This window comes from Strongylocentrotus purpuratus, unplaced genomic scaffold (genome assembly GCF_000002235.5).
Source record: "Strongylocentrotus purpuratus isolate Spur 01 unplaced genomic scaffold, Spur_5.0 spur5_scaffold_2, whole genome shotgun sequence".
Lineage (NCBI taxonomy): Eukaryota > Metazoa > Echinodermata > Echinoidea > Camarodonta > Strongylocentrotidae > Strongylocentrotus > Strongylocentrotus purpuratus.
This window is the reverse complement of record NW_022145605.1, coordinates 36,593,724-36,664,569: the sequence shown is the minus strand read 5'-3', so window position 1 is coordinate 36,664,569 and position 70,846 is coordinate 36,593,724. Positions and strand designations below refer to the sequence as shown.

At 36.7% G+C, this 70,846-nt stretch overlaps 3 protein-coding genes across 3 annotated transcripts; 2 read left to right on the top strand and 1 right to left on the bottom strand.

Annotated features, from left to right (window-relative positions):
• Positions 1 to 1,231: 1,231 nt before the first annotated feature.
• Positions 1,232 to 5,443, top strand: LOC100888682 (E3 ubiquitin-protein ligase TRIM56-like). The gene has a single exon (XM_030992327.1). It carries the CDS (start codon positions 2,463 to 2,465, stop codon positions 4,332 to 4,334), a length of 1,872 nt encoding a protein of 623 aa, XP_030848187.1. The 5' UTR covers positions 1,232 to 2,462; the 3' UTR covers positions 4,335 to 5,443.
• An 11,878-nt stretch (positions 5,444 to 17,321) lies between these two features.
• LOC115926848 (E3 ubiquitin-protein ligase TRIM71-like) lies at positions 17,322 to 20,271 on the top strand. Its single transcript, XM_030992326.1, has one exon. It carries the CDS (start codon positions 18,100 to 18,102, stop codon positions 19,975 to 19,977), a length of 1,878 nt encoding a protein of 625 aa, XP_030848186.1. The 5' UTR covers positions 17,322 to 18,099; the 3' UTR covers positions 19,978 to 20,271.
• A 10,185-nt stretch (positions 20,272 to 30,456) lies between these two features.
• LOC583929 (proline dehydrogenase 1, mitochondrial) lies at positions 30,457 to 69,058 on the bottom strand. Its single transcript, XM_030992325.1, has 13 exons — positions 68,223 to 69,058; positions 65,320 to 65,367; positions 63,600 to 63,808; positions 61,316 to 61,350; positions 54,037 to 54,186; positions 52,840 to 52,904; positions 52,181 to 52,377; positions 42,798 to 42,879; positions 40,848 to 40,940; positions 39,305 to 39,451; positions 38,431 to 38,705; positions 35,958 to 36,046; positions 30,457 to 35,044 (listed from the first exon to the last, which is right to left on the bottom strand). The coding sequence occupies exons 1-13, from the start codon at positions 68,565 to 68,567 to the stop codon at positions 34,860 to 34,862; spliced, it is 1,920 nt and encodes a 639-aa protein (XP_030848185.1). The 5' UTR covers positions 68,568 to 69,058; the 3' UTR covers positions 30,457 to 34,859.
• Positions 69,059 to 70,846: the final 1,788 nt, after the last annotated feature.

Genomic DNA, 70,846 nt, shown 5'->3' with positions numbered 1-70,846 from the left:
TACGTTATGACCTTACTCTGTTAAATACGTCTTTATACCACAAAACTTGTTTTAAAGTATTAGGTTTCAGACTCTCATCTGGTCTAGGTTGAATTATCTAATGAAACATTCTAGAAGTGTTGTGGCTAAGTGGATATATTGCTGGACTGGTTAGTGGTTCGAAGCCCGCTGCAGCTCTAATATCCTTTGACAAGATATTAATTTTTATTTGCCACTCTCCACCCAGGTGTAGTAACTGGGTAGCTCGTAGAAAGAAATTCATTGAATGCTTGAGCACTTTATCATTACAGTGAAAGGATACAAATCAGAAAAATAGGTTGATAGATTTAAAAATAATAATAACATGTTTAGTCACTGGGAAAGTCTCATCAGCATCAATGCAGTTCTTCGATCTGAAGGCCCTGCAAATAGTAAGAAAGTTATGAAAGCAGACATCACTGCATATAAATCTTTGTGAATTTCAATAAGGGATAAAATATGTTATTTTTAATGCACCACTTCCACTTAAAATCAATTGTTCAAGGCACACTGGTGAAGAGAAGGAAAAAATCACATAAATCACATGCTAAAAGCATCAGCATTATAAAACAAAAACAAGTAAACAAACACAGGCGTTTATGTCCTCTAATAAAGGGTTATTCTACTCAGCAGTAAAATCTAGAGATATATATGATTTGGGAATATTGTGTGTAGGAGATAGTGGAAGTTGCCTGGCATTATATTTACATCACAGATGACTAGTTTTGCAAAAATTGAAATCAATCTGAAAGGAAAAATTGGGTTGCATTATACTATCTTCGTAATACAATTTCCAATTTCCAATGCATTAAAATGATGCTCTTTTGTTTTATATAATTATAGCCATTTAATTTCAGGCGTGCATTTTGTCTTTTTCTTTAAAAAAGTACATATATATATGTATATATATTGACACTGATTAATAATACCTGTACAATCAAATATACATGTATTTACTAAACTTTCTGTGCCGGTGTGTGGTTCTTGATTTTTAATGATAGAGTTCACCCTTGTTCAAAGTGTGGTAAAATCTACATCAAACTTATTTCAGCTTAAAGAGAGAGAGAGAGAGAGAGAGAGAGAGACACCTCCCCTGTTATATGTGTACATGGGAGAGAGAGAGAGAGAGATAGAGAGGGGAGGGGGGAGCTTTCTTCCTGTTTGAGTGTAAAAAGAAGAGAGAGGGGGGAGGGGGAGCTGATATAATATTTCTTTTTGAAAAGCAATGTTTCCATGCATGGGGTATAATGTATTATGTTCAATGAACACAGTAATCTCGGTAATATATCGGAATTTCCCCTCTTCCTTTTTTTAATAATTATCCTATTGTTGAATAATGTCGGTAGGTCTTTTTGCAGTTCTCTCAATTGATGTGAATCGAATATTACGATCATGCGAATGAATACCTTTATTCAGGAGGATTACAGGTTCTGTGGTGATCAGCTATTGCTGAATGGTTTAATGGTATGATATTATTCACCCCATGCCAAGCTGACGCGAAACCAGGAGGGGTAAATCGTTTTGTCTGCAAAGAATGGATTGTCTTGATCACTGCCAGATAATAATTTCTAATAATAAAATAGTCATTCATAGATTTCTGAACAATCGATCTCTCAGTACACGTCTGTGGGAGGTGTCTGGACAGGTAATAACATTTGGATGCATCGTATAGTGATGATCGTTCATATTTATCCAGGGCCTAATTATTTAAACCATATGATTGTTTACACACAGGGAGAATTGTTTACATGTATTGTTGACATTCAATCTTTTTTTTAAACATAATTATTATCAATGCAGAGGCGTTGACCTAGGGCCATCAGGGTAGTTACCCCCTCTAAAAGAATACCAGATTGGCTGTTAATATCTTTCATCATACAATACATGCTTTGGTGATGCCCCTCCCCATTGTAATAGTGGATCGACCTAAGTGCTTCATCGTCATGTCGTGAAGTTTTCATTTCACATGCATCAACCATCTCTTTGCATCAACTGTCATCATCATTCAAAATCAAAACCGTGACCCACAAATCTGTACCCGGTACCCACGGCACGCGCGCCCTTACTTTGATCTGGTTGACTTTACATTTTCATGCAGCAGTGGGATAATTGAGCAGTCTCATTCTGCATTGGTATATAGAGGGTCTACTATCTCCAATTAGAGTAACCAGATACAGCAGCGTTTACACCGAGCTGTCATTTGATTACCCCAATGTGATCATTTCTGGATAATGTGGTGCTTATCGCCGATAGTAGATTAATCAGTATCAGTATGACATATGACCTTTGTCCGATAATTAACATAACTGGAAAATAGATATACTGTTTTGCTGATTGGATGCAGTAATCGATCTCATTGACAATCTGTAGTGGTTTGGACTTTGTCTGTCTCGAGCTCCCGATGCACATTATTCAAGCAAGCATTGTCCGAATGTATAGCCGCAATGGCTGAAAACGAGTTATTGGCTTCATCACAGAACCTGTCGTGTCCTTTGTGCTTGGAAGTGTTCAAGGATGCAACTCTTCTAATTTGTGGACACACCTTCTGTCGCAAATGTCTTCAGAACTATGACGAGACCCACAGCGAACTTCCTGACATGGTTTGTCCCCTCTGCAGATTGCCGACTAAACTGGAGGAGGATCGTGTGTCTGGGCTCCCCGCTAATGTTACTGTCAATGGACTGGTGGAGGAATGTCGTATCCCTAATGAGGGTCATGGATCTCTTGAAGATGTTTTCAAGTGCACAGCCTGTGAATTTGGAAAGGATGCAGTTTCCTTTTGCATCTCTTGCAGTCATTACATGTGCGAGGACTGTCATGGCGGTCACTGCAAGTTAATAACATCATTTTTCAAGGGTCACCAGGTAGTTTCTTTGGATGATGTGAAGGAGAAGAATATCAGCATTGATGACTTGTCCTACAAATGCTCCGTGCACAAGCGAGATGACAAAGATTTATTTTGCGAGGACTGTAAGATGTTTATCTGCTATAAGTGTACGATCGTAGGTCATCGTGGCCACATCATCAAGAACCAACCCGACGTTGAGAATGAGCTGAAGGGTACAGTAGACCGTCTTATCACACGCTGTGATTCTAACATAGCATCACTGAAGCTAAATATTGAAGTCATTGAAACCAAGAAGGAAGGAGTTCTTGATGCTGCCCAGAAGCTACGGGCTGATGTCATGGAGGCAGTTCATGGGAAGGTTAACCAGCTACAAGAGGATGAGCGTATGCTTCTTGGACAAATTGATGCATTGCAGGAGCGGTGTGACGGCGACCTAGATGCCTTAAGGGAGTATGACCTACAGAGGCTCAACTGCATCTCCCGGTCAATGACCATGATGCAGGACAGCATCAAGACGCACCATCTTGAGATGGATAAATTAGCGGCACACTCCAGTATATGCGAGGAACTGGACAATCTTCTGCTCGAGCCCCTTGACGACACGTCTGCAACGGATATAGTGGAGAGCGTGCAAGAAGTGAGATTTCTTCCTACCGATGATATGCATCAAGAAATCGGGCAGTTCTCAAATCCGTCTTGCAGAGTCCTCAGTAAATTCGAGCTACCCAAACAGATACAAGGAATGGTCAAGAAAACCATCAACAGCGTTGTTATTGCCCAATACGGTGGACAGAGTGTCATCAGCATTGATTCCAATGGCGAGAAGCAGGACATGCAGAAGTTACCGTCTATGTTCTATTACGACATTGCCTTTCAAAGCAGGTCCAAGATGGTGGTATCTTCTAATTCCTACTATGAAATCCATGTGCATGCCAAGGATGGATCTCGCTTAGCAACGATGGAGATACCACGGGGTGGCGACTATCCCAGGGTGAGCATAGGTCCCTCAGATGAGATCCTGGTCGCTAATAAGTCAAACCAGGTCTTCATCTATGAGTCAAGTGGTCAAACCCTGACGCACACCGTACCGACTGCCAGCGCACCGAAGCAAGCTTTTGCTACCATGTCAGGTGCCATCGTCACGAGTTCTTGTGATGCCAACCCTAGTGTGGTACAGGTCTACGACAGGGATGGTAGGGCAGGAGAAGCCATTCGAGCTAGCCAAGGCGAATACCTCTACCCTGCTGTGGATAGTAAGGACAGAGTCTTCATTGCAAGAGTCAAGAAGGGCAGAGTTCAGATCGCACTCTACGAACTGGAAGGCCTTGATCTAAGGAAGAAAGCACAGTTTGAAGAACAGAAAGTAGCCACTGGTAGCAACGCATGTTATTTGGTTTGCCTGTCTCGTAGCATGCTTGCATTAGCCAGTGGATGTTGGCTTTACTTTGTCAAGGTTCCCTACATCTAAACTGCAAATCACTTTTGTATTGTACTGGTTGGTTAGGAGACTTAATATAAGGCAGATGGGGCTTGAGGGGTATGGTGATGTAACACCCATGTCGGCAAATTTCAAAACCAGAGAGCCCCAATAGCACCCCACCTGTTTTGATTAGAAAAGTATTGGCCGACTTATCTGCAAATTCGATCTATTTGACACCAGTTAACAGGGTTAATGGCATCACCCCAGTCTTGTTCTAGCATTTCCCCGTCTATTTCGTATTTCGGTATGTGATACATGTATCAGCTAAAATAATATTATTTCAATACAGTACGATCAAAATATAGTATTTCTGTTTATTTTATAGAGCTAATTGCCTGTTAGAGCTTGAATCAGAGGAAAACTACTCGTTTGGTGTAAATTATTGTTCAGTTTCTATGATTCTTGGTAATGGACGGGACACTGGCGAAAGGAAGTTCCTTTGACTTTGCCATGTATAGTTAATTATGTAGTTAACTTTTTAAGAATCGTTTAAGCAGATTTTTCCTCATGCATGTGAATATTATACACAAGTGACGCTTGGAGTTGTAAATGCCTTGTTTAGTTAATGTATGATTCGATTTACATCCGATTTGATAACATTTGCCCCCAAAACATGCAATCTGTGTGTAGAATATTCAATTATTGTTGAAGACGATGAATATGCAATTTTGTTAATGCAGTCAAGTGGTGTAGCTAGTACATGTAAATCAAAATATGACATTGCGTTTTGAGTACCTTGATTTTTATAATGTCTCGTAAAACTTTCTGTGTGATCCCTATAAAACCATGGTAACCATGTTTTTTTTGTCCAAATTAACATCCACCGTGGTAACCATCGTATCAAACATTGATTTGTCATTGAATTTCATTGTTTGATACCATGGTTACCATGGTGAATGGTAATTTGGACAAAAAAACCATGGTTACCATTGTTCTTTTTTATAAGGGATAAATATTGTTCTGAAACAAAATTCTTGTTATAATGTCTAACCATAATTATATGGGTGAGCGCAGTCTCGTGTATTATAGTATTCAGAACAGGCAAGAAACTACATGTACATGACTAGCAGGTAATTTTATATGGTACGTGAAGATTATGACAGCCCCCCCCCCCCAAAAAAAAAAAAAAAATAATAATAATAATAATAATAATGATAATAATAATAATTTAAAAAAAATAAAAAAATAAATAAATAAATAAATAAATAAAATAAAATAAATAAAAAATAAATAAAAAATAAATAAATAAATTTTTAGAAAAAATAATAATAATAATAAAAAAAAAATAATAATAATAATATAAAAAAAATTAATAAAAAAAAAAGATATATGTATATATATGTAATGTGCTTTTGCGTGATGTGTAATGTGTAATGTGCTTTTGCGTGATGGAGGCTGCAAAAGCACATAACAAACTTAATGTTTTTAAAGTATATAGTTGAGAAATTAAATGACATAGCTAGTAGAAGTATTACTGATTAGTGGGTTTTTTAAATTGAAAGTTGCAACTATAAAATTTCTTCGGATTCCATGATTTTGTCTCCATTCGCTTTGCAGTTTTAAACTAAATTAGTAGGCCTATATAAATACACTTAGATCATAGTGGTAGTACATGTAGTTATGTAAAGAAAGAAGACTCTGTAATTTGAATTTATATTAACTTTAAGATATGATATGCAATTCAATTGCTTAAATTCATATCGACACGTGTATTATTTCTACAAGAATATTTTGTGTAAAATGTTATCCTATACATATATCTTTTCACTGCCAAAAGGGCGTTTACTCTGTGTTAAAGTATATAAATTAATATCCTTCAGGATCCAAACAGACTTAATGTAAAGTTTCTAACCGTAAAATTCGATACAATTCAGCCCGAAGCTGCGATGCAAATTATCATAGTAAAAATTTAATATCTACATAACAGAGTTGGGAACAATTTATGATAGTGCCATTTTGATAAGGTTGTACCGTACACGTACGCACGTACGCTCCTGTGACAATTGCTCGGCGTCAGTTTCCTACACTAACCGAGTTAAGGGCAAGTCCACTCATTTATTCAATTCAATTCAATTCATTTATTTTTTCCTCTTTCAATCGTTCATATTTACAATGATGGTATATTTTAACATATTCACATATTTATATACATATAGATCAATTTGCACAATACAATACATTAAAAAATAAACATGAAATTGAAAGGGAAGGAGGGCCGACTAAAAAGCAGAGCTTGTAGGGTGTAAGCCCCCCTGTAAAAGTAATTATCATGAATTATCATTTTATGAGAAAACAAAACAAAAACAACAATAATAACAGTAACTGATTCAGTAATACAAAAAAAAAATAATAACTTTTAAACGCAAAACATTGATGTTTATAAAGAGAAATAATCAAAGTTGCATAAAGTCACACTACAAATTATATTTGATTGGGGAATGCAATAGCCTAGTAACTATTCAGAAGAAAGCTTTTAAGTCTCCTTTTGAAAATTTGTATCGAATTACACTGTATAATATCATTTGAAAGAGAATTCCACAGTTTTGGACCTGTAAAAACAAATGTCTTTTGTGCAAAAGATGTTCTATTTAATGGTAAATGAAAAGAGCTCGCCTGGCGAGTGAGGTAACTATGAATCGAATCATTTCTTACGAACATATCATTAAAAGGCAAAGGTAATTGTTTAGTGTTGAGCTTGTACATTAACTGTCCAAGCTGAAAAATATACAAGTCTTTAATTTTCAAAATGTTATTATTCAGAAAAAGATTATTCGTGTGTGCCCGGAAATCTGCATTATTAATAATACGAATCGCTCTTTTTTGTAATATAAAGAGTCTATTAATTTGGGAAGTTGCTGCATTGCCCCAGGCAATAAGTCCGTAATTCAAGTAAGGAAGAATAAGCGTAGAATACAAGGATAACATAATATAATGGGGTAGGAAGTGTCTTAATTTACTAAGGATACCAGTGTTGCGAGCAATGATTTTGCAGATATTGTCAGTGTGCGCTTTCCAAGATAGTTTTTCATCAATAACTAGCCCCAAAAATTTAGTTGTTCGGGCCCTTTGAATGACAGTACCATCAAAATTATACAATTAGGCAAAGTTGCAACCTTATTACTAAATAGCATGTAACTAGTTTTGTCTAAGTTAAGTGACAGTTTGTTTGCTTTTATCCAATTTGCCACATTTTTAAGTTCGTTATTTAGTATTTGCGTCAATTGCTCTGGATCGCGATGTGACAAAAAAATATTTGAGTCGTCAGCAAAAAGTATAAATTGAAGCAGACAAGATGACCTCTCGATGTCGTTTATATAAATAATAAACAAAAGTGGGCCAAGAATACTTCCTTGCGGAACTCCGCAAAGGACAGGTTTACTTTCAGAGAAATTACCATTCAGCGAAACAAACTGGGAGCGCCCTTTAAGATAATTCTTGAACCACGTCAACGGTTTTCCCCTAATTCCATAGTGAGAAAGTTTGTAAAGAAGTACATCATGATCAACAGTATCAAATGCTTTAGAAAAATCTATGAACAAACCAACCGTATTAGAAGACTGATCAATAGCTTTGGCAACCGTTTGAACTAAAGAAAGTATGGCATGGGTAGTGCTACTCTTTTCTCGGAAGCCAAATTGAGTATCAGAGAGGATGTTGTGCTTTTTAAAGAAACTCATGGTCCGTATGTGGACCAACTTTTCAAGGATTTTAGACAAGGTTGTAAGCAATGAGATTGGTCTATAATTACTTGTTAATGTACTGTCACCCTTTTTGAAAATTGGGATTATTTTCGAAATTTTCATTGATTCTGGAATATGTCCAGATAATAATGACAAATTAAATATATAAACGAGAGGATCAACAATATAATTCATAGTTTTCTGTAAAAGGTTGTTATCAATTTCATCAAATCCTGCACTCTTATTTATTTTTAGGCCAGATATAATCTTAATTATCTCTTGTGGGTACGTAGGAGAGAAAAATATAGAACTTTCATTTCTCTCCCCCAAATAGTGGTGAAATGAACGGTACGTGGATGGTATGTGCCTAGCAAGATTAAAACCAACTTGAGAAAAATAATTGTTGAAAATATCTGCCAACTGAACTTCATCTTCAACTATTGCATCATTATGTCTAAGCTTAGTAATCTTAGAATGCTTTGATCCATTGTTGATGGTAGAATTGATGATCTTCCATGTTCTTTTAAGATCATTTTTGCAACGATTGAATTGATCATGATAATAATCTTTTTTAGCAGTACGTATCACTCCTGTAAGTTTATTCTTATAATTAGTATACTGGATCCGTGTTTGATCAGTTAATTTAGATATATATTTATAGTATAATTTATTTTTTCGATTTATTGAACGTAGAATCGAATTCGTTATCCAAGGTAGTCTGGGTGACTTCTTATAATTTTTAGACTTGGGTTTAGAAAAAGGAATATTTCGATTTACATGAGACATAAAAATTCCAATAAAGATTTCATACGACTGGTTAACATCATCTGTATTAAATACGTCATCCCAAGATTCTTCTTCTAGGCTTAGTTTCAATCCACATAGGTTTTCGTCATTATATACACGTCTTTTAGGTGCATCACTAGAAGAGTTATTTGCCTGAAATCGTTCTGAATAATACATGAAAATCGGAAATGATCAGAAATATCTGACAGAACTATGCCAGCTTTAAATTCAGAGCGTACATTTGAAAAAAAGTTGTCAATAAGAGTTGCCGAAGTATTGGTTATTCTAGTGGGTCTAGAAATAAGTGGCAAGAAAGAGGCAGAGAGGAATGTCTCTAAAAAATCATGTGCATGAATATTAGCATCACTCGTTAAGAGATCATAGTTGAAATCTCCCATTATGATACACTTTTTGTTTTGAACGGAGTGATAGTGTAATAAATTATTCAAAGTGTCCAGAAAATCAGCATGGTTGCTCTGAGGTGGCTTATAAACAACTCCCAAGATAGTTTTTCTTCTATTGCGATCAGTAATTTCAATAAACAAAGTTTCTGCAATTTCATTCATCACTTTCATGTCTTCGATTACAACATATTCAAATTGACTTGGCACAAAGAATGCAACACCACCACCTATTTTGTTTGTACGATTATTTGTAAGTATATCATATCCAGGGAGAGAAAACAGTGTATTATTTTGATCTGAAAGCCACGTCTCAGTTACGCCTAATACTGTATTTTTGGGAACTCCTGTGTTATCTATAAACGAACGAAACTGTTCATAATTCTTGTTGAGACTTCTAACATTAAGATGTAATATAGACAAGCAAGAATCAGTTATACTTTTGAAAATATTTTTGGCCGAGGACTCAGTATAATAGTTTGAGGAAATGAGACCCGAAGCATTATCATTTGGATCCAATCCACATTTCAATTCATCATTATTAGCACATAATATATCCTGTGTGACATTATCAGAATCACTGGAAATGTTCGTCATCGTGTCAAAGTCAATCATTATTTACAGATAAAATTATGAATGTACAACAAGGCAGAAGCATACTAGGCCCTACTTAATTTGTTGAGATCCTCTTCTCGATGGATGGCTATCGGTGGCATATTGGGGTTCTTCCTCACCAGGATGGTGCCATTTACAGTCCACAGGAATTTCCAGCCAAAAAATAACTTACTTTTAATAGAAGCAGACAAATCACACAAACCAATCAAAAGAAGTTTGAGCAAGATCGGATAACTAATAAGAAAGTTATGAATTTTTAATGACATGAAAAAACTTTGAAACTCCCAAGACAAATTGGCAACTCACTTATGAGTCTGTGACGTCATTGCCTCACTATCCACTAATATTATATTGATAATATAAATTTCCCATTTCCCCCTTAGGAATCTCTTTTCCTCACACCAGCATCCAAATTATATTGATAGTAATACAGGCGGGGATCCAGGATTTTCCAATAGAAGGGGGGGGGGGGGCCGAAAATTTAAAAATTGCGCAGACCGTTTTTGTCTCGCCTGCGTAGCAAAAAAGCGAGACATAGGCGCCACTTTTCCGGTGACGGCGGCGACGGCGACGGCGGCGTCAACATCAAAAACTTAACCTAAGGTTAAGTTTTTGAATTTTTGATATAATTTTGAAAGTATAAGCTCCTAGTCAATGAAACTTGGACTATAGAGTTATCAAGTATCCCCAATCATGTGAGTAGATTTTCAGGTCACAAATTCAAGGTCAAAGGTCATTTCAGGTCAACAGACTTGGACTATGTTGTGGCATTATCATCGAAAACTTAACCTATGGTAAATTTTTTGAATTTTTGATATAATTTTGAAAGTATAAGTTCCTAGTCAATGAAACTTGGGCTATATAGGATTATCAAGTATTCCCACTCATGTGAGTAGTATTTCAGGTCACTAAGTGCTAATGGGCCACCCTGCCTATGAATAATGTTCCAACCTCAAGGGGGCGTCGCTAGATCTTTTTCAGTGGGGGTGTGTGTATGTGTGTTTGTGGGGGGGGGGGTTAGAAACCACCGATTACCGACAAAACTAGCCACCAATTACCGAAAAAATATATTAATGCCAAAGTCCAAATGTCTACAAATTTAACCCTATAAACCCGTAGCCAGGAGCTAAATTATTTTCAGTTTCCCAATTGCCGCGCAAAGCGCTGAAGCTTTGACATTTCATTAGATTATTAGAGAAATAAGACGATTCGTTGTACCGTTCTCGACTCTTAATCCTTGTCTAAAGTCAGTTTCCGGCCCCTTCACGACTCTTAATCCTTGTCTAAATTAAGTTCCCCCTCCCCTCTCGCGCGAAGCGCGGTAGCTTTGACGTTTCATTAAATTATTGAAGAAAAAAAGACAATTCGTTGTACCGTTCTCGACTCTTAATCCTTGTCTAAATTCAGGTCCCCCTCCCCCCCCCCCCTCCTGCGCAAAGCGCGGAAGCTTTGTCGTTTCATCAAATACTCTTAATCCTTGTCTGAATTCAGTTTTTCCCCCTGTATAGTTCTCTACTTTTAATCCTTGTTTTAATTCATTTGCACCCTCCCGCAAAAAAGCGCGAAAGCTTTGACGTTTCATTAAATTATTACTCTTAATCCTTGACTGAATTCGATCCCCCCCCCCCCCCCACCCTCCCGCGCAAAGCGCGGAAGCTTTGACCTTTTCATTCAATTATCAGAGAAAGAAGACGATTCGTTGTACCGTTCTCGACTCTTAATCCTTGTCTGAATTCTTCCCCTCCCCCCCCCCCGCTTTGCCGTTTCATTAAATTATTAGAGAAAGAAGAGGATTCGTTGTTCCATTCTCGATTCAACTCTTAATCGGTTTTGTTTTTGTTTTTTTTTTTTCGTGTTTTAGTTTGGTTGTTTTGTTTGCTGTCAATGTAAGAAACAAAAACAAATCTTTTTGTTTTTCTTTTTTGTTGTTATTTTTTGTTTGTTGTTATTCTTTTGGGTAAATATACTTGTACAATGTAGTTATTCTGTAAATTTTCAATCTGTTCTTGTACTCATACTCTCTTTTTATCCTAATTTCAAATTTTCATTTTTGTTTGTAGGTGGCAGCACCAATAAGGCATTTCCTTTCTTTCTAGCTGCCTCCTCATTCACATAAATACTCACTTTTGCTATGTTTTTGTCCAGATCACCTTATTGTGTACTATTATCTTATGTAATGTTTGTTTATTTTGACTATATATCTTGTGATTTTGTATGTTATTGTATCTAAATGTTTTTTTATGATGAATGGAATAAACTTGATTATCTTATATCTAAAATAAATAAATCCTTGTCTGAATTCAGTCCCCCCCCCCCCTCTCAAGCTTAACGTTTAATTAAATAATTATAAGATAAAGAAGACGATTCGTTTTATCAATCTCGACTTGTCAGAAAAAAATGTTTCTTTGTCTGCTCCTTTTTCTTTCTTTGTATTTTTTACTGCCCCTATAGCTACGCGCCTGCTTTAAAGGCAAAATGAAACAATCATGATTGTGATAGCACTTCTTCTTCAGTCAGGTGGCGCTAGCTGCGCTGCTGTAGCCATCACCGACTCTGTCAGCTGTTGCTCTCGTTGCCTCTGACTGCTTTTTCCTTGTCAATATGTGGATGTTTTTGAACCAGGATATAGCAGGTCTGCCTCTTCTTCGCCTGGCTTCCACTGTTCCTATAATATAAGGGACTTTCCAAGACCATCTCTCCTTACTACATGGCCAAAAAACTGCAGTTTCCTTCTGGCAATACTCTTTCTCAGCAACATCTCTGTATCCAGCTTGTCCAGTACCCATCGGTTTGTTCTTCTGTCTGTCCATGGAACCCTCAGTATTCGCCGATACACCCACATTTCAAACGCATCTACTCTTTTTCATCTCTTTTGATCATGGCCCATGTCTCACTTCCGTATATGTAGCAATGGGAAATATAGATGTCAGTGCTATCTTTAACTTTAAGCTGTTATTTATTCCCCGGCTTCTCCAGATATTCACCATTTTCTGAGTTGCATTCCTTGCTATTGCTAATCTCCTTTTGATTTCTTTCTCACTTGATCCTTTAGCGCTAACAAATTAGTGATCCCAGGTTTATGAAATCCTGAATTTTTTCTCCATCCAAAATAAAATCATTAAAATCTCTTCAATTCCTGTCTATCACTACTATCTTTGTCTTCTGTGTGTTTAAGAGGAGATTCTTTTCATAACTGGCCTGTTTTGTTCTTCTCAGCATTAAAAGTTGTATCATCTGCATACCAGAGATTGTGCCTTCTCTGTCCTCCAATTTTCACTCCGCCTTCAAAACCTTCAGCCAAAGTTCGTATTATATCTTCTGAGTAAATATTAAATAAGTCTGGAGACAATATACATCCTTGCCTGACACCTCTTTCTATCGGAAACCGCTCGGTATCACCAACACTAGTCCGAACAGCTACTTCTTGATCTTCATAAAGCTTGGTTATTAATCTCATCAGGTGTGCTGGGAATCCCATTCTGTACATATCATCCCACAACATCTTGTGATCTACACAGTCGAAAGCCTTTGCATAATCTATGAAACACAAGTATAAAGGCATGTTATGTTCTCTACATTTTTCTATAATCATCCTGATGTTTGCAATTTGATCTCTAGTACCTTTGCCAGGCACAAAGCCCGCTTGCTCCTCTGACATTTCATCCACGTACCTCCTTTTCATCCTGCCAATGATGATCTTTAATAGTATTTTGCTCGCATGAACAAGAAGACCGATGGTTCTATGATTAGAACATTCTTTCTGATTGCCTTTCTTAGGTAAAGGTATAAAAATAGCTCTGCACCAGTCTTTGGGCCATTCTTCATTCTCCCATATCTTGATACATAGCCGCCATAAGAGATCAATACCTATTTCACCTGTTGCTTTCCATACTTCAATTTTGTCCATTCCAGGAGATTTACCATTATCTATATGGTTCAGAGCCCATTCAACTTCCTGGGCGGCCTAACACTTTACCTTACCCTAAGTCTACACCTAAACTAAAACCCGATTGCAAACCTAACCTCATCCCTGAACCTACACCTAAACTAATGCCTCACTCACACCTTGCTTTACAACAGAAAATCATTTCTTGATATCAAAAATTCAATTCTTGATAAAAAGAAATAGGAATGTTAAAACGGCTTGCCATAAAAACGCAGCAATTGTGACTGTACTGAGGCATAAAACCCCATTGGAGCCCTAACCCCATCCCCATGATACACCGACACTAAAACCCGATTATCAGATCTTACTGCAAATCTACCAAACACCTTAACAAGTAGTTTGTGTACTGCTAGAATGTATAAATCCATCTTTGAAAAAAAATCTTAATCCGGTATTTCATGGGCTAACCAATATGGAATTTAAGATATAAAAAAAGAACAACATAAATCCCAGCACACAGTATGATTTGAAGCTCATATTTTGATCGTAGTTTACCGGTTTTGACATGGAACCCATAACATTCAAAGCAAATGTTTGTTGGTGATTTGTACACTTTAAAAATAAATATTCTATTATCATTATGATACCTTATGAATTAACTCTGTTAAATACCTCTTTATACCACAAAACTTGTTTTAAAAGTATTTGGTTTCAGACTCTCATCTGATCTAGGTTGAATTATCTAATGAAGCATTCTTTACAGCATTGGGAAGCATTATTTGTGTTATTTAGTTGTAATATACACTGAGTATGTAGAGGTGTATAGTGGTCAAGTGGATAATTATATTGCTGGACTGGTTAGCAGTTCGAGGCCCGCTGCAGCATATTAATTTTTATTTGCCACTCTCCACCCAGGTGTAGTAAATGGGTAGCTCGTAGAAAGAAATTCATTGAATGCTTGAGCACTTTATCATGATAGTGAAAGGAAAAAAAATCAGGAAAAAAGTTTAATAGAAATAATGATAATACTTGTTTAGTCAGGGAAGCCTCATCAGCACCAATGCAGTTCTTTCTGAAGGCCCTGCAATAGTAAGAAAGTTATGGAAGCACATATCACTGCATGTAAATCTTTGTGAATTTCAATAAGTTCATCTGATGATCTGACTGGATTTATTGATCATCAATTTATATGTTTCCCTTCTAGATATTAATAAATAAAAAAATTATACCAATGGCTGACCTAAAAAAGTTGACCTTACCCCCCCCCCCCCAACGGAGCAAAATTTCAAATTTCAAATTTCGAGACAAAAAAAAAAAAAAGTGTCCTCTTACCCCCCCCCCCCCCCCCCCCCCATATTTCTTTAAAAAACATCTTGTTCAAGTAAATATATATTAACACTTATTAATAATACCTGTACGATCAAATATATATGTATTTACTAAACTTTCTGTGCCAATGTGTGGGTCTTGATTTTTAATGATAGAGTTCACCCTTGTTCAATGTGTGGTAAAATCTACATCAAACTTATTTCAGCTTAAAGCCCCATTGTCCTACTTGTAGCTACTTAACTCTATATAGAAAACTTCCCAATGGGTGCCTGTCATATTGCTCTGGTTGTCTCATTTTCGCTCGCTGGACGTATATAGCAGACGACAATCGGCGGATTAGACGACACTTGGTAGTGAATTTGTATGTGAGATTGCTTTGCTAAATATAAAAAACAAGAACATTTTCCATATCATTGATATCTGATAATTAAACAGTTATTAAAATAAACCTACCAAACTACATAATACAATGAAATACTTGACTTAAGGTAACTCGGTAACATTGTTGAAGGTTGATGAAAAAATTGCTTAATTTTTGTATAAAATGTTACTTACTATATTCCTTCTATTATACTAACCCTCTGATATGCAAAAAATCCTGAACAAATTCTCAAACCACAAAGATATCTATGGTTTTCTTTGAAGGCGTCGATGTGAGGCACCCTCTAACAGTGATTAACAGTAAATTCTCCCAACCATTTTTGAATTTTCCCAACCGTTTTTCCATGAGAAAAATACATGAAACAGGCTATAAAAATCTGTCAACACTTAACTGTCTGGAATGGAATGTAGAGCCATTTTATTGCTTTGTGACGATTTACATTCACCTAAAATGTAATTAAATTGTCCTTGTCTTGATGCTGAACAGGCTTTGACAAGTAGCAGAATAGAAGTAGAATAATATAGTTGGGAGAATTAAGGAATCGATCAGATCAGTTTTTCCCAATTTGTACCATGAATAATGATCCGTTTTCACTTAAATTGTCAGATTATCATTAATTGTACATCTAGCATTGAAGTTACTACCTTAGCACCACTATCTCTCATCTGAACAATGTTACAAAGTCCCTTTAAAGTAGGGGAGTTTGATGTGGTGCACAACTGCACCCCTCTGTAAATAATTGAATAGTCCATGGCGATCATGAATATTCATTTTTTTGCTTCCCTCGGCAAAATGTTTGCTTATCTTCAATTGGAAATATTACGGTAGGGGGTTGGCTGGAATGGACATAATGAACCGATCAGAACTGATATATTATAATTCATGCTTATTCTTCGTGTGCTTGACCTAAAACCTTACAATCGCTTGGCAAAGTTCGACTTGTTTCACATGTGTTATATAGGCAATGGCGAGCTTGCAACCTATTTTTATCAAATTACGATGGGTGAACTTTCAAAAGTCAATGGGACATGAGGGTTCCAATGAAAGAGCTAGTGATAACATACGTCGGGGTGTATGTGCTTTTCGTTTAAAGAAAAAATGAATTTGTAACGATTTTTTTTTTTTTTTTTTTTTGGGGGGGGGGGGTAAAATTCCATAGGCTAACATGTTAGGCTGCTGACTCTGACGATAGGGGGCGTTGTTAAATGAGACTAAACGGAGCTATATGGCCATGATCCTCTTTTTCTTATGTTAGTTGAGAGCTGAGTTAATGAGATATATAGCCACCTGTCAGTGACCTCGCTATGTGGTCTAATTCCTTCTAGCCCAGTAGTATTGACGGTCTTTAAAGAGAGAGAGAGACCTCCCCTGGTATATGTGTACGTGAGAGAGAGAGAGATAGAGAGAGAGAGAGAGAGAGAGGGGGAGAGAATTCTTCCTGTCTGAGTGTATAAAGAAGAGAGGGGGGGGGGGGGCTAATATAATATTTCTTTGTGAAAAGCAATGTTTCCATGCATGGGGTATAATGTATTATGTTCATGCAACACAGTTATCTCGGGAATATATCTGAATTTCCCCTTTTCCTTTTTTAATAATTATCCTATTGTTGAATAATGTCGGTAGGTCTTTTTGCAGTTCTCTCAATTGATGTGAATCGAATATCACGATCATGCGAATGAATACCTTTATTCAGGAGGATTACAGGTTCTGTGGTGATCAGCTATTGCTGAATGGTTAATGGTATGATATTATTCACCCCATGCCAAGCTGACGCGAAACCAGGAGGGTAAATCGTTTTGTCTGCAAAGAATGGATTGTCTTGATCACTGCCAGATAATAATTTCTAATAATAAAATAGTCATTCATAGATTTCTGAGCAATCGATCTCTCAGTACACGTCTGTGGGAGGTGTCTGGACTTAGACACCTAAACTATCACACAGGTAATAACATTTGGATGCATCATATAGTGATCGTTCATATTTATCCAGGGCCTTATTGAAACCATTTGATTGTTTACACACATTTTGTTACATGTATTGTTGACATTTAATCTTTTTTTAAATAAATAATTACTATTAATGCAAAGGCGTTGAACCAAGGGCCATCAGGGTAGTTACCCCCTCTAAAAAATACCAGATTGGCTTTTAATAATTTTTATCATACAATACACGCTTTAATAAATTATGTTGCCCCTCCCCATTGTAATAATGGATCGACCTAAGTGCTTCATAATTGTCATGCGTGACGGTTACATTTCACATTTAATTTTCATCATTCAAAATCAAGAACGCGTGAAACTCAAATCCGTACGTGGTATTGGTAAACGCGGCCGCCGCCCCGCCCTTACGTGGATCTGGTTAAGGTTGAGTGTTGACATTTTCATAATTCTGCAGCTTACTTTAGGCATGTAGTCTCATTCTACATTACGCTAACTGGTAAATTATCTCCAATGAGGGACCAGATGTAACAGCGTTTGTTGCCGAGCTGTCATTTAATTACCCTAATAGATCTACATGTGATAATTTCTGGATAACGTGGTGCTACATTAATCGCCGATAGTAGATAACTGTTTTGCTGATCGGATGCAGCTATCTCAATGACAATCTGTAGTGGTTTGGACTTTGTCCCCCGATACACATTATTCAAGCAAGCACTATCCAAATATAGCCGTAATGGCTGAAAAGGGAGAAGACAAGTTATTGACTTCACTGAACCTGTCATGTCCTTTGTGCTTGGAAGTGTTCAAGGATGCAACTCTTCTCACTTGTGGACACACCTTCTGTCGCAAATGTCTTCAGAACTATGACGAGACCCACAGCGAACTTCCTGACATGGTTTGTCCCCTCTGCAGATTGCCGACTAAACTGGAGGAGGATCGTGTGTCTGGGCTCCCCGCTAACGTTACTGTCAATGGACTGGTGGAGGAATGTCGTTCCCCCAATGAGGGTCATGGATCTCTTGAAGATGTTTTCAAGTGCACAGCCTGTGAATTTGGAAAGGATGCAGTTTCCTTTTGCATCTCTTGCAGTCATTACATGTGCGAGGACTGTCATGGCGGTCACTGCAAGTTAATAACATCATTTTTCAAGGGTCACCAGGTAGTTTCTTTGGATGATGTGAAGGAGAAGAATATCAGCATTGATGAGTTGTCCTACAAATGCTCCGTGCACAAGCGAGATGACAAAGATTTGTTTTGCGAGGACTGTAAGATGTTTATCTGCTATAAGTGTACGATCGTGGGTCATCGTGGTCACATCATCAAGAACCAACCCGACGTTGAGAATGAGCTGAAGGGTATAGTAGACCGTCTTATCACACGCTGTGATTCTAACATAGCATCACTGAAGCTAAATATTGAAGTCATTGAAACCAAGAAGGAGGGAGTTCTTGATGCTGCCCAGAAGCTACGGGCTGATGTCATGGAGGCAGTTCATGGGAAGATTAACCAGCTACAAGAGGATGAGCGTATGCTTCTTGGACAAATTGATGCATTGCAGGAGAGGTGTGACGGCGACCTAGATGCCTTAAGGGAGTATGACCTACAGAGGATCAACTGCATCTCCCGGTCAATGACCATGATGCAGGACGGCATCAAGACGCGCCATCTTGAGATGGATAAATTAGCTGCACACTCGATAGTTTGCGAGGAACTGGACAATCTTCTGCTCGAGACCCTTGACGACACGTCTGCAACGGATATAGTGGAGAGCGTGCAAGAAGTGAGATTTCTTCCTACCGATGATATGCATCAAGAAATCGGGCAGTTCTCAAATCCGTCTTGTAGAGTCCTCAGCAAATTCGAGCTACCTAAACACATACAAGGAATGGTCAAGAAAACCATCAACAGCGTTGTTATTGCCCAATACGGTGGACAGAGTGTCATCAGCATTGATTCCAATGGCGAGAAGCAGGACATGCAGAAGTTACCGTCAATGTTCTATTACGACATTGCCTTTCAAAGCAGGTCCAAGATGGTGGTATCTTCCAATTCCTACTATGAAATCCATGTGCATGCCAAGGATGGATCTCGCTTAGCAACGATGGAGATACCACGGGGTGGCGACTATCCCAGGGTGAGCATAGGTCCCTCAGATGAGATCCTGGTCGCTAATAAGTCAAACCAGGTCTTCATCTATGAGTCAAGTGGTCAAACCCTGACGCACACCGTACCGACTGCCAGCGCACCGAAGCAAGCTTTTGCTACCATGTCAGGTGCCATCGTCACGAGTTCTTGTGATGCCAACCCTAGTGTGGTACAGGTCTACGACAGGGATGGTAGGGCAGGAGAAGCCATTCGAGCTAGCCAAGGCGAATACCTCTACCCTGCTGTGGATAGTAAGGACAGAGTCTTCATTGCAAGAGTCAAGAAGGGTAGAGTTCAGATCGCACTCTACGAACTGGAAGGCCTTGATCTAAGGAAGAAAGCACAGTTTGAAGAACAGAAAGTAGCCACTGGTAGCAACGCATGTTATTTGGTTTGCCTGTCCCGTAGCATGCTTGCATTAGCCAGTGGATGTTGGCTTTACTTTGTCAAGGTTCCCTACATCTAAACTGCATATCACTGGTTGATAAGGAGACTTTTTACTTCCGGGGGGGGGGGGGGCTTTAGGGGTATTGGATGTGACACCCCATTCAGAACTTCTATTGGCAACAAAAAGAGAGGATATTTCATTTTAGATATAGAACAACAAAATGCTGTCTGCAAATTTCAAAACCTGAGAGCCCCCACCCCCACCTGTTCATATTAGAAGAAGAAAAACATTGGCAAACTCATCTGCAAGTTCGATCCATTTGACACCAGTTAACGGGGTTAATGGCATCACCTCCATCTATTTCGTATTTCGGCATGTTATTATTTTAAAAATCATCTATGGACAGTAAATAATTATACATCTTATGAAAGAGTGTTTTATCCCAAATCATTTGGTATCTTTTTGTGTGGTATGTGTTCACGCTTGAATGAACAGGAGGCATTGTTTGCGAGAGTGCAAAAAACGATTTGCGCCTTGCTTGTGTGATGTTTGAATAAAACAATAAGGATTTGGTTATTAATTCGGTCTTTGCAGATCCAAATAACATCCCTACCAAAATACATATCAAATATCGAATATCAAATATCAATGAACATTTGAGCGCGTGTGTGTGTGACTTTGCTTCTGCAAAAGCATATGCAATGCATTTCATTTGATACATTCAATTCATTCTCTCACTGCGCTAATCCCAACATAATACATGTTATAGGCATCACTTTGGCGCAAAGCGATTTTTGCACTCTCGCAAACAATGCATCATGTTCATCCAAGCATGAACAGAAACAACACAAAAATGATACCAAATGATTTGGGATAAAACACTCTTTCATAATATGTATAATAATTTACTGTTCATAGATGATTTTTAAAATAATAGGCAATTTTCTAGGTGTAAACTTTTTTTTGACTCACACTGTACAGTACGATCAAAATGTTAGTATTTCTGTTTATTTCATCAAGCTAATAGTCCTGCTAGAGCTTGAATCAGAGGAAAACTACTCGTTTGGTGTAAATTATTGTTCAGTTTCTATGATTCTTGGTAATGGATGGGACACTGGCGAAAGGAAGTTCCTTTGACTTTGCCATGTATAGTTAATTATGTAGTTAACTTTTTAAGAATCGTTTAAGCAGATTTTTCCTCATGCATGTGAATATTATACACAAGTGACCCTTGGAGTTGTAAATGCACTGTCTTGTTTAGTTAATGTATGATTCGATTTACATCCGATTTGATAACATTTGCCCCAAAACATGCAATCTGTGTGTAGAATATTCAATTATTGTTGAAGACGATGAATATGCAATTTTGTTAATGCAGTCAAGTGGTGTAGCTAGTGCATGTAAATCAAAATATGACATTGCGTTTTGAGTACCTTGATTTTTATGTCTTGTAAAACTTTATGTGTGATCCCTATAAAACCATGGTAACCATGTTTTCTTTTGTCCAAATTAACATCCACCATGGTAACCGTGGGAACCATCGTATCAAACATTAAATTGTCATTGAATTTCATTGTTTGATACCATGGTTACCATGGTGAATGGTAATTTGGACCAAAAAACCATGGTTACCATGGTTCTTTTTTATAAGGGATAAATATTGTTCTGAAACAAAATTCTTGTTATAATGTCTAACCATAATTATATGGGTGAGCGCAGTCTCGTGTATTATAGTATTCAGAACAGGCAAGAAACTACATGTACATGACTAGCAGGTAATTTTATATGGTATGTAAGGTAATGACCACCCCCCCCCCCCCCCCAAAAAAAAAAAAAAGAAAAGAAAAAAATGTATATATATATAAATAATGTGCTTTTGCGTGATGTGTAATGTGCTTTTGCGTGATGGAGGCTGCAAAAGCACATTACAAACATAGTTTTTTCAAGTATATAGTTGAGAAATGTAATTACATAGCTAGTAGAAGTATAGATTACTGATTAGTGGGTTTTTTTTAATTGAAAGTTGCAGCTATAAAATTCCTTCGGATTCCATGATTTTGTCTCCATTCGCTTTGCAGTTTTGAACTAAATTAGTAGGCCTATATAAATACACTTTGATCATGGTGGTAGTACATGTAGTTATGTAAAGAAAGAAGACTCTGGAATTTGAATTTATATTAACTTTAAGATATGATGCAATTCAATAGCTTAAATTCATATCCACACGTGTATTATTTCTACTATAATATTTTGTGTAAAATGTTATCCTATACATATATCTTTTCACTGCCAAAAGGGCGTTTACTCTGTGTTAAAGTATATAAATTAATATCCTTAAGGATCCAAACAGACTTAATGTAAAGTTTCTAACCGTAAAATTCGATGCAAAAAAGTCAGCCTTAGGCTGTGATGCAAATTATCATAGTAAATATCTACATAACAGAGTTGGGAACATTAATTTTATGATAGTGCCATTTTGAAAAGTTTGTACCATACAATACGCTCCTGTGACAAGTTCTTAAAGGGCAAGTCCACTCCAAAAAATAACTTACTTTCAATAGAAGCAGAAAAATCAGACAAACCAATCAAAAGAAGTTTGAGCAAAATCGGATAACTAATAAGAAAGTTATGAATTTTTAATGACAAGAAAAACTTTGAAAATCACAAGACAAATTGGCAACTCACTCATGAGTCTATGACGTCATTGCCTCACTAGCCATTAATATTATATTGATATTATAAATTTCCCATTTTCCCCTTAAGAATCGTACTTTTCCTCACACCAGCATCCAGGTTATATTGTTAGTAATAATATTATGTTATTGTGTGACACGTAATATGATACAAATCAGGGCAAAGGCATGAGGAAATCAAGTTTTGGGGGATAATAAAAAAAAAAGGGAAATTAATGGGTTAAAAATATATAAAGCAATCGATAAATAGTGAGGCAATGACGTCACAAACTGATAAGTAAATTGGCAATTTGTGAAGTGATTTCCATTGTTCTATATTTTACCATACTTTAAAATTCATAACTTCCTTATTAGTTATCCGATTTTACTCAATTTGGGGGCCTCTGTTTTTCTTTTTTATTGAATCTATTTAAAGCAAATTATTTTTGGAGTGGACTTAGCCTTTAACTTCACACATGGGCGGCCTAACAATTTACTTTACCCTAAATCCGGTATGTCAAATTATGTATCAAGTTAATACTAATTTTTGAAAATATGCAATGGGTGAATGAAAATTGCTACCTTTTTGTAAGACCAACTTTGACCGATTCTTAGCCCACGTTGTGCCCAACTTTAGTAAGGTTTTGCTCATTTTATGACACAATTTCTATTTTGATCATAATTATTAATCTGACAGAATGTAGCCATGTAGGGCAATAAAATTGTTTCCAAAATTGGTCGAACGCAATTACCCTCGTGTTGGCAATTCGTGTCGAATATCTTGCAGTGTATGAATTGAAGCCACAACCACACACGAGAACACCAGGGTTATATATAAACGTACATTATATAGCAAATAATTACGAAGGTATTTTCGATACTACATCGCAATGAGTAATATATTTACAATTATGAGGGTGTTTATATTTTGCTTGATTTTTGTTTTCTTTGATTATTTTTTGGGATGATTTCGAATAAATGGACATGATAAAATATTTATGCTACCAATAAGTTTGTATTCCTAGTTACCGATAGAGCCGGGAAAGGGGGGGGGGTGTTCCATCAAACAATTGGAATAGTGGAAAACACCGACTAATATTTTGAAGTCCACCGACTAATTTCGATAAATTTGTCGGTGGCCTTGTACAGGCCTTGTACATATACCGATGAATTCAATTTACACCGACTAATTAGTGCAACCAAAAAGGCACTCATGAATATCCTAGGGGTGCTGCCCTCGATCCTAGAGAGCGTGTTTTCCGGGACCGTATACAAATCCTCTGGAGTTATGTGATTGGTAGCGATATCAGTGGCGGATCCAGGGGGGGGGGGGGGGGCCGGGGGGCCCGGGCCCCCCCCCCCCCCTTGAGAAAAAAATCATGTAAAATCACGTGATTTTTACCTTTTTGGGGGGTTGGGCCCCCCCCCCCCTCCCACTGAGCGAATTTTCGGCCGGCGCGTTTTTCAAATTTTCGGGAGCAAAAAAAAAAAAAAAGTTGGGCCCCCTCCCCTAAGAAATCCTGGATCCGCGCCTGAGCGATGCAATTAATTATGTTTAAAATACAGATTTAATAGGGAAGGAGTGTTATACATAATAAAAATGAGTTAAACAATGAGTTAGAGTATGCTACAATGAAGAACACAGGGGCGTCGCTAAAGGGGGCGACACCCCCACCTGTCAGGATATTGTTGGTAAAATTGAGCTGCCGTTGGGAAAAATGAGAAAAGGGAGAGGGGAAAAGGAGAGGAAAGGTAAATAAAAGAAAAGGACAACAAAGGAAAGAGAAGAGAAGTATAAGGAGAAAAAAGAAAAAGAGGAAGGAGAGGAAAGAAAGTTTTTTTTTTTTAATGGGGAAAAAAGGAAGAGAAAAGGGAAACAAAAGACATGGGGGAAGAAAGAGAGGAGAGAGAGGGGGTAAGAGCCTGGGAGAAGAGGGGTGGGAGTAAGAGAGAGAGGGGGTTGTTGGATGGAGTCGCGTCGTCGAGGGAGCAAGAAAGATACACATAGGTATGTTGCTGTTGTCGGTATCAATCCTCGTGTACTATATCAATGCAGAAGTTTGAAGTCGGTTTGATGTATTATGTCGGTCAGACAATGATTAAGAGTCGAGAACGGTACAACGAATCGTCTTCTTTCTCTAATCATTTAATGGAACGTCAAAGTTTCCGCGCTTCGCGTGAGAGGAGGGGGGGGAGGAACTTAATTCAGACAAGGATTTAGAGTCGAGAACGGTATACAACGAATCGTCTTTTTTCTCTAATAATTTAATGAAATGTCAAAGCTTCCGCGCTTCGCACGGGAGCGGGGAAACCAATTACGTGTTGTTTAGCAATATTATTGACTCACTTCCGGGTGAAGTATTCATAAATGGAGCAGCCCTTGACTGTGTTAGTTTTTTAGTTTGAATTTGAATTTATTAACAACAACATAACACAATGTTACAAAATGTATTCAAGTGGGTAACAAAAATAACATGTTGTAAACATATCCATGTACATGGGTTACAAAGAAAAGAAAATATCTATAGTTGAACCATACAAATTAAGTTAATCATATATCATGTCATATCAACCTGTGAATTAGCTATAACTTAATAATATGTAGAGATTTGTGGCTGGAATTGAAATTCACAGAGTTCCAATAACGTATAAGTGATTCAAATAAAGGATATTTTTAAAATTTCTTGGACTATACATTGACAACAAACTATCATGGAAAACATACATCGATATACTCTGCCGACTTGTTTCACGAAATATTGGTGTTATAAACAGATTAGACTTTAATTCCCTCACAAAATATTATTATCTCTTTACTCAACCATAATAATACTGCCGTATTTACACTATGGAATTCTCGCTTGGGATAATTCAAACACTACATATAATATAGAATACTTACAGAAACGTGTACTCAGAGGGATAAATAATACTCACTATTGCTCACATACGGACCCTTTTTTCGAAAGACAAAATTTTAAAAGTTACAGATTTATACGTTTCAAATCTCGGCATTTTCATGTTTCAGTTGTCACGCCAAGAACTCCCATTAGCCATAATTAAACTCTTTACAAAAAATGACGCTATACCAGGCGCGGATCTAGGATTTATTAGGGGGGGGACCCAAATTTGAAATTATGCGAGCCAAATATTGGAACGTAATGGTGACACCGGCAGTGGCAAAAACTTTTTTTTTTGGGGGGGGGGGGGGGGTAGACAACAAAATCCCATCACCCCATCACCCCCTGAACGTTTCTCGGCGGGGGTCAAGGGGTGGAACCCCCAGAGGCTCAGGGGTTTTATACATTAAATTACCGTCAGATGAGCATATTTTGATACCTTATTTGTGACACTGGCAGGACACAAATTGGTGTTGGGTGTCGGGTTTTATATCGTCAGATGAGCAAATTTTTATACCTTATTTGTGACACTGGTAGGTCACGAATTGGCGTGGGGTCCAGAGGGCGGAGCCTCCGGAAGCTCAGGGGTTTTGAGCAATAAATTACGGTCAGATGAGCATATTTTGATACCTTTTTTGTGACACTGGCAGGACACAAATTAGTGTGGGGTCCAGGGGCGGAGCCCCTAGAAGCTCAGGGGCTTTATACATTAAATTATCGTCAGATGAGCATATTTTATACCTTATTTGTGACACTGGCAGGTCACGAATTGGCGTGGGGTCCGGAGGGCGGAGCCCCCGGAAGCTCAGGGGTTTTATACATCAAATTATCGTCAGATGAGCATAATTTTATACCTTATTTGTGACACTGGCAGGTCACAAATTGGCGTGGGGTCCAGGAGGCGGAGCCCACGTAGGCTTAGGGGTGTCAGGCAATATATTACGGTCAGATAAGCATTTAGGGGCCCGTCTTAGGGCTATAGGTAGGGTTCGGGGGGCAGAGCCCCGGAAACTCACGGCTTTAGGCATTTAATTACGTCAGATGAGCATTCCTTATTTGTGACTTTGGCAGGTCACTAATTGGCGTGGGGTCCAGGGGGCAGAGCCCCCAGAAGCTCAGGGGTTTAGGCATTTTATAAAAGTCATACAAGCATGCAGGGGCGCGCCTTAGAGCCCCTGGTGCGGTCGAGGGGGTGGAGTCCCGGAAACTGAGGGGTTTTACGGTCAGATAAACATATTTTGATACACTGGCAGGACACTAATTGGCGTGTGGTCTAGGGGGCCCGAGATCCCAGAAGCTCATGGGTTTTAAGCATTAAATTACCGTCAGATTAGCATCCAGCCATTCACCTTAGAGCCCTAGGTGGGGTCCAGGGGGCAGAGCCACCGGAAATCAAGGGGTTTTAGGCATTTAATTACTGTCAGATGAGCACATTTTGATACCTTATGTGTGGCACTGGTGGGCCACTAATCGGTGTGGGGTCTAGAAGCTCAGGGGTTTTAAGCATTAAATTACCGTCAGATTAGCATCCAGCCGTCCGCCTTAGGGCCCTAGGTGGGGTCCAAGGGGCAGAGCCACTGGAAGTCAAGGGGTTTTAGGCATTTAATTACGGTCAGATGAGCATATTTTGATACTTTATTTGTGGCACTGGTAGGTCACTAATTGGTGTGGGGTCCAGGGGGATTTAGGAATTGGTGTGGGGTCCAGGGGGCAGGCAGAGCCCCAGGAGCTTAGGGGGTTTTAGGCATTAAATTACCGTCAGATGAACATCCAGGTGCCTGACTTTGGACCCTAGGTGAAATCCAGGAGGCAGAGCCCCCGGAAGCTCAGGGGTTTTAAGGCATTTAATCAAGGTCAGATGAGCATTTTTTTAATGCTGTGTAGATGTCTTTATTGTTCACGAATATCATTTTTGTAAAATGCTATGTTTTGTTCATGTATTGTAGTTTTTCATGTGAAATAAAAGAAACTAAACTGAACTGAAACAGAAACTGAATTCAGACAAAAATTAAGGCAAAAAAAATAGCGCCGAATCAACAACCAGCCCCCCCCCCCCCCCCACCTTGCGCCAGGGGGAGGGGCCCGTCTTCTTTTTTTAATTAAAACACGGTTAAATTGACCAGTTTTGGGGGCCAGGGGAGGGGGCCCGGGCCTCCTGCCCTAGATCCGCCACTGGTATTTGACCTAAAACTTGTACGATGGCCATCTACTGGCTTACCAGTTTTTAGTGATACGTTATTTGCCATATATGTGATTTTCTTTGAACAGGCACTTAAAGGTTATTCTGTGGATTGAAACGAAGTCCTGTGGAAGCTTAGATAAACAACAAAGCAATGAAGCATGAACCAGGATTTAAGACCATATTCGGTGCATCAGCCCAAACTTGCAGGTACAAGGCGATTTTGATGGCGCTTTTTAAATACCCTGGTGTTCAATCATCCGTCACAGAAAAGACAGGGTAGAGAGAGAGAGAAAGAAAAAGCCTCTGTACCATGAAATAGTTTTCAATGTCATACGAATAATGGATTTTTAATTATATAAATGATATGCTATTAAAGTTGAATATACTTTTTTGTTTAAAGTATACGTACTGTAATCTGTGGTGAACGATTTTAAAATTACTGTTCAATCGTTTGGCATTGGCAAATATTTCTTCCTGAGGCTAGGGTGATGGGCGTGATTTGATTATTGATATGGAATGTATTTCATTTGAATGAAGAAGTCATGCCATGCATAATAAATATGACGACTTTTTTATTTGGCTAAATGGCTTTCCAATAATACGAGTAGTATGATGTATTTAATTAGGAATAAAACTAGAGTAATAATTTCCAAAGCTCTTTGAAAGCGCATAGAGATGTTATTTCATAACGTATTATGCGCCATATACAAGAACTGAATATTATTATTATATTCTGTTCGACACATCATCAACCAACAGTTGTGATAATGCAGTATGGCAGGTCAATTTGACACAACCTTGTTGGTCTGAAGATCCTCAAAAGTTAAGGTTTGAACGAATATTAGGGAAATTGTAAGTATTGTTTTTTTTTGCGCAGTGTTCTCTTGTTACAGTAACCCAGCAAATAATTATTCCATTACTCTCAAATTATTTTTTGAATGAGAATAAAACTATCATTAATTTAGAAATAGTTCACTGAATGAGTTGAGTTATAGCTAGAATTTAAGTTATTTACATGTTTCATTTCACTGATCGAGTTTATCTCTTTTTCCAGTATATCCTTATAGTACCATACATTCTCTCTCTGTACCCCTCCCCTCTCTTTTTGACTTTCTCCTGTCTGTAATTATCTTTATCTTTTTTAACACTGGACAGAAATTAAAAATTGCGTCTTCTTAATGTAAACAGGTTGAATAGAATAATTGTATTCAGCATTTACCAAACACTTATTTCTCCTAACTCCTTCTATCATCTTTCCTTATGCTATTCTTCCTTCTATCATTTTCTCTTTTTGTCATTATGTTATTCTTGTTTTCCCTTTACCATCTTCTCTGCTATATTTCCATATCTTGTTCTTTATCTTTACCATTCTATCATCTTCTCGTTCTATCTTTCCTTATTTTACACCTTATCCTGTCCTCTTGTTTTTCTACCTTTCCTCATGTGATTCTCTGTTTTACCTTCTATCACTTGCTTTTTCTCTTTCCTTATGTTATTCTGTTTCTCCTTCCAATATCTTCTCTTCTATCTTTCCCTATTTCATAAATCTACTTCCTTTTCTATGATTCTTTAATTCCTTGTTTTTATCCTATCTTCTTCTTTTCCTACCTTTCCTTATAGTATTCTTTTTTTTCATTCTACCATCTTGTATAGTATCTTTGCTCATGTTATTCTTTGTTTTTATCATTTCCTCTATCTTTCTTCATGGTATTCTTGTGCTGCAACAGATGACTGAGCAGCCCTCTTTTCAGAAAGGATTGTCAAAAACCTCTTTTCAAGTTAGGGCTGAAGAAATAAATGTGGGTCAAAAGCTCTAATTATGCAGTATTTTAATTCAGTCTGAACATTTTTTGTTTGCATTGATCATGTTGATTTTGTGCATTGGGAGAGAAAAGGTGACAATGACTCAGGTAAAAGCTCATTTACAAGCACAATTTTCACGATATTTTTGTTGGGTTATTAAAAAAACATAGTTTACTTGGGATGCTATCTATTTTCTTGTCAGTTTACTGTCAATATCTTTGGTAGTTATGAACATGACTGTGTTCTTTCTAGCATTTACTTTGGGGTTCGTAAACCTCCGAGTTTTCATGTGCTATTCGAGACAAATACCTTTCATATACACCTTACACATCACCTCCTGAACATTAGAACATTAGAGAGCAGAGAGATTTGAGATATCATGGGATTAGTAGTAAGTAGGCTATTTGAATTAACTCAAGGTTATCTTGTGGATTAAACCAAGGTTCAATGAAAGTTAACATACATTGGATCACTTTAAATAATGAAGAACTTAAGCATGAAACTTGACACTTAAAACAAAACTTAACTTTTCAAATGATTTAAATCCTATCTGCACTAGTTTGGCCAGGAGGGATATTAGACCTCTCTGCAAGGTTACTGACAGGTGGTTATCTCATCAAATCAGCTCTCAATTAACATAAGAAAGGAGGATCATGAGGGACCGACGGTCACCGATTAGGCATTGTTTGTTATATAGAGGGCGCAAGTAGCTATAAGTAGTGCAGTGGGGCTTTAAGAACACATGAATATGGCCTGACCCACATTCAGTGCATCTGATCAACCTGGTGCTCAGTTATCTGTGGCAGAAAAATATATGAATAGGATCCTAGTATCATCAGACAGAAGGAAGACTAATCTTAATTTGTCATAGATCAAATGTCAAGGTCTTATTAATCATAAGCTACCAAAGTTGAGTAACTTGTTTTGTAACGCACTCTATTATATGTACTAAAAATGTAGTTCACAACATCATATAGGATACACATGAAGAGGAGCATGGTTTTGACTTCACATGTTCATTTTTTATTATGTATTATTATGTATATTTTGAAATTCTACTTATATTCAACCCAAGACATTAATGTTCTGATGTACAACTATATATACATGCACACACATCATCCTTTTCTTTCCCTAGGACTGAAAAATCACACACCTCTTTGATTCATTAAAAACAAACTCTAGCTCAGATAAATATTTGAATGAAATACAATAATTAATTACTGTTTTGATTTAGTCCACATTCAATATGACCTTGCCAAAAGTATGCATGACTTCACTCAAAACAAGATAGTTTTGTTCTGGTAATAATGAAAAAATATATATATACCACCAAACCCATCAAAAATTACATAAATTAAAATGAATGCTTGAAAGCTACATATGAATATCTGTCAAATAGATTTGATAGAAAAATATTATATATAAAACAGATGGAGGAGTACAGGTATACAATGCCTATAGTAGGCATATCTCATAGATTGGTGCTTGTAAGTGCTTTTAAAATTATTTCTATGATTACAAAAACCATATAAATAACATCCTTCCTTCACTATGTATTTAAGAATTATCTTGGTTCAGAGTAGAATACAGACAGTTTCTTTGAAAGTACAGTTCCATTATCAACACCTAATAATTAACTTGATATACATGGTAGTAAAATATATAACATTAACAATTTGAAACAAGGAATACCACACCTGCATTATTATGGATGAACAAAAATTAAATTTAAAAGAGCACATTAGTATATTGTATATGGTCTAATATAATCATTTTCAACCTGAGATTACAGTGTAATGTAAATGGTATTAGGTGTGCATTACGAAATGCAATGACACTGGAAGCATTTATGTAAATTACGGTATGATGAAATAGACAGGAAAACTTGAATAAGTTCAAGCATTTAGCACAAGATACTCTCTATAAATACCCAATATAAAAAAACATATCCTCACTTGACAATCTCAGCCTTCTGAAAAAATAAATAAATCCATATTAGAACAAAAACAAAAGCGAATCTGAAACAAACTAAAAAGGCATCATTAGGAAGTTGACAAATTTATCTTCTAATTCTGAATACACTCCTAAAGTTGTACATTCATATACTTGACTGCATAGCATATGAGCATAGTCTTGAAAGGGAAGCCCACCCTACTATCAAGTTATTCATAAGAGAAGCAGGAATAAACGAGAGAAACCAAATGGGGGAATATTTGAGGAATATCTGATGAAAATAAGAAAGTTATGAATTTTAAAAGTTATAATCGATCAAACAAAGACTACTCCGTTACATACTTTTGAGTAATTCTCTTATTTACTCAAGTACATGTTTCATAACTCTGTAAATTACACACTGTAACATACATTCCCTACATCTGTAAGGAAATAGAAGAACATTGTGAAAGTTAGTAGACACAACAAAAACCACCACCTACAAAAAAAGTTGGTTCAAAGTCATTCATTTTAAGTTTTATTACTATTATCCGTCACCTTGTTACTAACCAGCCTAGACATGAAATCCTTTATATTAAAATGAAAATAACATAGGCTTCAAATTGTTTTCATGATGTATTTTACAATTAATTTGATATAGATAACTGTAAGATATTTCAAGGCTGTAACTTCAGGTGATTAAAATATTTGTTTTGAATTCATGTCTCCTAAAAGACAATCATATTCAATACGATGCCTGTAAAAAATGGTCTAACATCTTAGTAGACAATCAAAATAGACAATAAAGTTTACCACAAGACTGCCAGTTTACTTTTTATACAAAAGATAGATGTGTTTTCATTGATTAATTTCCAAGATTTGTTTTTCCACTTTTACAAACGCACGATAAGTAGAAAACATGAGTCATGTTAAATCAAAAGTAGTTGCTAGGTCAGTATATGTTGTCCATAGATGCTGTAAACTCAAATAACTTTTGTAAGAGGATAGTATTCATTAAAAAAATGTGGAAAAATCATAACATAAGCTTCATGAAGTATGTTAGAGTACTGTTGATATTGGGTCCTTATAGAAAAAACATATATTCTATAAAAACTTTGATTAATGATCTGATTACACTAGATAAGTGCTATTGAAAGAATTTTCATCCAGGTTTTCATTACTTTTAGAGAATATAAAGCAATATATGTTTTAGTATAAGACTATGGTAATGTAAATTTCTGGGAATCTTGCGAAAAAATCAATTGACCATGATTATTTTGAAAAGAAAACTGAACAGCTCAGCACTAACAATGTTACGTTAATTGGATCACTTTTGTTTGAAACCAATCGAAATGAGTATTTAGGTGCTATTAATTTTAAGTATTCAGTCCAAATATTCTGATTTCCCTTTTAGCAACAGATGTTTTTTTTTGCTGTAGATCATATGATGGGTTTTTCACTATCATGTCTATAACGTTTATATTGCAATGGCATGGTGTTACATTTTTGAGGTGATGATAATTGACTGGATGTAAATCTGCAAAAAGAAAAATATCATGGTGTTTGCATAAGAAAGACAACATACGTCCAAAAGCCAGGAAGCAACTGACATTTAAAAACTAAACTGCAGAGCAGTTAGGAGTAATTTGATCAATTTCAGTTGAACCGTTTCAATTGTTTGCATAAAGAACCTCCCAAAGTCATTTGTCAGATAATGATACTGACAGACGTGAAAAGAGCAAGCAAGGTTCTAAAAGTAAAAAAACTCAACCTCTTTGTACAAATATAACATTTTAGCACTTAACTACATAAACCACAACATAAACATACAATAACTCTCTATATATACTGAGTTTAAGGTAAACTTGATCACTGAATACCATTTCACAAAAAATTTGAATTGCAAAGTTTATGTCACCTTAGAAGAAAAAAATATCATAAGAACCAGCAATAGTCCAATTTGTGCAGAACTAGAACATATCCACCAAAATTAATAAAGTCATATTTTTCTACTTTTTTCTTTTCTACTCCATAGTACTTACATAGCACTTCATTTATCTATTACTCGTTCTTAATCCTTCATGCCTTTTTAACTTTCATTCAAATGATGTACCTAATTGTAAAATATCAAACTCATAAAATCTTGTCACTATTGATAATAAACAACAGTCTGTCCTCCTTGTCTACATATTAATGGTGGCTTCTTATATAGCTCCTGATACTTCAACATTATTACCTCAGTCATAGCTGTTGGTCAAATACTAATACATTCACATATGTACATACGTACACATCTACATCTATATCTTGAGAGTAATTTTCTATCTCTTAAAAAAATTTAAATACATGTATCAAAATTCAACACAGCATTTATTATAATCTAAATCAAATATCTTTTTATGACAACTATTGCTCCATCAAGAGCACCTTATTGAGATATCACTCTGCCAGGTTAAACAGGTATGGTCAAGTGGATGTTGCTTTCTTTGCCTTTCTGCATGGTCACTTGCTTGCCATCCGTGCAATTTTGCACAAAACAAAAGGCAACAATTGACGGATTGACGGATTCCTTTGTGCAACACGATGGCTTTGCAAAGTTACCCATTTCCAATCGTGATTACGGTAGCTCCAACAATCCTTATAACACTGGCATAGACTAATCTTGAATTGGAAACAGTTAAATAATCTTGAAGCCTTGGTACATGACATGTATATCTATCCCATGATGAATACAATGTGGCACAGGGAAATTATTTGGGTGGCATATAATGATTTAATTTGCATAGTAATCAAATATGTCTTCAGCCTTTCATGGTCTGTGTGACTGAAATAAGAATTATGGTCTAAAATTTGTATCTTGGAAATAGGTCAAAGTCCTCTACCAAGGCAATTATCTGCACTTGACATCCTTTACCCATGAGATAATAGAAAGATATTGAGATTACTGTATTACCCCCTCATGATTAACAATTGAAGTCATAACCATGGTGATGATAATCATCTCTTACTCTGATCAAGGTGTTCCAAAAGATATTTGCATGATATAACCTTATATAAATAATAATAATAATAATGGGTTCTTGTATAGCGCTCATGTCTGTCAGACTTGACACTCATGGTGCTCCCGATTATTATTCTCATAATCTTTATCACTAAGTGACATTTTTCATGTTATTCTTAAGACGTAGCTATTGCAAAAAAAAAAAAAAAATTGAATACAAAAATAAATAGTAATGCTTCCAGCAAAGAGAGAGGGGGAAAGCCATTTTGGTTTTAATATAGAGGGTTTGATTTTAAGTCTTATAATTAGAAAATAGGGATGAAAAGATCAAAAGAAATCATGGAAGAAGATGTGCAGAGAATGAAAATCTATAAATACTACATTACACATGTGAAAGCTGAACAGTGTCTCATAAATATTACTGTGACTATCATAGGAAAGACTGAGAAGGATACAGTAGAAAGTCATCAAGGTTTATGAAAGATATTTCCCTTTCGGATTCTCCTTGTCAATTCTTGTCTCATGAGCTTTCGTTCTTGAGTCACTCCTTTGAGCATTCCACTGTTCTCCTGTGCTCTACGGGATAGGTATGGAATCACATCATTCACAGGGCCATAGGGAACATACTTGTACACTGCATACCCCATCTCACCTGCAAATAATACAAATCAACATCAAAATTATGGGGTTTTTTTTAATTATAAGCAGTAGTGGCGTACAACAAAAGAGAGATACAAAGTGAGCACTTAATTATTTTTTTCTTCTTTTTTGCTCCCGGAAATGTGAAAATTGTGCCGACCAATTATTTCTCTCAGTTGGTGGGGGTTGGGCATTTTCATTTTTTGTTTAAAATAGGTAAACATTCTTTTTTTTTAAACCGTATTTTGGCCAGTCTCGTCGCCCTCCCCCCAGATGCTGGTGCCCTTTCAATGTCGGGACCCATGATAGAACAGTAATGTCTCATAAAATTTAAGCGGATGACTCAAGTCTTCTCAAGATATAGAATTTATTCTCTTCATTTCTTTTTCTTTTTTTCTTCATCTCTTTCTTCGGGGGTTAATCGGTAAATTGTTATCTCATTCACTCTTCATTCTTGAACACAACACGACAGATCAATTGGCATCTCTTCACAAGAATTTCTTGAAGAGCCTCAGAGAACCGACAATGCAGTACCATCTACTTCATACTATTAATTTCTAATTATTGTTGTGGTTTTTTAATAACCCACAGATAAACATTCTGTCCGTTTTTGTTGCATTATGATAACAAAATGTTGTTAGATGCTACATATTTGACAATGAAAATAAGCTCCAAAATCTACAAAATAATATCAAAGGGAAAATTGGAAATAAATGTATTTCACTTAAAACTGGCATTTTTTTCCTTCAATATAATTTCTAGTCACTCATCTTTATTCTGGATCAATCATTTTCTGTTGAAATGGTGCAGCATTACAAGAAATACATGTGATGCCAATTTGTTTATATGAACTGCTGACTCTGTAAATTTAGTTTGTGGCTTTATAAGTTTTATTTGAATAAGATTCTGAATGCTCTGAAACTTACCAAGAGGAAAGGAGACCTGGTCACACATTCCTAGGAGTTGACCGAAGTAGACCAATCTATCTTTAGGACCAATGCCAAGCTCCTCCATCCTGACAATAATAAAATTAATCAAACAATTCAATATCTTGGGAAGTGTTAGCTGATGCATAAGATACAGAGTGGAACAAATTCCTTAAAGATAATATAACACAATCACAAGATTGTCTTTGTATTAAAAAAAAATAGATCTGGATTATTGATAAAAACTAGATGGAATTCGACTGCGCGCAGTCGAAAATGATGCCTCCGTTATAGAGCAATTTTACAAACCAAAACAGAAAAAAAAAATTGAATTCACGTTCAATGGTAATCCATTGACAGGTTCTCAGAATATTGTGATTACAAGCAATTTCTCATATACATATATGACCCTTTGATCTTTGACCTCATGACCATAAAATCTACTCAGTTCATTGGCTCTGCAAGATGTTCTGAGTTAAATAGTAATCCATCTGTCAGTTCTAATGAGAATGCGTTCACAAGCATATTTTTGCATACATAATGGGCCCATGACCTTTGACCTTTGACCTTATGAACCAAGAATCTACTCAGTTCATTGGCTCTGCAAGTAACAAACATGACCTAATTTTGGCATGAATCCATCAATCGGTTCTTGAGATAACGCGATCACAAGCTGTTTTTGCATTCATAATGTGCGCTGTGGCCTTTGACCTTTGACCTACGTGCTCCAAAATCTAATCAGATTGTCTTCTTATGGTGATACACACTATCATTAAGTTTGAAGTTTAAATCTCCAGTGGTTCTTGAGATATTATGATAACAATCTCAATGTATGGAATTTCATAAGTTGACCTCTGTGACCCTTGACCTTTGACCTACGTGCTCTAAAATCTAATCAGATCGTCTTCCTATGGTGATACATACTATCCTTAAGTTTGAAGTTTTTACATCTCCAGTGGTTCTTGAGATATGATAACAATCTCAATGTATGGAATTTCATAAGTTGACCTCTATGACCCTTGACCTTTGACCTACGTGCTCCAAAATGTAATCAGATTGTTTTCCTATAGTGATACACACTATCACCAAGTTTGAAGTTTAAATCTCCAGTGGTTCTTGAGATATCATGATAACAATCTCAATGTATGGAATTTCATAAGTTGACCTCTGTGACCCTTGACCTTTGACCTACGTGCTCTAAAATCTAATCAGATCGTCTTCCTATGGTGATACATACTATCCTTAAGTTTGAAGTTTAAATCTCAAATGGTTCTTGAGATATCGCGCTAACAAACTCAATACAAGGAATTTCATAAGTTGACCTCTGTGACCTGTGACCTTTGACCTACGTACTCCAAAATCTAATCAGATCGTCTTCCTATGGTGATAAATACTATTCCCGAGTCTTAAGTTTAAATCTTAAATGGTTCTTGAGATATTGTGATAACGGTCAAACGGGACGGACGTACGGACGGACGTACGGACGGACGGACGGACGTACGGACGGACGGACGGACGGACGGACGGACGGACGGACGTACGGACGGACAACCCGAAAACATGATGCCTCCGGCACCACCTTCGGTGGCGGAGGCATAAAAACATTCCGAATAGCAAACGTAAGGGCTGAAACAAATTGAATTTACAAACAAGAATACAACTCTATAGTAATTAAATTAAATTATTCTAAGGTCCATAGAAATTACTTTTAGATAAAAAAGAGCAACTGGAAAGTTGCAATATTGATATAGTTCTTACAATATGCCTGAGTGAACTTAGAATATGGCCAACTCTCTGCATTCATTCAACATCTTTAATTTGGTATGGCAATTAATAGTCATCTAAACTTAAAATAGCTCTCAGAATACCAATTTATAATTTAGCAATATTTGTTATATCAATGAAACAACATGGCCTGCAGTGCTCCAAAATTAGCTTCGACATCTGGGATTATTTCATCAAAGATATACATGTGGGGTGAGGGTTGACATTGGGTTGTAGGTTAGGGTTAAGGTTAAGGTTAGAGTCAGGGTTTGGTAGGCCTATCATGTTTGGTCCAGGGTTGAAGTTAAGAGTTTGGTTAGTGCAGGAAAATGGCTCAGACCAATATTTGCTGGAGCATGTGTAATATACATGTAACCTGACTCAACTTAATATACATAATTATACAAGATTGGTTGAAATAGGCTGGTACTCTAGTACAGCTGTTGATGTTAGAATTGGCTTCAATAGGTCTTGTGTGTTTGAGCAGGGATTGGTCCAGGGTACATCATACATTGGAGGTAAATAGTTACCGGTATTCAAACTTTTTAGTAGAGCAAAGGTTGAAGAGTCCCTGAATCAGGTCAATTAGCAAATGTACGTAAATGGAAGCCATTGATTTTAGCGTTCATTTTGAACAAGTGCAGCAATAATTTTGCACCACAATACCACATAGGCTTGGTCCCCTAAGTGAACCTGACCACCACCATACCTTTGTACAGCATGCCTCACTGTATCCAAGTTATGTGTTGCCACCATGATATTGGTTTGACCTCTGGCCTGTATAGTATCCAGTGACATATCAAGACATCTATGGTAGCTCTCATTGGTGTCCTCGTACGTTGGATTGATGGGGTCATCGTAGCCAATGTCCTCAGCACGTTGGCGTTCCTGGTCCATGTAGGCTCCCCGAACAAGCTTGGCACCGAAGTGAAAACCTTCCCGGCGAGCCAGCTCCATGTCAGCTTTGAGGCAGTTATAGGCATGCTGTTGAATATATTTCAAAGTTGATGGAAAGTCAAATTACATTCGTGCATAAGCAGGCCAATATTACAGTCCTCAAATTGTAATACATGTAATGAAGGGTACTTGAATAAAGGATTCCACAGAAGCATGAATTCTTGCAATGGTCACTCTTAAAATGGTGACATGGGTGAGACATTTTATACTACCCTTAAGAAACAACTTTATTATCCCAAATTCTTTATTTCACTTACTTTCTGTATTTCAATACAAGAGGCAGTAGAATTAAAGAACTTGGATGAAATGATTTCTTATAATGGTAAGTACTCCTACAATAGGAACATGAGTGAGAAATTTTAAAGTAAAAAAGAAATAGGTCGGAAGTTAATGGATATCTTACCTAAATGTTGTTTGCATTTATTTAAAAAAAAAGGAAATTTGAAGACAACATTCCCAAATCAAGGTGACAAAGTTGTCCAAAGGTTTGTTACATTGCCAACAGAATAGTGGTGAGGGTGTGGGGTGGGGTATCATTACCCCTCCCCCCTCTTCCTGTAGCATCGCCTCTGAATAAGAGCATTTTAGAATGGGTTGGTTCATCAAATCAAACCTGCAGGGTTTACCTTAAGATAGCACTGGTAGGTATTGTAGATGACAGGTTTGTCACGGTTAAACTTTCTCATCATCTCTACAGTGAGTCGACTGATGGCTGGCTGGAAGTATGTCTGTTCAGCATCCACCATCACACGAACATTCTTCTCTAATGCCAACTGAAAGAGTGAACAGAACAACAAAGATTAGGGCCATAACACACAAATATTGACTGCTTTGACGCTTCGAGTCACATAACTATAGCTCCTCTGTGATCTTGAGACTGTACTTTGCCCTGCATGAGACAAGGATGAGGAGCATAATGTAGTCTCATGATCACCGTGGAGCTATTATAGTTTTTGACTCAAAAAGTCAGCAGTCAATATTTTGTTTATATACCGCATCCTCTCAAAAGGGCATATTTTTACAAAATATCCCATTCAAAATGTATTCATAAATGTAGGAAAATTTACCAATCTACACTGTACAAGAAGTATGCATCCACTGTTGATTTAGGGGATCCATAGTGATAGTTATGCGTATGTACTGCATCCATGTATTGTATGTGCAAGTAGAGCTATATGATCCAATTTATTTCAAACTTTCGCCATTCTGTTTATCCTATTTTGTTTCTTATTACAGATGAAGTTACTACAAAGGTTGGATTGCCCTTTAATATAAATATAACATTATAAATGCAGACATTTATAATTTAATTGAATTGATCTATTGTCCACTAAAAAATGGAATTTTGTTGCTCCCTGGTATTACAAACAATGTACCCAATTATACAAATTATAAAACATAATAAAATAACAACAATGGCGTTACATCCAACAATACATAGATCTGCATAATGCATAACATATCAAATCAGAGGGTACTAACAATAAGCAAATCGATAACAAATACACTGAAGGTGTAAACAATATTATAATTTTTTGTAATGTAATGCTTCCTGGGAGAAATTTCAATTATTTGAACATATTTCTGGCTTACACCCAGTAAATAAGATCGATTGATCGATCTGTATTGAAAAACAAGTCAGAAAAAAATCTTGGGACCAGCGGGACTTGAACCTGCATCTACTGCTTGGCGGGCAGCGACTGAATCAGGAAAGCTTGGGTATTTGTTTCTAGAACATCGTGACTGTGCAATAGACCAGTGATGGCCTGGTGATAGAGTCTCTGCCCGGCAAGCAGTAGATGCAGGTTCAAGTCCCGCTGGTCCCAAGATTTTTTTCTGACTTGTTTTTCAATACAGATCGATCAATCAATCTTATTTACTGGGTGTAAGCCAGAAATATGTTTAAATATAAGAATTGAAACATATTCAGGAGAAAACACTTGTGGGTATGGTTTCAGCCTTCTTTTAAATTTTAGTCGTCTACAGTCTCACATTATATCACTATTATACTTTGGAAGTCTGTTCCACGACTGGAACCTTTATCACAATAATTCATATCAGCTGTTGAAATAACACAGATTTAAATCATCCACTGTGTCTTCTATGAGACCTGCATTACTGATTGTACATGTACAGTATGCCAGTGTATGTATGTTGACTAATGTTCACCTTAGCTAGTTCGTTGGCCCTTTGTAACATGCGTTTGGTTTGTTCTTCCTCCTCTTCTGTTAGTATAAATTGAAGCAGCTCCAACTTGTCTCCCTGTTATAAAATAGAGCATGAAACAAATGTTATAATGATGTGCTCAAGGTACCACAATGTACATTGTTTAACAATGATTTGTTAATACTATGCATCTCACATAGTGGCCATTGATCCAATACACGAGGGTTATAACAATGTTAAATCTGAGATGCACTGCCCCACGTGTTATCAGTGTCTGTGATATGGTGTAATATTGAAGCCCTAAAAAATTGCGCTTCAAAATGATCGAGAAGTGCCTCTAAAAATTAAAAATCTTGGAGTGACTGGTTTTACTATCCAATTTTTCCCCAATAGACTGTAGTAATGAAAACCGTTGGGAAAACGCAATATTGGTTTTGATTTCCAATCATAAATATCTTGATAATCAGACAGGCGATCGGCTTGTAAAAGTCATGGGGTTCCTGACTGACCTAAAGGTTTATAATTATCATTGCAGCATGAGCTAAATCCAGGATTTAGTTTCAGATTCTGAGACAAATTTGTTACCGAATCCCTTTAACCAATATGATCATGGTGAAAACTTATATTTTCTGACCTGTACTGTTCTACTAGTGGACACCAACCCCAAATCATGAATGCAATTTTCCTCGCTCAGCAACGAAAGTGCAGTACATACTTTTATACCGTAAAATATACTGCACAATTGCACATGTGGCAAATGAGAAACCATGCAGAGAGGCAAAGAAAGCAAGTGAAGTGTTATATGACTGATGTACAGAGCTATCATTTGAATCAGACACAGGAATACATGGATATGCTGTAAGTGATGTGCCTTAATTTTGCACAATTTAAAATTCATAATTCTGAAACAAATCTTTAAAGTTTATACTTTATCTCGACTTCAAACTATATATGCAACTAACAATCATTTACATGTATTAACTCTTAACAATCTCCTGATATGTATTGTATTAATGAAGCAGAGTAAATAATATCACATAGTTCAAATGACAACTGACTTATTCTTTAATGACATAACAATTAACATTTTGGGATAGGTTTTACTACAATACAAAACTTCAGAAAATTTAGACCTTAGATTGTTGATCCTTCACAAACACTAAACATTGACTAGAACAAACAAAAAATAGATTAGGTAGACACTAGACAGACGGTATATTTGATTGAGATAAGACCTATTTGTTTATGATTAGACCTGCATACATATCCAAAGATATTACACTTCGATAGCTTCTCAACTTGTGCTGCACCCTATAAACTCTTCTCAGGTATAACCAAGAAGATATCTCTAATTTGGTTATTACATTCTTTTAAATCATCTTTATAAATATTTTATGATTTCTAGACATAATTCAAACATTCATTGATTGCTGCATACCAGGTCTATTACTAACAATTGTGATAATGACTGCATGTATTTACAAACAAGTAATTTGATCTCTGGTATTTTGTAATCTGCTGGAACTGTTGTTATGAGTCAAATCTATATGAGATCCACATACATGTAGGTATAAAACTTGTTCTTACAATACCGGTAACTATACAAATAATAAAATTCCCATCTTCAATCAGGATATATGCTTTTCAAAAAGTGTGACACAAGCAGTCATATCTTCTCCCTCAGATACATATTTGTACACCTATTTTTTGCCTATTGTCAAATACAATGCCATAAAAGGGTCTAGATATTTGTTTGTATATTGTAAGTTATGTATTGTATCACAATTTTGCATATTATGACACAAATTTCAAGGGAAAAACTTAACAATTGAATAGAACTTGTCAAATTTATTGTTTGCTTTGGTTTTTTCCCTATATTTTTACATTTGTTAGCAATTTGAATTGTCCACAAAAGACCACAATCTAATATGCAATGAGGAAGATGTTTCATACCTCTATCCTTGGAGCTTTGAGGATCTTGGAGAGCTTGAGATCTGGTTGAACAAGACATTCCCAATCTAAAAGATCTATCATCCTGCAATAAACAAATCAATTAGAATCCAATAATAAGGGCACATATATAATATATTCACTTGGTTACTAGGAAATGTAATATGTACTAAAGTGTATTACATTGTAAGTGTCATTCAATTTCAAAACAATAGTAGGTAATTGACTCTTTAGCTTGTATTAATCTTAATTACTTTTGATGTAATGGAACAAATAAACTTCAAGCTCCAAACTACTAAAGCACAAGTAAAGAATATTTATCCACTATCAAATTTTGAAACCAAACGATTCATTTCCAACCAATTACAATTCAATTAAAACTAGATGGAACTTCACTCGAAAATAATGCCTCCGCCATAGAGCGATTACACAAACCAAAACAGAAGCAATTTTTCAAATTCAAGTTTAATTTTAATCCATTAACAGGTTCTCATGCAGAATATCGTGATTACAAACTATTTTTCATATACCGGTACCTGTATGACCCTTTTATCTTTGTCCTCATGACCCTAAAATCTAATCAGTTAATTGGCTCAGTTAAAGATACGTATATGTCCTGCCTTTGATGGTAATCTGTCCATCGGTTCTAATGATGTGATCACCAGCTATTTAGGCATACATAATGAGCCCTGTGACCTTTGACTGTGTGACCTAAAAATTGATTCATTGGCTCTGCAAGATACATACATGACCTAAGTTTGAAAGGAATCCATCAATCGGTTTTTGAGATAACGCGATCACGAGCTATTTGTGCATACATAATGAGCACTGTGACCGTTGACCTCGTGACCCCAAAATCTAATCTTGAGATAACACGATCACGAGAACGGGACGTACGTATGTACGAACGGACGACAACCCAAAAACATAATGCTACTTCGTAACGGAGGCATAAAAATAAGTTGAATATATACCCAAGGTCAGATCAACCAAAGGAAAGTTTTCAGTTTCATATGTAGGCAGTTCTTTATGGAATGATCTCTCACTTACAGTGCGGATAGAGTCATCTAGAACTTGCTTCAGGAAAGCAGTTATAGAGTGCCTTTTAAATGAGTAAAATGTCATTATAAACTTCTAGGTATTTGATATTTGACCTCTCTTCTGTACAATTTGAGTACAGTTTTGTTTGTAATTAGCTTTATATGTAACATTATATCTATGTTTGTCTATCATATTTACCTATAGCCAGTGTTTTCATATGTTCAAGGGTACCAGGCTTGATTAGCATTTATGCTATTTTCTGGTTCCCTTTTAACCATTCCTTTTATTGCATATAAGTGTTTATACCTATTGTTATGTGTTTGTCATTGGATAATACATTTCAAGTTCAAAGCTCAAACTCAATGATGATAAGTCATATAAATCCAGTTCAGAAGATATATCACCCTACCTCTATATGTCACACAATGAAGCTAGTTTTTACTCAAACCAAATTCAATACTAATTGATGATATATATATGTATATTACACAGTGCTAGTTTATATATTGTCAATCTCATACTATATCCACTTGTATCTTATAATAGAATGCCAGCCTTTAATTGTTACCAGGCTTTATCAATCAAATTTGATCTATTGAATTCAGTACTCAATAATTACTCCAAGAGTAACCAAATGCTTTTTACTGAGCCCTAACAACCTGGCTAAACCCAAATAGAAATGTAACTCAAATAAAATAGTTTAAAAATCACCCAAATTATGGATGTTTTTCATTAAAATTCAATTCAGTACCCAACAATAATTACCAGAACAAACCAAATGTTTCTATACACCGATTCGGTTTGGGGGTTTTATGTACCTGCCCGCCGGTGGCGGCGCTATAACTGGGGGGCTTCTCCGATCCAGCTGACAGTACAGAGAGCTCGAGAGCGGTTACTAGCTAGCGGAGCAGCGACCCTGGCCGGCCTGGGCAAGGTTAGGTATAGGTATAGCATACCCGTTGAGCGCTGCAATGCAATGTAAGCTAGCTAGCTGCAGTCAGACGCCCCCCAGTTATGGCGTCACCTTATGAGGGCGCACTTCCACCAGAAGTCGCCCGAATCGGTGTATACTGACATCAATTAATTGCTCAGCCTCAGCAAACTGGCTGTATCAAACTGGATAATAAATGGCTAAAATATTCTACAGATAATAATAATAATAATAATAACACATCAACACCAACTATAGTGGATCCTTGTATACTTGTATATTTCCAAGTTGCAGCGGGTCCAAAATACATGTGCACGACTAATTTGCAGCCTCCCAATATTCTCTCGAATAACCCCACTTCTAAAGGAACTACACTGGTTGCCAATTCGCCAGAGAATTACATTTAAAATATTAATGATAGTCTACAAAGCTCTAAATGGTCAAACTCCTAGTTACGTTACTGAATTGTTGCATATCAAGTCTCAAACTCATGGTCGTAACCTTCGTAGTACACAAGACACATTTATGTTGCAAATACCTCCATATAAAACCAAATAACCCTCAGGGACCGGTCATTTCTCTGTGCTGCCCCTAGATTATGGAATAAATTACCATTAGAAATAAGGAAAGCCCCATCACTAGATAATTTTAAATCAAAACTGAAAACTCACTTGTTCATATAGTATGTATAGCACAGCATTTACGAGCTCTTGCAGCACAATAGAATATATCCATATAGTTATTGCGCTTTACAAATGAATATTATTATTATTATCATTACTTATTACTCATGTTTGTCACACTTGACACTCCTGGCACCCCACCATTCTATTAAAGTGATTCTATTCAATTCAGTTTAATTCCTTCACAGCATCAAAACGTACAAACAGTGTAAGAACAGAAATAAGCTATCACCCTTTCAAAAAAAGGTGAAAAAAAGAGAGGAAAACACTATTCATTTGAAATGGTTTCAGTTTTGCATTTACTTTGAAGCCCGCAGCCACCGTAGAGAATATTTATGTATTATTATTGTTGTTAAATGTGGGGAATTAGGGTATATCGCACGAGTGTGTGAGTATACTTCACGCGTCGGCATAACATATGAAATATTCTCAAAGCAAAGGCAGTAAACCTTCATGTCCCATAAAAGAAAAGCTGTTCAATTTTATTGTTATTCATTGTATAGAACAGTACTTCATTTTTCACTATTATATCCTTAAGTTTTTGTACTGAGTTGCAAATTACCGGTAAACAGTTTGTTCTCACCCAAGCATGGACATGCACTCGATCATTGTCTATTAACATTTTCAACAAATTGCAAAATCATCCAGGTACTTTTGTGCAAACTTATTTGTCTTGTCAGTAACAAAAAAACTCCTTGTACAAATAATAATAAACAATATTTCCTAAATAAACTCCCTTGTAAACTTGACACAATAAAAACATTTATCTAATGTTTATTAATTCTTCCACAATCAAACCACATTTACACAGGGTTGTATTTTCATGAGCAAAAATTGTGCTGCTTTGAATGAATCCACCTTCTAGACCGTGACCTCATCAGGATCTCAACCACATTGATTTGTCTATTTTTGTAATGGCACTAATGCAGTGTACATGTACTAGCTATCTACTGGGCATTCCATTTTCACTGTACTGTTTGCACAGATGGTACAAAATAGAGCCTAATCATTTTGATTGAATCCCCCTCGCCAATACAGACTTGCGTAAAAGCGTAAAAGCGCACTACCAAATACAGAGAATACAACTTTATCATTCAACTCTTTACATGCCACACTGATATTCTCTGTGTGCCACATTGCATTTAACATGGGAAAGATTACTTGACTGTGCAAGATTAATCATGGCGTTATTAAAAGGGTTGTCAGGGAACTATTAAATCAAGACTGGAAATATGTTATTTTGTAATGCTGTGTTGCACAATGCAATACTGTTTTGTGTGAAATCATATGTGTGGCAGCTGGCAAACTTGGGACTGTGCAGAGAGGTGAAGGAAGCAACTTGAACTGTAAATAAATCTAATAATCTGGAAGTGCATACATCATACATGTAAATTAGCCTGGAAAAGGTACTATGAATATCTTTTCAAAAAAAGGAAAATCATTAAGATCAAAAAGAAATTCATACATTTTGTTTACCCAGTATACATTTGAAGGAAAAGGACTCCTGAACTAAACAGGAGGGAAAGGAGATAGAATTTGTTTATGAGCAAAATAAAATGAGGAAAGAGTGAAAATGAGACGGAGCAGAAACAGACATGTACAACATTTGGAATAAAATCAAAAAAGTGAAACCAAACAAGCTAGGTCAATTTCAGGAAAAGTGTTCTGATCATCGGAACTGTGCAACAAGAAAAAAAGGGGAAAACCCCTCAACAGACTAAAACATATAAATACAACCTTACATAACACTTTGAATACTATATATGGAATTTCAATTCTGTGCAAATTATGTGTATAAGTTTACCTTCTGATATCTCTGCTGACATCCAAGGTCGACCAATTTTATCACTGTCTAATTATATATATGACTGATCTTCAATTTCCTATAAAACCTCAAGCACTCCATGACTAATACAGCTAGGTACATGTCTGAATGCAAAATGGACAGGTACAAAGAGATCGGAAGCATGAAAAATGAAATGTGGGATACAACAGAAAAAAACTGAAAAATATTAACAAGAAAGCTGAGAGGGAAAGAGAAAGAGACTTCAATCAGGTGATTTTTAAGTTGATTTTTGTTTTCGGTAACTTCAAGCGAAACATTTAAATAGCAGCACGGATGTGACGTATGCTCCTCACAATGAAAGTGCCGGCAGTATACATTCTGACAATTGCCTATTTTCGTAATGTAACCAAATTTAATGCATACGTCTTTGTGAAGTGCCTCGATACAAACTTTTTCATTCACCTGATAATTGATAAAGAATAAGTGTATTTCAATAGACGATAGAATCAGAACTGCAACATTAGTCGTTGCCAGGTAGGACAAACAATATGTTACAGGGTGTGAGTCTTTTTTTTCTTAAAAAGATAAATTAATGTGTTTGTTTGTTTGTTTGACTTTGTGCTTGTTCGTTTCAGTGTATGTTGTTCATGGAAGATCGTCTGCTAAATTCTTCAAAAAAAGAAGAATGTACAGCGAAGAAGAGCAATGAATTTACCACTTTTTACTTTTGACCTCGCCCCTTATTTTGATGTATAATTGCACATTCCATGACTAGACAAATCATAACAAATAGGGTATCATTTTAAAAGGAATAAACCCACTTTCTCTTGATCCATATAAAATCCTATGCCATGACAAGAGATATATAATCGATCATACTTTGAGTTTCAAAACTTTTTTTTAAGGGGTTTACATGTACGCCTACAGATAAGGGACATTAATTTTTTTGAAGGGAAAGTCCACGCTGATATTAACTTGGTTTTAATAGAAGCAGAACAATGAGAAGAACAGGTCAGTGAAAGTTTGAGCACATTCCGAGTAAAAATAAGAATGTTATGAATTTTTAAAGTTTTTTTACATTTTTCATCGGAATGTGCTCAAACTTTCACTAAATTGTTTCTTTTTTATTTTTCGTTTTATCAAGACCATCTAGTTATTAGGGTGGACTTCCCATTTAAAGGTACTGTATGTCCCATTTGCAGGCCCAAAAAAGAAAAGGTTAAATTCTAACGGCATTCGAAAGATAATACTAATTTAGAACTTCCCTAAAAAAAGGGGGGCTTGAAAATGTCTTTAAGTGGGAAAATAATGACTATTAGTTGTCGAATCAACTTAAGAGCTAAAGAGCCAGTAAGTAATAGTCTGATTTTCAGACCATTTTACCGAATGGTCGTACGTTTTATGCTGCACAAAGATTCAATCAGTTTAATTTTGGCTTTTACAAGAAGTGGGTTATTGATGTAGACAAATGCTTACGTACCCTTTACAGCTCAATACCAAAGAAGAAAAAAAGCCAGTCAGTCACACACAATAGTGTCTGACAGTGAAGTCTAGCAAATAAACGGTTTTCCTTGCGCTACATAAACACAGAATATTATTATTATTTTATGATTTGAACCCTCGACCTTCGCATCTCCAGTCAAGCTCCCACTATAACTATAAATGGATTTAATAGATAGATGATTTCATTGAAAACTGTTTATTGATACCACGCAACATTGCATCTTACTAGTACTTGTTTTCTATGGACTGGAAAACCTTCATGTCACATGCACAATGGCACAATGGCACAATTGTACAATATAGGGCAGAAGTTTGTATAGATTTCCATACAGAACTGGGCCTTTTAACCGCGTCCTCCATAAGCTCCATCACTATGGGATCCATGACAACCTTATCAGATGGATCAGGGTGTTCCTAACTGAAAGGTTACAACGTGTTGTTGTAGATGGAGAGTCATCTGAATGGGTCCCAGTCACCTCTGGGGTACCGCAGGGCACAGTTCTCGGCCCACTTCTGTTTATGTCCTTCATCAATGACATAGTAGATGGGATCTCTTCCAAAATCCGACTCTTTGCTGATGATTGTCTTTTATACCATCCGATCACTGATCTCACTGATAGCCAAGCCCTACAACAAGATCTCAACAGGATGCATTCATGGGCTAACACATGGCAGATGAAATTCAACACCGAGAAATGCTACCACATCACATTCTCCCTACGTCGGAAAGCCATCACCACGACATACACGCTAGGAGACACTCCTCTTGCGTTGGTAACAGATCTCCGGTATCTAGGACTGACTTTCTCATCCAACTTGTCCTGGCAAGGCCACATGAACAACATCACATCCCGAGCCAATCGGTTGCTGGGACTAGTCAGCAGAAATCTCCGCAAAACCTCACAAAGATCCGCCAACAAGCCTACTTCTCTCTTGTTAGACCTCATCAGGAATACTGTTGCTCGGTCTGGAACCCTCACACAAACAAGCATATATCCAAAATCGAGGCAGTACAAAGGCGAGCAGCAAGATTCACCCTCCAGAGATATTGTCGTATGGCCAGTGTCTCGGCCATGATTCAACATCTGAAATGGGAGAGCCTGGAGAGGAGAAGAAATGCTGCAAGCCTCCACCTCATGTACAAGATCCAAAATGACACAGTAGCCATCAATGCAAACCATTACACAGCACCCATGATTGCCAGCAACACACGACAGTATCACTCAAAGAAGTTGCTGGCTATCCCATCTCGCACCCAGCACTACCAGAACTCATTTTTCCCTCGGACAGTAACTGCGTGGAATGCACTTTCAAAGATCACCCTTGACGCTACTTCACTGGAGGGCTTCAAGGGAGCGCTTCCACCAAGCATCTAGACCAAGAACTAGATAGTTTATTCCTCAGCACTTGCTACATCCTGACTTATGGATCCTGCTGAGTATCGTCGTAGAGGTAGAAGTAGAAGTTTATATAACCTTTTAAAAATAAAGTTGAGTTCTGGTAATGCGATTGCATTGTGAAAGAAACGTTGTGGAAACGATCAGAAAAGGTTGATCACATAGCATATTGGTCGTTTCAAAGCCAATTGCCGCGAAAATTTGCCTGCATGTCAAGTGAAGTGTATAGAATACTATGGTAATTTTTGCAAATACATGTAAGGTCATAAAATTCACATTTTTACTCATAAATCATATATTCTTCATATTTAAGCATTCTTTTTCACTACATATATTCGTTAGACCATTTGGAAGAAAAAATACGACCCAAAAAATGGAAGAGCCAGGTTATTCCTTATATTATCTCTTGTTTTGATAATTTCTTAATATGTATTTCTTTGTTTTTTTAACTCATGTATTTTATTGTTTTAGTTGTTTTATTTCATTTCTAACTACAATTCTACTATTTTGACCCCAAAACAAACACCTTAACTTTAAACATGACCAAATAATCAATGTTTTATCTCTTTTTAGGAAAAATTATATTTCCGTATGTTTTGTACACAAATCACAAAAATGAGCGATTTTCGGGCTGACATGCAAAGACAAAAGGTCACGTGATTTTGTAACTATACGTCCGATTTTCAAAAAAATTGTTTTAAAAGATGTATTAGACTCGGAAGAAAAAAGTAATGAAAGGAAAACTTTATATCTGCTGTGGTTCCTGAGTAGTCGCTAAATTACTACAGGCGGGGGGGGTCTTTAAAGGACCGATTTTGCTCCGTTTTCATGCCTTTCTTTCAGCATCCTACAGGTGTAGTTGATACAGACTTCTAACAAATTCCTCTAGATTGTCCAAGAGATGATTTCTAAGTTTTTGTCTGGATGATTTTTTTGCATGGCTTAGAAATTTGGGGGTCATATTATCTTGGGCTTGAAGTAGATATGGACCAGGGATATCGCGCTGGTGGGGATTATTACAAAATTAAATTAGCCACATTATAGACCAGTGATACTTTTGGCTAAATATTATTCAAAACGGATAGAGAAAATGTGAGGGGATGACATCATCAACTCGCTAATTTGCATATAGCCTACCGGTATGTCCTTTTTTTTTCTTTTTGGCATTTAACAAAATATTCTTTAGGTTAAAGATGAAGTTGAGTTCTGGTCATGCGATTGCATTGTGAAAGAAACGGTGTGGAACCGACCAGAAAAGGTTGATCATCTAGCCTATAAGAATTTGTGTGTATTGCAAGGTTCTGGAATCATCAAAATGATAAAAAATTTGGCCAAGTCTTAGTAAAGTTACAAACACTGTACACAGAAAGATGTATATGGGACTACACGAACATGTGACGTAAAAAGCCGGCCCCCCCCCCCCCCCCCGATTTTTACGATGTTACATGCATATTCAGAATATGAAGGCATTTGAAGAGCCATGCTTTTTCAGGGAACATGTCTTATCTGATGTTCTTCCACAGTTGCATAATAAGAATGAGTAATGCTCACAAATTATTTTTCACCTCTTCCCAGAACGCAACCTTCTCTTTAACAGAAATTATCCTAATCTGAATCTCAGATTGCCACGACCACTGATTTCCATCAAAAAGTGAACAGCTTCTAAACCTTGGACTCTTTTATTGTATGTCATAATATTTTAAAATTACTAATTTTTAAAAGTTATTAAGATGTCACACCTGACATTTTGTTGAAGTAATAGCCACGATGCCCAATCACCAAATACGAAGCAACAGTAACAATTCAGGTGTGAACAAGTCCAAAAATGCACTGCCCCATGCATAACATGTCCCTTGTACACTTACCCAAGCACAGCTGCCCCATATATACATAAAAATGCCCCTTTCACATTTACCCGTCTTTATCGCCATTAATTCAAGTGAACCATACACCTGATCCATCTATAGATATGATGCCCAGGGTTACTCATTTATATGTATTGTCCAAACTATACATGTACATGACAGTGCCCCTTTCACACTTACCCATCTTTATCTCCATCGATCCAAGTAAACCATACGCCTGACTCATCCCTAGATGTGATACCCATGGTTTCTAATTCACATGAGAACTGGTCCTTGGTCAACCGATGTGACATGAGATCTACAGTAGGGTTTTCCTCTTGACCAGACATCCTAAGAAAAACCTGACGAGTACGGACTATCACCTCTGACAAGTTTAACTAAATGGATAAGAACAATTTTAAGAAAAAAAGAAAGAAAAAAAAAAAAAAAGAAAAGAAAAAAAGAAAAAAAGAAATCAAATTTTAAAGAGATATACATGTATAGTACACTTACATGATAATCTAATGAGCTTATATTGTGCCATCTATCTCATAAAACTATTCTGATGCACATTACAAAATCGAGAAAGTAAGAAAGGAGAAATACAAATTGTGTTGAGTTATATTAAGGTACTGTATGATTTCAAGAAAAGTCTACACTGTAGTTAATATTATTGGTGATATGGGAACGGCCCTTAACCCCCAGTGCATTTTTTGCACAGTATAAATGTCTTTCTTAAAGTCTTAGCCAAATTAAGTAACAATGACACTACTTTTATGTCCATGTCTGGTGCAAATTTGACCTTTTCTGTCTGTATAACAAGGTTGTACAAAGTATGTAAAGTTTGTTGTAATTCCTACCAAGATTTGCGGCCTTCCTAATGCAGTCAGCTTAATCGCACAGAAACCATCATCTGATGTGGCTCCTACACATAAAGGTACGAATCAAGAAATGGGTGATAAGATAACAATTAAAGGTTAACAAATTTTATAACTTATGCTACACTCACATAGGTTCGTACGAACGATGCATTTGTACAAATCTCCCTGTTTTTCCATGGTCTTCCCAAATTTCCAAGGTCTGAAAATTGTTTGTACGGCGTTCGTAATGGCATTTGTGACCAAGGCTTAAAGTTTCATAAAATATGCTACATAATGTTACAATTAAGTTCATTCCCTAATTCAAAATTTATAATGGTAAATTTTTCATTATTTAATTGAATCATAGGGAATATATTTTTAAATTTCTATCATTTGATCATTTAAATGACTTACATGTAAACTGGCAAATTACCAGAACTTTAGTTTTATGCTAGTTCAATAATTTAAGGCCTCCAGTCAAATGACTTAATGTTTACTATGGACCTTTATTTTTCTTTGTCAACAGATTTGAAAATGTGAAAACCTGTTATTTTAAAGGTTGTTTAGCGAACCCGTTGAAAAAACTCATTCTAAAAATTCTCATTTGGAATGGTCTAGTAATGCCCCCAAGACAACATGATGAATCCCCCTCTCCCTCCCTCCCTCCCTGCCTTCTCTCTCCCACTGACACCTCTCAATCTCTAGTATCAGTTGCAAGGTTCACTGACAATATCATCAGGTTCTTTGGCATACACGCATAACACAACCTGTGGCAACTTTTTATTTTTCAATTTTTTAATAGAACCTCCACAATGATAACACTATTTTTATTCATTGGCTATAACCTGTATTTGCATATTTATGTGGTATCACAATATGCATGCATCTCAAAAAGTACAATCTCCGCCAAATGTTGTATGTTGATGGCTTACTGATGATAGCTACTGGTACATGGTACAATTGGAATGCATGTACCGGTAGATATATATTCCCTAAACTGTAAAAATCCGTAATGATTTTATTCTCCATTATCTCTACCCTGTTTTTCACCCTTACAGTGCTATACATGTAGGTGGTGGAACCTACCCAGATTTTGATGCTGTAATTATTGCCAAACACTTCGGAACGAAATATTACATTTTACTTCTTCTTTCTGTTTGATACAAGTCGCTGTCATTAAAAGGAAGACTGACTCACCGGCAACACGGATACACTCCATCAGCGTTTCTAAGTTGTCATCACATTTCTGCTCATCGGTATAGAAATATGTCCTGGCACTGGAGACTCCTTGACGACGATCACCATACTTGGGATAGGCCATGAACTGCTTCAGATGCTTTTCATCATCTTATTACAACAACAATAAAAACAAAACACAAAAACCCTTAATTTCTCTCTTTATCTAATTATCAACTATAAGTGAGAGAGAGACAGAGAGAGAAATAACAATTAAATAACAAAAACAACAAAAAAAAAAGAGAAAAATTAATGGATGTGATGTATAATACATGTGTCTTCAATAGGAATCCTTTGACATTGAAAAAAAAAAATTACAGTATGTAAATAACCCCAAGCCCCATCATCAGGCGCGTAGCCAGGGGGGGACGGTGGGGGCAGTCGCCCCCCCCAAAACGCCGGCCAAAAAAAAAAAGAGAGAGAAAGAGAAGAAAAAAAGAAAGAGGACGTAGGAAGAAAGAGGGAAAAGGAGTCGAGAACGGTACAATGAATCGTCAAAGCTTCCGCGCTTTGCGCGGGAAGGAGGAAACTGAGTTCAAATTAAGAAATATGAGTCGGGAAAGGTACAGCGAATCGTCTTCTTTCTCTAATAATTTAATGAAACGTCAAAGCTTCGCGCGAGAGGGGGGGGGGGACAGAATTCAGACAAGGATATATTAAGAGCCGAGAAAGGTACAACGAATCGTCTTCTTTCTCTAATAATTTAATGAAACGTCAAAGCTTCGCGTGAGAGAGGGGAGGGACTAAATACAGATAAGGATTAAGAGTCGAGAGAGGTACAACGACTCGTCTTCTTTCTCTAATAATTTAATGAAACGTCAAAGCTTCGCGCGAGAGAGGGGAGGGACTGAATTCAGACAAGGATTATGAGTCGAGAAAGGTACAACGAATCGTCTTCTTTCAAAGCTTCCGCGTGCTCACTACCGCCCCCCCTAAAATGAAATCCTGGCTACGCGCTTGCCCATCATTAAAGGTAAAAGACCAGTTCTGGTCATGCAATTGCATTGTGAAGAAACGTTGTGGAATCAATCAGAAAAGGTTGATCATCTACATGTAGCATATTGGTGTGTACTGCAAGGTTCTGAAATCATCAAAAAGAAATTTGGCCCAGTCTTGGTAAAGTTACAAGCACTGTACACAGAATGATATATATGGGACTCAGGAGACACATGCGCGATATCTATCCTGTCCGGATAGATATAATAATTTACCAAGTATATCAATAAGTAGGCGGTTTCCCGGCAAAATTTGTAACATCACGTATTAGTCAAAACATATTCTTTCACATGATTGGTAATAAGAGCTTCCGTTTCATTTTTTGAGAGGGGGGCGTTTCCAAAACTGGTCTATACCTTTAACTACATGTAACTGCATTTGTTGTATTTGCAATTTGTGTTTATTTATTCTTTGTAATATTGGTTTTGCTTTGAATAACAGTTATGTTAATTGTTTTATTATAATTTTTTTATAATTGTTTCATAAGTGTATATAATACACTGTAAGGAACAAAACATTTGTGTGAATGTTATCAAATTGCATTTTAAAAATGCTTTGTTCTAACTACATGAACAAGGTAGTTTTGACTATTTATGGCCATGTTGAGGAACAGCACTTGGCTAAAACATGTTCATGGAGTTGAAATAAAATTGAGGTGACTTTACATATACCCTACAGCAATTTCTGTACTACACATGTATTAAAGGCATTGTTTAACAATTTTTCCAGTTTTACAAATCTGAGATGCATGGCCCTACATGTTATCAGTGTCTGTGATATGGTCAGGGATATGAGAACACCTCCCTGATATGGTGTAAAGCCCTAAAAAGATTGCGCTTCAAAATGATCATGATCGAAGTGCCTCAAAAAAGTACAAATCTTTGAGTGACCAGTTTTACCATACACATTTACCAAAAAAAGTCTGTAGTGTTATAAAAGCCATTGGTTTAACGGTTTTAGAAATTTTAAATTCCAATCATAAATATCTTGATAATCAGACAGGCGATCGGCTTGTAAAAGTCATGGGATTCCTGACTGACCAAAAGGTTTATATTATGATTGCAGCATGAGCTAGATCCAGGATTTTGTTTAGAATCTGAGACAAAGTTATACCCAATCTCTTTAATTTAACAACGTAACTGCAACAAATTTATAACCCTAAAGCATGTTAATAATATTAAAACGGTGCTTATAAAGTGCTTTTCACCGAAGTCTCTATTAAAGCGCTGTTATTTGTGCCTTTGTGGCTATCAGAAAGGAGATCGGATGAATACCTCCAAAGTAATTATGTGTATCTATAGTGATGTACATGTAGTACCAGTATAAATCACACAATTTGTTTTTTTGGTTTAGATTTATATATCCAACTATCTTAATGGCCATATCATACGCTCTGACTAGAGAATTAATGGATAAATGGAAATGATCATGCTTACTGTACTGTATTTCAGGCTTTTTTATGAGCTCCTCCAGGATTTAATTTTCATATGTTCTCTGATATTCTTGTGCACACTCTTGTACAACTGTCAATGAATAGATACTAGCCAAGTCTAAAGGAGCAATCCAACCTTTGTAATAAGTTCATTTATGAAAGCAGAAAAATAAGAGAAACTGAATGGCGAATGTTTGAAGAAAAAAATCAGACTAATGAATGTTTGAAATATGAGATCACTATGATCACTATATGAGATCTATGCAAATCTTAAATTGGCAATTTGGTGAATGGATTGTGACATAGTCACAGACAACTCTCTCATCTGTCGCGACAAAAAATTTATTATCATCATTTGTGTTTCTCTCTTGAGTGTTTTCTACCTTCGGGCACAATTAATGTTATAATAGGTTCTCTAAAACAAAAAGACCCTCCCGATCGAGTCATTGAAATATTGAAATTTTAGTAATTTTATGTGTGTAGACAAATGGGAAAGTTGTCTGGCACTATGCCACAGTAACCGATTCAGCCAATTCAAAGTGCCCATACAGGTAGTTTACAACGTTCAAAATTCATTTCCCTTTAAAGAGAAAGTTGAGTTCTGGGAAGAGGTGAAAAATAATTTGTGAGCGTTATCATTCTTATTATGCAAGTGTGGAAGAACATCAGATAAGACATGTTACCTGAAAAGCATGGCTTTTCAAATGCTTTTATATTCGAAATATGTCATGTAACTCGTAAAACTCGGGGGGGGGGGGGGGGTAGGTTTTTTACGCCACTTGTTTGTGTAGTCCCATATACATCTTTCTGTGTACAGTTTTTGTAACTTTACCAAGACTTGGCCTAATTTCTTATCATTTTGATGATTCCAGAACCTTGCAATTCAATTTAGGTTTTAGGTCTGTTATTTGTAAAATGATTCTGATTACTGATGGTATCTTACAATTCAAATTTAATAAATTAAGTGCATTTTTGTTTAAACCTCAATTCTGTCTCTCTTCAGTTTAAGACCAAAGGACTGCTTCATAAATTTCCTACAAACAAGACCATTTGCAATGTAACCCTCATAATTATGGTTTGCTTGAATTTTATTGGTGTGCTTTTGGATTATCATATTACAATGTAGTTCTGGTTTTATGTGTTTATTTTGTTTTTATGTACGGCCTACAATTTTTACATGTATGTATACCGATAATATAATGTCTCTCTTTAATACGGTACTGCAAAGTGTAGAAACTACACTAAGTGAACTCTGGCATGCACTATTATAATCAATATTATAATCATTCAAGCACAAAGTATAGTGATATACATGTACATGTACATTAAGGAGGCATCATTAAACCCTAGATATATAAGTTGAGACATATATAAAGGCTGATCTCAATATATGTCATAGTGAAATCTACATGTATGACAAATGCTTCAGAATGAAGGTGATTAATTTGGTTTCAGCACTGAACATCCATTTTGACTGCAATGTACATGTAGAGCCAACACGCAAAATAGCATTCTCAAAGCATATGTATGGAGTATGCATGGTTTTGATTCGTAAATTGAATTCTATTCTATAGGTTTTTAAAATGGTGTTGATTTTCAAAAGTTGGAAGAATAAAACTCATAACCAGCTTATACCTGGGTATAATTGTAGGTTCCTGCTATGATGAATTTGGGTTAGACTTTGTATTTCTGAATACAATTTTGATGGAAAGAGCGATATGCAGACAACATCTACCGTATCCTATTAGCTTTGTGTACACAGATTAATGGTCAATGAAATTACTATAGTCCTTGCATGTAAATTACCCAGGCCTCGATCACGATAATTGCAATCTATCAAACACAAATTGGCAACTCTGTGACACGTCAGCTTGCAATGTTATTTCCAACTTGCTCTGTCCAGAAAATTTCATATATGTCACTATTTTTTAATAATTGGTGAAGAAGGAATATATGTTTCATACAGGGTGCGAAAGTTCATGTGGTTGGACGAGCAAGTGTGCGCTTGTAAAATGGCAACTGTCTGGAAAGCTCCCCAGGGAGTGGAAAATGTGCACACATTGTGTGTGGGTAAGCCTGAATCTGATGACCGGGATAATGATATATCTGTAAAGCGCTTCAATAGGCACATCATAGGATCGATGTATTGAGCGCTATATCAAAAACAGAATATTATATTATTATTATTACAAATATTCATTCAAATGTGTGTACATTAATTGCTTACATCTAGGAACTAAATATTTTCTTTAGATAAAATGGACATAACAGAATTTTCTTGGTAGAAAGCAATATGGGACAGATACTTTGCTGAGTTGTCAATTCATGCTTGAATTCATCTCACCTTTCTTCTCTTTTTTAGATATTGCTCAACATTTCACTAATCTGTTTCTTTCTTTTGATCTGCTTCTCTTATGTACATCCAACAGGGTGGACTACCCATTTAACTGTATGCTGTGCTCATTTTCTATCAGATAATTGCTTTTACATCTCTCACTGGCCACTTTATGAGGCCTGTTTAATCAGATATATGTTTAATCAACCCATTGTGATGTAATATGACTTGCATTCTCGAGATCAGACTAAACACAAGGACCGCTATATTTGACCAGTGTCTGGCTAGACTGTAGACACAGGTCAATACAAATCTCTTCATCCAATGGAAAATACCCATAATTAGTTACACAGACGGCTCCAATAGGGAAATGATGTTCACCCTTTTATTCATTCGGGTCCTAGGTAAAATTTTATGCTAAAAACTATGCCATCGATTGTTTTTTTCTAAAATCTGTGTCCAACATGCCAACATTTTATGTTTTGGGTGCCCACCAGTGTTTTTATGCATGTCAGCTATCTAGAACAAACATTCTAGCTGAAAAATGATCATTTAGTGTTAAACCCAATATGAACAGTACAGTGAAATATGGTATAAAACAAGACGCAGAAGACCACAGGGGCCCTTAAGTTGCCCCAAAAGTATGTATTATCTTGCAAGCTCTCCTCCTACAAAATAAAAAATAAAAAATAAAAGCATCAAAACTTTTCCCTCAAGAAAATGTTCAATCATATACATGTACACCCTAAATATGATTATTGCAAAATATATGTTTCTAATACATCACATGTACATGTACATGTACATCCCCTGTATGGAAAAAATATTCCCTCATCAATAACAAAGAAAAATAAGTTCATGACAGAGAAAATTGAAGAGGAGCTCGAGAGATACATGTACTTCACAGTGTTGCCAATTTGTGTTTATTGATTCAATAATTCATATCTTTCTTATTTTTAATCAGAATTTGCTAAAGCTTTTACTGACCTATTCCTCTCATTTGTTCTGCTTCTATAAAAACCAACTTGGTATCAGAGTGGACTTCCCCTTGTTAATTAAGAGATTAAATGACATTCATCCATTCATTCATTCATTGTTTTATTGTCCATATATGAAGATTTACAATTTTACATGCATTTGTACATGCAAATAGTACTTACGTGTTTTGTGGAATTAAGCATAATACTTAAAATCAATTGCATTGTACTTTTTCGTTTATGTGAATATTATTCCATGTTACACTGTTTAAGTTTTTCACATATTACATTTCTGTCTGCTTTCCTTGGCTTTCTAATTTATTCTATAGTTGAGGATACTGCTCTCATGATTTCAACCATATTCTCTCTATCTCTCTCTCTCCCCTCTACTCTGTTATCCTTTTCTCTCCCTTTTTATCTTCCCTCTCTCTCTCTTCATATCTACATCTACTCCCTCTCTTATTTCTTGAACTCTTCAATCTCCCAAACCATGCAGTATGTATAATGTATGATCTTGCAAATTTACAAGTATTTATAAATGTATACCCAGTAATGTAGAGTTCAACTTTTTAATATGTACTTACATGTTCACAATATTTACCACAACTCTATAATCAGTAGGTTGCAACCATTATCCTGTATTTTGCCCCTCAAATATTATTGATTTTATAATGTTAAATAACTTTGTGCATAATATTATAACTTTGTAGTACATATATTGACCCTCTCAACCTGAGCTGATGGTCACTCTTTTTATATACTGGTACCAAAAAAAATAAAACAAGTCAACGCAAAACGTAGCACCCCCTCGCAGGGTACAAATGGCCTACAGTATATATACGCCAGAACAAGTTACCTCCATTGGACTATACTATTATATTACCAGGCAAGGAAGTTAACCACATTTTTACATATATAATTAGGTGTTTTTGCATATTTAATGAGCTATGACCTTTCACCTTTGATCTACATACTCAGAAATCGAACTTAGGCTGTACATGTATTTTGATACCATGTACCTTCCTATCAAATTTCATTAAAATTTGTCAAACATTACTCAAGTTATCGAATGGAAACCAGATTCACATATTTAATCAGCTATGACCTTTGACCTACATACTCGTAAATTGAACTTAGGCTGTGTTTTGATACCATGAACCTTCATATCAAATTTTATAAAAATCCGTCAAACATTACTAAAGTTATCGATCGGAAACCAGATGTGTACTTTTCGCATATTTAATGAGCTATGACCTTTGACCTACGTACTCCAAAATCGAACTTAGCCTGTATTTTGATATCGTGTACCTTCATATCAAATTTCATTAAAATCCGTCAAACGTTACTGAAGTTATCGATCCAAAACCAAATTTGTTACGGACGGATGCACGGAAGGACGGACGGCAGCGTTACTACATGTATCCCCTCCGACTTCGTCGACTAGGGGATAAAAATACATTACACATGCAGGAAGAAAATAATAATAAATCCATATCCTACCTTTTACATCATGATCACCTTCTGAAACACAGGATCTACAAGAAAATAAATATAATGGAATTATCAGCTACATGTCACTGATGTTTCAAGTAGGCCCGAGTCAAAACGGTTCCTCTGATCTTTGACCTCATCACCCTAAAACCTAATCCTTTCATTGGCTCTGCAAGATACATACATGTACACTATGTCCTGAATTTGATAGTAATCCATCCATCGGTTCTATTGATAATTCGTTCACAAGCTATTTTCGCTTAAATGAGCCCCATGACCTTTGAACTTTGACCTCATGAACCCAAAATCTAATCATTTCATTGGCTCTGCATGATACATACATTTAGTAAATGTCTTGAGTTTGATGGTAATCCATCCATCTAAGTTAAATCCATCCATCAGTTCTAATGATGTAATCATGAGCTATTTTTGCATACATAATGAGCGGTGACCTTTGACCTCATGCCCCCAAAATTTAATCAGTTCATTGGCTCTGCAAGATACATACATGACCCAAGTTTGGCGGGAATCCATCAATCCATTCTTGAGATAACGGGCGGACAACCCGAAAACAAAATGCGTCCAGCTACTTAATGGCGGAGGCATAAAAACATTATCAACCAGTTATCACTTAAATTTAAAGATATACATGTATACCATTATTTACATATATTCAAAAGTATTGTTTGCCATATCAGAAATAAGGGGAAAAATGTACTTTTCTCAGATGTCATCCAATTTTATAATCATCATTCATAGCACATCTGGGTACCTGGCAGGAATTAATTCCTTGAAATGCTAAAGTGGCTACCTTGCTAAAGCCAGGGTAATAATTTGGGCAGTGCCAGGAGCGTCACAACGTGACGGACATGTGCTATATAAGAAGCCACCATTATCATTATTATTATCTCAATTTCAAAAGACAATATGGTTCAATAAACATGGGGAGATCCCCCCCCCCCCCCCATGTTGATGAACTATAATATTGTAAAACCAGAGAATATCAATGATTTTACAATTACAAGTGGTCCAAATTTGTTCAACTTTCATGGCATTGCTAATAAATATTGGAATTACAACTCTTTAATTTTGGAAGTCTCTAAGTTTTTTGCAATATTTAATAGCCATAATGTCAACTACAATGTTTTTGCCAATTTTTCATAAAGGTTTCAGGCTTCACAGTACATGTACACTGTGAAACATACTTTAAAGATGGAGCTGGATGATTTTTGGATCAATGCTTCCAAATAAATTTTTAGTCCTATCATGGTACTATAATGAAGGATGCAATATGTGAACAGCACTAAACTACAAGAGGTCATATATTACCTCTGGGGCGTGTATAATTCAAATTATTGTGCATTGAGCTTGAGCTGCATGGCCAAGTTCAATTGACCTATTCACAGCTCCATACATGTACATTTAACCAACCAGAGTTTGCTATCATCCTAGGGAAATCAATCCTGATTCCAATGAATCAGGAAGTTACACGTTTGAAGCTTTATATAATTGGCGTTAGAATGATTCACTGCTTTGTTTGTTATTATTACCATCAACAAGAAATGCATTTTTAGAGACATGACTGGCAATAACCCTCACGGGCATCACATGTATATTCCATCAATTTATTTTCCCGAGGACATTTTGTTTCAATATGACATGTTATTAAATCTACATAAACACAAGCTTTTGAGAATGTCCGGCTATCTATGGATTTTAATATTGCATTCAGGGAATTCATGCAATACGACCTACCTTGTTTAAGTTGTTTTAATGATAAAAATAACTTGGTACATTGTTTCTTCTTAGCGTTTTTTTTTCTTGGGGGGGGGGGTTGACATTTTGTTGTTGATAAAGTCACTAAAGGGCAAGTCCACTTCAAAAATAACTTACTTTCAATAGAAGCAGAAAAATCAGACAAACCAATCAAAAACAACTTTCTAAAAGGTTATTTTTGGAGTGGACTTGTACTTTAAGTTATAACTGTATAATATAATTATCTTCATTGTCAAACAATCATCAACTATAATATTTAACTATTTATTTGCTAATTTCTCTGAGGAAAGACCTCAAAGTGTACATATTATTTGTTTGGAGCCAAATGGGCATTAGCTCATTATTTCACATAGTTAATGCCCTTTAGGCTCCAAAGAGATGACATTTTTAGTTTTGAAATATAAACAATAATCAACATTCAAATTATGTTACATACTCTGTACAATGATACATGTAGAATTTTTTTTTTTTTTTTTTCAATTTCAATTTATTTATTTTCTCTAGAGTCTACACTTACTTTATCTCAGCATCCACCGCTTGATTGTGAGGGATATCTTCTTCTACGCTATAATCCAAGATGGCTCCTACTCCATAGCGATTCAAACGTTCAATTTTAGGTTTGATCGATGGCTGGTCTTCCCCTGCTACAAAATGGCCGTAGAAAGTCGCCTTCATCAATCCTTCAAACAAACGCTTTCCAAGAAGCTTTCTGGAGTAGCTCAGCAGCTGTAAATTTAAACATTTTATTAAAAAAATGATAATACAGTACATACATGTACATGTAGACGTAGTAAACCATCATCTTATCTGTAGATTTGATTGTACAGACATGATGCTGTTGAATGCTGCTGACTAAATATGTTTTATATTCTTGTCTTTCCTCCACAATTGTTTACTTCACTCACTTTCACTGTAAAAATGTTAACAAATTTTCTCAACAGAACTATTTTAATCATTTTGAGGGGTTGATCTAGTCTCAGAGCAATCACTTTATATAAGTTGTGCCATAAATAGGAATTGATTGTACAGACATGCGGCTGCTGAATGCTGCTGACCAAATATGTTTTACCTTTACCATAGATACATATACAGACAAAATTTGTCTGGTGGGCCTGGGAGGGTTTTAACTTTAAAAACGTTTGCATGGTTTGGTGGAGCCAGAAGTAGTGACAGCGCCAGGAAACTTATCCCAAATGAAATAGATTGATTTTTGGTCTAGTCTACAAATATATTTAATTATGTTCCATTAAAAAGGCATATCAATTCCTTTCATAGCAAAAGCGCTCCTCACAATTTCTGTAAATTTGGCAGTTTAACGCTACGCGTACCGCCTTGACCGGACTGTGCGGTATCTGTGCAGTTCTGTGTGTAGAGAGGTCGAGCTGTATTCATTATTTCTTGGGGTGCATAAATTGCTCTAATTATACGTACGCGTGTAATGCGCAAGTTTATTGTGACGGCACTAAACCCATCCCACTCATTGTTCCCCTATTTTCATAATGGTACTGACCCAATGAAATGTAGTGCAGTGCGCTCGTACGCGCTGCGCTGCGTGTACTTATGCATGTTCAGTTATATGTGTATGCATAGCATTACGTACATGCATACAGGGCTAGCTGGCACAAAACCCTGGGTCGGGCTTCTAAAATGGGACATGAAGCATGATTTGACATGAAAATTGACGGAGCTAAAAATGAATCAATCAAAATGAAATTTATATGTATGAAAAGCTTACGTATCATATGTCATTGTCTGTGATTGAGGATTTACAAATTTGACGCAAAACGCGTTGCTGCAAAGTTAAAGATTGGTTTATTGAAAGGCAATCGAGCACAGTGCGACCGATCCATTGACATTGTGTATGAGAGAGTAATTTTTTTAAATGGATTGTAAAGTTCAACGTCAAAGTGACGGAGGTTTTTTTTCAAGTAAGGGCATGGTTTTACATGGAATGTAAAGGAAATGTTTCCTTCTTCTCATATCTCGATTGAGGATATTATTCTCAATTTCGATTTTTAATGGTAAAGAAAAGTGTAAAAAGATGTCGAGAATTTTACCATATGTCATGTAATATAAAATACGCGCGGGTCGGTTGATCTCCCAAAAGGAGCGCGAAGGAATTGATATGTATGTTCAAGTTTGATATTGTACTGTGCAATGTTGAGCTTTACAGACACTGATTAATTTGTAATGTTGGAAATTTAGAATAAGAATAAAAACATATTTATTGAGATTACCTGTTTATTGTACTTGACAAGGAAGTCAAACTGACACAGTTTGAGAACCATGACTGATCTCATTAACTCTAATGTAGTCTTGCTCCTGTAGGCAATTTCAGATATGAGTGTGAGGTATTGTGAATGGATATTTGAAAGCGTGTTCACTCGTCACACAACATAACTCTTATTTTTATTTTAGCTACGAGGAAACAAGGTTGCACTGGCAATAAAATACATGAAAGAAAGTATTCCCTTTTCGTTATGTTTATTGGGTACTGATGAGGCTGACGTACACTTGCAAAGTGTAGTCAAGCACAAGCCGAAAAATCGGAATAAGAATGCATAAATAAGAATTGAAGATATTGCACGTAGTTACATAATGATCAATGATGATAATGAACATGAATAAATGCGATGTACATAATGAAATGAATAGCGCTTACGACAGAGTGGAAATGAGGTTGAAAGTCCAATGAAGATGAAGAGAGTTGAGAACGAAGGAAGGGGCTCACGCGATGAAATGTGCGGAGGCTTGAAGAGGCGGAAACGCGACTTCGTTGACGTGGTTGAAGAACCGTGAAGAACGCGATGTCGTCGCCGACGCTCGTGATGATGATGAATGTAGATGGAGCTCTCGGGCGAGAATAGAAGAGAAGAGAAGAGATGTGTGGCGCTCGATGACGAAAGCAGTGAGTCGCTTGATGTCGGAGGCCAAAGAAGAAAATGCAGACATCAAAGCCGGTAGTGGTGCTGAGACGGTGAGTCGCTCGATTGATGAGCCGAACTTTGATGATGAATGTTTAGATGAGCTGCGGTGAGTCGAGCTCATGTGAGTGAAAGACTACCGGTGAAGAAACTGGCAGCTCCCAGCGGATAACCAAGCACCATATATGTCGGAACAAGATTTAACTGTTCCACTGGAAGACTGCAGCCCGATGAACCCGGCAGGGAAAGTGAAGATGTGCCGATAGAGGTGAAAGGCACGGTAGAAACAAGCCCGGAGAAGAAATCATGCAGAAACGTGTTGACTCAACTGAGATGTAAGCAGGAGTTGTTGACTCGACCGAGGTGTAAGCGGGAGTGGAGAAAACCTCGTGGTGATGAAAATACGCGGGGTGAACGATGCGCGTAACCACGATGCTCGATTGGAGGAATGAACACACGTGGTACGAATAATGAATATAAAATAGTACCGTGATGGAAAAATACAGGAGACATGAATGTACGGTGAAAGTAGGGCATGTAAGAGCCGCTACATTACTCCCCTGCCAGAATTGAAGCTGTGTATGCAATACACAGATGAGAGGCGAAAAAGATATAAATGAGCAAAGTACAAAATGTCACAAGAATCAATGGCAGATAAAAATGTAAAAGTGCATGTATTGTATAGCGTATGCAGTAATTTACAACAGCCCAGGAAATGTACAAGCATGGCATGTTGAAAGAATGTAAACAACAAGCATGGTATGCGAACGGCTGTTTAGTTGCCAAAAATAGAACAGTGAGTATTGACATGGTATGCATCGAATAAACGTGTATAAATGCAAGAGCATAAAAAGGCATTCGATACATAATCCAGAATGAAGACATTTTATAAAACATTGCTTAGTCCAAAAAGTCAGGGAATAATAAAATCGTACAACCAAGCTTCCAAGTAAACGAGGGGTCACCACTTTAGAGATATGAGTGTGAGGTATTGTGAATGGATATTTGAAAGCGTGTTCACTCGTCACACAACATAACTCTTATTTTTATTTTAGCTACGAGGAAACAAGGTTGCACTGGCAATAAAATACATGAAAGAAAGTATTCCCTTTTCGTTATGTTTATTGGGTACTGATGAGGCTGACGTACACTTGCAAAGTGTAGTCAAGCACAAGCCGAAAAATCGGAATAAGAATGCATAAATAAGAATTGAAGATATTGCACGTAGTTACATAATGATCAATGATGATAATGAACATGAATAAATGCGATGTACATAATGAAATGAATAGCGCTTACGACAGAGTGGAAATGAGGTTGAAAGTCCAATGAAGATGAAGAGAGTTGAGAACGAAGGAAGGGGCTCACGCGATGAAATGTGCGGAGGCTTGAAGAGGCGGAAACGCGACTTCGTTGACGTGGTTGAAGAACCGTGAAGAACGCGATGTCGTCGCCGACGCTCGTGATGATGATGAATGTAGATGGAGCTCTCGGGCGAGAATAGAAGAGAAGAGAAGAGATGTGTGGCGCTCGATGACGAAAGCAGTGAGTCGCTTGATGTCGGAGGCCAAAGAAGAAAATGCAGACATCAAAGCCGGTAGTGGTGCTGAGACGGTGAGTCGCTCGATTGATGAGCCGAACTTTGATGATGAATGTTTAGATGAGCTGCGGTGAGTCGAGCTCATGTGAGTGAAAGACTACCGGTGAAGAAACTGGCAGCTCCCAGCGGATAACCAAGCACCATATATGTCGGAACAAGATTTAACTGTTCCACTGGAAGACTGCAGCCCGATGAACCCGGCAGGGAAAGTGAAGATGTGCCGATAGAGGTGAAAGGCACGGTAGAAACAAGCCCGGAGAAGAAATCATGCAGAAACGTGTTGACTCAACTGAGATGTAAGCAGGAGTTGTTGACTCGACCGAGGTGTAAGCGGGAGTGGAGAAAACCTCGTGGTGATGAAAATACGCGGGGTGAACGATGCGCGTAACCACGATGCTCGATTGGAGGAATGAACACACGTGGTACGAATAATGAATATAAAATAGTACCGTGATGGAAAAATACAGGAGACATGAATGTACGGTGAAAGTAGGGCATGTAAGAGCCGCTACAAATTTGTAATGTTGGAAATTTAGAATAAGAATAAAAACATATTTATTGAGATTACCTGTTTATTGTACTTGACAAGGAAGTCAAACTGACACAGTTTGAGAACCATGACTGATCTCATTAACTCTAATGTAGTCTTGCTCCTGTAGGCAATTTCAGATTCTGAAAATGAGAGATCCAAACTTCTAGGCGAGGGTCCAGCTCCTGCCTCATGATCATGGTGCACAAGTTCCACATCATCTTTGCTAACAGAAGAAATGTCCCCAATGTTCTCTGGCGCTGGCTTTGGTGATGCTGCACTAGCACTCTTGAATTTCACACTGGTTTCACTGCACAATAAAACACGACCATGGGGTCTGTGATGCCCTTCCCCCGTCAATGGCCCGACACTTCTGCTGATAGAGAGAAGATTGAGTCGGGATCGCGGGAGGATAGTCAGACGATACGCCATTGTATTATCTATTTGGTTGGTTGGTGGCTGTATTAATACTTGAAGCAGTTTTAACCAGGCACAGGCACAGTAAATAATGGAAATTTCGAGTATCTACTTTCTTTACATGCACAGTGCAGTCAGTTTAAAATACCGGTACCAGTATTACTATCAGTATCACGTATACATTTGCATAGTAGCATTGAAAACAAGCAGTGTGATTAGCGATTGTGTAAGCGCGCCCTTTCCCTCTGCATCATCATCTGTTCTCGATCATCAGTCGATGCAGGCTCCGGCTCGGGTTCAGGGAAAACACTTTCTCGCAAAGAGTTGGGTGCAACCCGGTGTTTAGTCAGTGTGCCAGTTAGTTTAGTGTGCCTGTATATGTATACAATTACAAAACTGGGAATTTTCCTACAGATCTTCGTAAGAAGAAAGCTCGGCAGGCGACTTGCCGAGCGGATTTGTAGACAGCTCACCGGTTAATGTACATATGCCGGTACTTGAAATTATGTTTACTTACTAGGTACGATATGACGCGCTACACTGACGTCATACAGTGTTTCGCAATGAAATGTCTAGACTTAAAAACGTTTTTTTTTGTTAAATTATTGTATTGAATTATCAATTTGTGATATATTTGATTGTTAATAGTTATTCAAAATAGTTTATTAAAACAATTTTTTTTTTTTATTCTTAATACTTTTCAAATTTAACGTATTATCTCGTTAAAAACAAAAATCTTAAAAATATTGTAATAAAAGACTGATCATGTCTTGCATGCACCTGGCGACATTTATTTCCATTGCTTTGATTGGTTGGAAAAGTGGGCGTGTAGGAGGTTCGCCGTACTACTTGAGCTAGAACTTATTTGACGCATATCGCCCCCGTGGGGGTGATAAAGGCCTAAACGAGCAAACAAACAAACGAACAAAGAACATTAATTTAAAATCTACGTTCACAACATATTTAAAAGATATATACAAGTGTCACTTAATTCTTTGAACACTTTTCTTTTCTCGTTACAGAAATGAGGGGAAAAAAATGTCCTCTTCCCCCCCCCCCGTTACGATTTTTTGGGGATCAAAAAAAAAAAAAAATCCTTTACCCCCACCCCCCCCCCCCCCCTTGAAAAAATCCTGCGTACGCCACTGCCCGAGGTATCCTTAGAAATATACAAATAAGTAAATACATAAATAATACTAATGGGATTGTGTAACCCTATACACTAGCTGACTGAATATGAACTTCTTTACCGATCTCTTAACATTTAGAGGGGAGGGATGAGGGGAGAGCTAAAATGGTGGCTTAATTATAAGACTTGAATTAGTCCATCATGATCCGGGACCATGATAGCATAAACAAACTTAGCAAGCCCAATTTAAAAAGTTAATTTCTAGGTATTAAACTTCATTTCTATTTTAAAAGTCCTTGATCTATCATAGTAGTAGCATGGCAAAACTTAACGTCACATCTTTCTATAGCACCACTGGGAGAAGAGTTTTACCCAGTCTACATTCTGTCAAATGAATTGCCCTTTTTTTTGGGGGGGGGGGGGCAGTATAAACAAATATTTGTCAAGAGCAAATCTTTTATATTTTATAATTCACACAGGTGCTAGGATGTTTTAAATAGTATCATACCAACTCTGAATCAAGATCAACGGCGTACAAAGTCCACTATTCATTCATGATTTTTTTTTTCTAGAAGATAAACATCAGTTAGACGTATCACCCATGCACTCTACTCCTGATTAAACTTCTGTACAGATTAACCTGCTTGTAAGATTCGCTTCCGTAACTCTAGATCAGCGTTGGATTGCATGGGTCGCTCGAATTTTTCATTTTTCATGATTTCCGTGCTTTTATAAACACAGTCATTACAAAGGATAAAGAATAAAGCTGATTTCCCTTGCAACAATAATATATTTTTGACAAACCGAAGGCGTACGAACACCAGATAACTTCTCGGTATTTAGATCTAGAGGTCTATAACAGCTGCATTTTTCTGTCTCAGAAAAGTTTAGTTTAGTATTTTTTATTCAAAGTAATCAAAGCATGCAGGTAATATATTCTGTTTGGGGACCTTCCTCTAACAAGCCCAGCTTCAAGGTCTCCTCTTTCTTATATGTACAGAACATGAGCCAGGCGCGAATCAAGGATTTCTTAGGAGGGGACCCAAATTTGAAATTAAGGGGCCCCAAAAAATCGCACGGGGGGGGGGGGTTCCCCGAAAAACATACACATAAAAAAAAAACTCAAGGGGGGGGGGGTGAACCCCACCCCCCCCCCCTGCGTACG

Bases quoted from the DNA above. Each gene is read 5' to 3' on its own strand.
- LOC100888682 (XM_030992327.1), top strand. From the start codon at position 2,463: ATGGCTGAAAACGAGTTATTGGCTTCATCACAGAACCTGTCGTGTCCT.
- LOC583929 (XM_030992325.1), bottom strand. From the start codon at position 68,567: ATGGCGTATCGTCTGACTATCCTCCCGCGATCCCGACTCAATCTTCTC. The intron at 61,351-63,599 runs GTAAGTGTAGAC...ATTTTCTTGTAG, and splicing joins GCGGTGGATGCTGAGATAAA to ATCCTGTGTTTCAGAAGGTG. The intron at 54,187-61,315 runs GTAGGATATGGA...TGTTGTAATAAG, and splicing joins AGGTGATCATGATGTAAAAG to ATGATGAAAAGCATCTGAAG.
- LOC115926848 (XM_030992326.1), top strand. From the start codon at position 18,100: ATGGCTGAAAAGGGAGAAGACAAGTTATTGACTTCACTGAACCTGTCA.